The following is a 70,865-nucleotide window of genomic DNA, read 5'->3' on the forward strand; positions in this document are numbered from 1 at the left end:
GCCAAGACTTACCTACTTAATGGTTTTGAAAACAAAAAGAAGGTAAATGATACCAGGGATTTTTCTTTAAAGCTTTTCTTGGGCTAGGATGTGCCATCATGGGACTGTAAGGCTGAGGCAAATCTGTTGTTCAGCTGTAGAAATGTAAAAGGACAATCTGAATAAAATAAAGACATTTAAAAGTCATCTGTTGAATAATAGAACTAGAGACACAATCTTAGAGAAAATAAACCGAGGGGAAGCCAAGGGGAAAAGCACCACAGATCTCAGGCAGCGATCTGGAATTGTGGACTTCCAATCCCACCATGAGGCAGCTTCGGCCAAACTGACAGCAGGCACACTGAGAGAGGATTAAATGTGTTCTCACAAAAGACTAGGGACTTGCTGTGAAACTGTGGTGCCCGCGCTGATTCTGTCACACTATGAGAGGCCTTCTTTTGGAAGACGCAAAGAAAACAACAGGATGAATAAAATGAACCCAGGCCCCATATACAACTTTCTATGTGCTTCTGGAATGGAAGGCAGGTTTTCACCTTATGAATAACCACAGGCTCCGAGATGACTGTCATCTTCATTAATTCCATGTTCAAGCTGAATTCTGTCCAACTATTGTGAGGCAGGAGAGGAGCAGGGAGAGAGAGGTCAACATTAGCATATCAAAGACATAGTTGGGTACATAGAACCCTTGTTTGGTGGGGGGGAGAAAGAAGAAATAGTTGGCGAAGAGCCTCCAGTCTCTTTGCCACCAAGGCCACATGTAACAAGTAGAGCATGAACAGAAAAGGCCAACGCTGTGTGAGTGACCCCAAAGTCCGGGATATAAAGCGCCCCAGAAGTTTGTGCAGTGTTTGCCACCGAGCCTTTAAACTTCCTCCTGGCTCTGGCCCTTTCCGCTCGCTCTTGGATGCCCATTGTTTCTTCGCCAACTCCCTCTACTTCCCCACGTGCCTGTCCAGGTTAGAGTTCTGGGCCACGAGAAGTTGGAAACACCAGTGAGCGTTCACTGCATCCTCTATCCACCAAGAGTTGGAAACTGGCTAACAGAAGAGTCGAGTGGGTCCCAGCCACGCCATATTAAACCTTGTTGCTGACACAGGTGGTACTATGGTGGCCCAAGTCGGGCATGAAGTAGTCATTTCTACCTTGGGTGCCAGGAGGAGAAAAAAGGCTTACGGAGGAGGTGTTCTGAAGAGCAGATAGATGTCAGGGGTTGGAAACACCAAACAACACAAAAAATAGGGTGCAGTACAGTGAATGACATAGGCTGCGCTTTGACACCCCATGAGCAGCTTGGCGTGACTGGCTGGCTTGGCTCTGGTCAGAATCAAGCAGAATCAGGCAAGATTTAATAATAAGCCAGTGGTGTAAGAAATGAGGCCAATCATGGAATTCCCTGTTCTGTGCTACAGAGATTATTTATTCAATAAATACATATATTAAGAACCTGCTAAATGTGAAGGCTTGGGGAGACAGATATGTGGGGAATTTTTTGTTCTCATGGAGCGTTTAGTATGAAAGGGGCAGACAGGCATTAAGCTGATAATCATAGACGTATTTAATTATACACATGATAAACATCTTCTGTGTGAAATTAATGATGTAAAAAGAGAGTTGTGGTAGAGAAATCTAACAGTCCAGGGCCCAAGAGTTCTCCGAGGACGTAAGAAGAAAGATGAGCCTTGTGTAGATGCTAGTCAGCTAAAAGAGGCTCCTCTGGAAGCTCGGAAAGAGGATTTGGGCAGATGTGACATGGACATGGTCTAGAAACAGAGTTAAGTGGAGTTTTCTAGAAACAGGCAAGTAGGAAAGCCACATGGTTATATCAGCATCTCAGCAACCACGCTGTCTGCATGTGGGGGCAGCAGGATGGAGAGCATGATGGTTGGTTTACATTTTGAGGACAAAGGGATGGTGAGATTAACAGGCAAAGCTTTAATTCTGCGTGTGCCCAGTGGCAATTGATTCAGTGGACCTAGTGAAGAACACCACTCGCCCATGTGTAGGCAGCACTATCCAGCCCACCAAGGTCCCAAGAAGAACAGTGAGGCAGAGCAAGGAGGGAGCTTCTCTCACTTCTTGGGCTGGAATTTCTATCCTTTCGCCCTTGTGATGTGGAGACAGAAACTTGACAGCTCTGTCAAACTGCTCCAACACCAACCTGCTCTGTCCTGGCCAGGAGCCAGCAAGGATCCTGGTTCTATGACTGTTTTGTCTTGGCTGGAAATGACAGAAATATTTTGGCCCAGGAGACATTGCTTTGGTCCATGCCCTCGGTTATTTATGTATGTACTTATTTAACTTTTCTTCTATTGCACAGAGACCCGGTGAGCACAGCGCCTGGAAGCTGTGCATGAAGAAATAATCCACTGGTCCCTGAAGACTTGTGCCAGAATCTCAGCCCAGTCACCAGGATGGAGAGGCCACGGATACCCCGTGGGGACCTGAGGTCGGGCAGGGTAGGCCGACCAGCCCATCTCTCATTAGTTCTCAGCCCAGCCATTTCACAGCCTTGTTTACCTCTTTAGTCAAAAGTCTTATTAACCCCTGGACAAAGCCCCTTGGCGGAACCCCTCTCCTGAGGCCCCTTCTACTTTCTATACTTGCTTTCTCTCTATAATAAAGCTCCTTGCTGAACTTACTCTTCATTATCTGTCAAACCCACCCTTCCAGTTTGCAAAAAAAAAAAAAAAACAAACAAAAAACCTGGAATCTCACCATCCAGTAGAGGTTTTGGTAACAGTGACACTGACCACTGAGGCTGGAAAGTCTCCACCATACTTAGGGACCACCATTTTCCCACTTCCCCTGGGCATCGGATGCTGGTTCTTCAGGCTTTGAACTCAGACTGGGGTTTACAACATCAGATCCGCCTATTCCTAACGTCTGTTGTTTGGATGGGACTGTCACAGTGGCTTGCATGGGTACCAGCTTGGAAAGAGCAGATCAAGGAACTGCTGGGCCCCCATCATCATGCGTGTCAGTTTCCCACAGTAAACATCTCCTTATATATCTCTGGGCACCCGATTGGTTCTATTTCCTTGGAGACTCTTGGCTAATGCGGAGTTTGTAGGAGGCAGTGTGTGTGCTGTTGTGACAGATCTGGTGGGAGTGACAAAGTGAGGGCTAAAATTACTGGAAAATGGACAGGGAAGATGGAATAAACTTGAAAGATATTTAGGGACTGAACTGTTTGTACCTAATCACAAATAAGTTAAATATGAGAATCAGGGAGAGAAATGTCCCCCAAAGAATCATCTTTAGATATTTGGATGGAGCCCTTGTGTGAACGGTGAGATGAGGACACGGAGGACCAGATTTGGTGCGTGCCGGGGATTAGGGGAGAGAAGCTTTCCTTTGGATATATGTACCTTGAAACTGGATAGGCCACTGGATGTGAACATAAACCTTGAAAGGATTGCAGAGCTAGAGTTACAGAAGCAGGAAATGCTAGCCGAGAGGTAGTGGCGGCCCAGCCACCTGAGTACTCTCACAAGGGAGTGAGAGCCGAGCAAGAAGACGGGAAGCTCCAGGCCTGAGCCTTTGTGAGAGTTATTGAGGAGCTAGGTCCCTGGAGACTAGCAGTGATGTCATGAGGTGGGGCTTGGAGACTCTTAGTGCCCTTCCTCCAAACTCCATTACTTCCCACTTCAAAGTAAATTGTCCATCCAGATCCAGACTGCACGCTGATGGTCTCCCCACACAGACAGACACGAACCCACACTGCACTTGTGGTTTCAAGGCACAACAGTGGCTCTCGACCCATTTTGAGGGGGAGATGAGTATCAGATATCCTGCATATGAGATATTTTATTATGATTCATAACACTAGCAAAATTACAGTGATGAAGTACCAATGAAATAATTTTATGGATTTGAAGCTATGCAGATGTAGAAAACGAAAAAGATGTCAAGACTTAAAAACTGTCAATGGGTTTAGTGAATTGACATTGTGATACTGTTGACTAAAAAAGTGAATTTTGAGCTCATAATTGTGAAGAAAAATTATGACTTTTAGGCTCCCAGATGACCATGCAGATTTGGGCAAATGCAGTTGAGGACTTGACCCTGGAATCTGCCTGGGACACTGGGTCTCATGCAGATCTGAGTTGATTGATGGAGCAATAGGCTCCACATTTGCCAGAGCATTCTGTCACCCACCGCACAAAAGATGTTTCAGTCTCATGTCTGTTTCCCGCCTCTGCCTCCCAAGTGCTGAGATGATAGTATGTGCCACAGTGGTGCCCAGTTTATACTATGTATTTAGTGCTGTGGATTGAAGCCAGGGCTTTGTGCATGGTGCAAACTCTCCACAAACCAAAGGTTGGGATTTACCAATGTTTACTTCCCATGGGTGCCTGCTCCTCAGGGTCTGAGGGATTGTCATCACAGTGTGGTGGTGATGGTGAGCTATCAACACTCGGGAACTCCAGGTCTCTAAGGGAACAGTGCCAGTCTACTGCCTCACACTGGGGCCCTATGTCACCACCAAATGTGCCTTGGATCTCATGATGTGATATCTTATGGCCTGGGACTTGGGGCCAGGTTGATATATTCTCAGGGTCAGTGGCATTAAAGTCCCTTTCCAGATGGGCCTCATACAAACAAGAGTCTGGACTAGATGCGAGAGGGTTTCCAAGGTGAGTTTCTCGTTTCTCTAGAGTCCTCTCTGAGGTGATGCCCTCAACACTTTCTGCTGATGTCTCATTGTCTTTGTTTTCTCCCAAGTTCCTGCTGGGGAGGGTCTGGCTGGCCCCACCACTCTCGACAGATGCCTGTTCTTCAGTCAAGCCCCTTGAGTCATCAGAACCCTCAGAACTAAGCGTAAACAAAGAACCCTCGTCGGAATCAGACTCATAGTTGGTCTCCAAGTCGTAATAAGGGTCAACAGGAGCATCTCTCTGCACAGACTCTTCAGTAGTAGGAGTGGCATGAGGGCCGCTGCCCCATCTTGGCATAAGGGAGGGCAGGTCTACACCTCTTGGGTCATGATACAGTTCATCACTGTAGACATCTGAAAGTCTATTCTCCGCGTTGGCTTCCCGGAAGCTGGCCTGCCGTACGACCAGCTCCCTAATGGAACTGCTCACCCGCCTTTCCTCAGAAGATTCCACCTGTGAGCCCATAGCTCCCAAAGATTCAGGGCAGCCCATCTCCCTATTCTCCCTAGTCCCTTGGGTGTTTGTATGTGCTGGACTTTTGCAGAAGGAAACTGCAATGTCTCTTGACCGTGACCCATCCAATTCATCCCACTCATTGTTGATGGGACTGGGCAAAGTTCCCGGAGGGTAAGCAGTGGAAGATCCATCCATCACCTTGTCAAGGTGATGGGCCTCGTCATATTCCTGGGCCACCATTTCATAATGCGATTCTTCGAGAACACCACAGTGATCCTGCACTGTTGAGTTTAGCTTGTCAGTATCCATGTCTTGAAGTCCATGGAGCACAGTGTGGGCTGCGTGGCCATTTGGAAACACGTTGCCATCGCTACTTCTTGTCCCAGTGATGTCCTCACACTGCATTGGGCTCTGCTGACTACTGAGGTCCATTTTGTTGCTTCCCAGCATCCTTTCTGATATGACAGCACCATGTGGGATTGGCTCTCTCAGCCAGGAAGGGTTCTGGCTCTCATCAAGGTCTGGGTGGTGGGAAGTTTGGTGAAGATCTGTCGCCTGGTCCTGCACACGTTGGGCAAATTCAATGTCATCATAGAAGCCCTCATTTGAATAGCCATTATCCAATCCAGGCTTTTTGTTCAGGCATCTTTGTTGCCACAATCTGTCAATATAGGGCCTTGCAAAAGCCCCCAAGAAGAAAGCCACCACAAACGTGATGAACACTGACAGGCAGATGGCCAGAGCAAGGTCTGGGGGATTGTCATCCTTTCTGTCAGTGGCATGTTCATCCTGCGAGTCTCTGAGTTCTACGGAGGGTTGAGGCCATATCTCCTTGAGATCACCAAAGCCAACTCGCGCCTCCTTTCCCAGAATAGCAAGGTGTGTGTCCATTCTTTCCTGGGGCCTCTCTGCTCTGCTCTGGGTCAGGCTGTTCAATTCACTCAGGGAAGTGTGAGGAAGGTGTGTATCTCTGGAAATTCGGATCTGAGGAGTCTCCAAATATGGCTTCTCATTCCCTGCTAGAGAGAGATTGAAAAACACGCTGACTAGAGGTTGGAAAAAGATGCCAGGCTTTCAGAAGCTCTGTGTACCTTCCTCAATCTTTATCTAGCCATATTTTCAGGCATGTATCAAGTGAAGAGTGATCTTATTCATTCATGCGTGCATTCACTTATTCATTCATTCATTCATTCCTGTTCAATACCCACAGGTGCATATGCTCTGCATTTTTGTAAGACTGTGAGACATAGGCCTGTTATTCATAGGCTGAGAAGGTTATATTTCTGAGGCCTCTTGCCTGACTGATGCCCACAGGAGAAAGAAGCCATAGGGAATGGCTGACACATGGTTTCTCCTTCCTCCATACCCTCAACTACTTTGAATTTGCTAGAACATTCTATTAATCCTCTATTGCATCTGTCCTATTTGCTGTAGACTTGTAGTATTATTTTATTCTCCTGTTCTGGTAAAGCAGTAAAACACCCAACTTTCTCTTCTGCCCTGCACACTCAGAGGCAGTCCTGGCTGGTTACTTTCCTCTATGCTTCATGAAGATGTTTCCTAAGCTTGGTAGCCGTGGCCACGACTCTGTTTTCATGGCAGACCCATGGTCAGAGCCCAGGTCTCTTATGCTAAATCTTGTTTTCAGGATAGCTAGTGCAGCAGGTCCCAGCTGTCCCACCTCAGTAGCACAATCAGCCTGTGGGGAAGGATGAGGGTCGGAGCAAACGAAGCTTTACTTTGGAAATCTGTGTGCATGTTTCCTGCACAAGAGAGGGGCACACTGTAGAGGGCAGCGGGCATTTTGGATAATGTCTCAGGCTTTAGAGCCTTTTCTTTAACCAACCATCAGGAACTGGGATGATCTTTTGATATTTTGGGAGATTCCAGGCAAACTTCTTTGTTCTGTGCGTATGCTTCTTTGACCATGTGAAGAAAACTGTCAGAAGCCAAGGAAAACGGTGAAGTGCCAGGGATTTTCCTGTGACCCAGCCCAAGGCTGACTGGGGTGGTGTGGTTTTGAAAGAAAATGGCCTCCATATGCTCATTGGGAATGGCACAACTAGGGGGTGTGGCCTTGCTGAAGTAGGTGTGGCCTTGTCAGCGTGGGCGTGGCCTCATTGGAGATGTGTATCTCTGGGTGAAGCCTTTGAGGTCTCAGACACTCAAGCCAGGGCCAATGTGGCTCTCTCTTCCTGCTGCCTACTGATCCAGATGTAGAGCTCTCAGCTCCTTCTCCAGCACAATGTCTGTCTGCACTCTGCCATGCTTCCCACCAAAATAAGAGACTAAAATCTGAACTGTAACCCAGCTCCAGTGAAATGTTTTCCTTTGTAAGAGTTGTGTGGTCATGGTGTCTCTTCACAGCAATAGAATAATGACAAAGACTAAGGTAGGGACCAGTATGTCACTACTTTTAAAGAGACTCCCTTCTTAATATGCATTTTCTAGGTCATTGAAACCATTTCAGGAGAGAGAGAGAGAGAGAGAGAGAGAGACAGACAGACAGACAGACAGACACGGGGAGGGGCAGCTCATTTACCTACAGACATGTTGCAGATGGCATTCCACTTTTCCCTCCAGGATGTAGAGGTGACATTTTGGAAGCTGGCATTGCTCTCCCCACACTGCCACTGGTTTTCAGTCAAGTCAAGTTCCAGGTGTGGGAATTCTAGAGCAATGGTCACAATTGGTTCAAGGGTGGTCAGTGCGTTGCTTCTGAGGTCTACCACCTGCTTAAAAAGAAACAATGTGGGTCAGTCTTTGCACAAAGACAAAGAAATACTTCTATCTCCATCAAAGCAACAAATTGAGGCCTGACAGAAAAGTCCATGAACACTGGCCTTGAATCCCTGCTCTGTTCACAGAGATTTAAGCCTGTGTGTCTTGGCAAGTGTTTGTTTTCTGTGAGCCCACCTCCCAGAGTTGCTGCACAGGTTAGATGCCTGTAAAAGCTTTTCAGACATTTCATCTTCTTTGTTTCTTATGAGTTATAACCCATGGTAAAAACCCAGAACCTCATGCTATTGTCATTCAGAATTGGATTCAGGTCTATGATTTCTCAAAATATGATCATCTTGGATATAGCAAAGGATTGTGAGTGATGAGGCCATGGAGCCTGGGAGAACTACCTCAGATAGTAGTACGGTTCTTTGAGCATTTGTGGCTGGCTGTTCAGGATCTGCAAGGTGACTCACCTCTTCTGTGTAGTTAGAAATGCATAGAGAACCCAGAGGACAGAAATGATTCTGTGGCCCAAATAATAGGCCAGAGTGTGCTGAAGCTGCACCCAGCAGTGCCTGAGAGACAGTACTGAAGTTATGTTAGGGGTGACTGTGGCTACTGCTGTGCTGGTATACTGTGTAGCAGGCACTATGTTGGTATATACATATACATATATATGTATATATATATATATTATTCTCCCACAACTTCCAGAATATATTATATTAATTATATTATATTATATGGAATATGTTATATTCCATATAATATTCTCCCAACAACTTCCAGAGTTCTCCTTTCATAAAGGAAGTAGCTCGGCTAAGCAACACACAGTATCCCACATAGAACATCATTGGTATAGGGATCTGGAACAGAACAGGCACTCCACAAAGAATGGAAAGTATAAATCTAGTATGGTTGTACATACCAGAACTTAGGAGGTAGAGGTAGGAGGATCAGAAGATAAAGGTTAGATAAAAGTCTAAGTTTGAAACCATCCTGACCTACAGAAGACTCTTTCTCAAGCAAACAACAACAACAAATGGAAATGCTGAAGAATTAAATGACAGAGTTGCAACGTTTTCTGCCCTCTTAGCTGTGTGTCTTCACTTCAACACACAACCTCTCTGATCTACCACATTAATGTAAAGATGCCATTTGGAGACTATTAGGTGGTGACAACAGAACAGAAAACCAGGAAACAGAAAATCTCATCTTTGATTTAACAAAAGAGGAGATATGTGGATAAGGTTGCATAGTGCCAAGGTCAACAATTTCTCTCCTGCCCACCAACAGTGGCCCCACCCCCCAAAAAATCACCATATAATCCAGGCTGGCTTTGAACTCATGCCAATCCTCTTTCCTCAGCCCTTGGCCAAGGCCAAATTTTAAATAAACATCTTAGATTACACAAAATCTTAAACTGAGGAAAGTCCAGCAACTAAACTTCACAACAAACAAACATGACTAGAAATAGATTTGTGGTTTTTCATGAACTTAATGGGGGTGATTTTCCTATCTTGAGCAGCTATACAATCTTGATTCTCAGGGAAGGCTCCTGAAAGTAGGAGCAGAAGGTCAGGACCAGGAGAGAAAGCACTTTGCTTTGGCCTGGTGCTACGCAGGGTCAAAGCTTCTCCCATGGGTGCCCTGTGTCAGCGTCATATAGAGGCCTCTCCCATGGGTGCCCTGTGTCAGCATCATGCGGAGGCTTCTCCCATGGATGCCCTGTGTCAGCATCACACGGAGGCTTCTCCCATGGGTGCCCTGTGTCAGCATCACACGGAAGTCTCTCCCATGGGTGCCCTGTGTCAGTGTCACATGGAGTCACCATGCTTTCTGAGCAGACATTTTCTTTTTAGTGTATTTTTTGCACCTTAGCATTTTTAAAATCACAAATCATAGAACTGAAGGCCAGTATGGAGGAAAGAAAATGAACGAAATAATTCAAGAAGAATAATTTCTAGGAAAAGATGAAAACAGAATTGTAACCTAGCAAAAGAGACCCCCATCCTGTGGCCTTTGAAAGGTACATATATTCTGGGAAGACTGGGAGACCGGCAATGTATTGCAGCACAAATCACCATATGTAAGAAGAACAAGATAAGATTAAGAAAAGAAAAGCTAATTTGAAATGTCAGTGAAACTTATTTCATGCCGTTTAAGTATGGTGATGGATTTATGTTTTAAAAGTCTATTTGGCTTCTGGGAAGATACCTCCACGGGAAGACAAACACAATAGTGCAGATGTGAAATTCATCTTCAGTGCGCGGTGGGGGTTGGGGGCGGGGAGCCAGCCACTGTGATGTTCAGCTTCCTGGTACCAGCCTCATCATGGTCCACAGCCGGACCACACAGAAGGGAACGCGGAGCAGAGACTGTATGAGTTTCCCATTTCTGGTGAGGTGAGAATTACGGCCATATTCCAAACATGCCCAGAGCTCACATATAGCTTGTCTATTTTCTTTTTTAACCCTTGACCTTCTAAGACTCATAAAGTACAATAAAATGCACAGGAGAGGAACACACAGGACAAATTTCATATACAGACATACCCGTTACCCATAATCCAGTAGGCATTGGTTAAGGCTCCTTCACAACTTGCCAGTATCTTGCCAGTGAAGTGGGGAGCACAGCCAAGTGAATTGGGGAGCATGGCCAAGTGAAGTGGGCTCTTCTGATCTAATAACTGCCGTGGCAGACAGACTTCAAGGTGGTCCCCTATGGCCCTACCGACTGGTATTCAGGCCCTTAAGCAATTTCTCCCCTCCAGTATAAGTGGAACATGCGATTCCGTTTCTAGCCAATGGGATGCCGCTTTCATGGTGGCATTCCGTGAAATTGAGATGCTTTTCTTATGCAGGGCAGAGAATGCTAGAGAGACTGCTACCTCCCAAACAAGATGCCACGTCCTGGAGAGCCTGGTGGAGAGGGCTGCTAGATAGCTGTTCTCTTCTGTGAGGCTTTCAGGTGACACTCCAGCCACCACACCAATGTAGTCAGTCTCTCAAATGACCATGAGATGGATCCGCTGCACCCCCTCCTCCCCCACCCAGCTAAGCTGTGTCTGAATTCCTGCACCCACAGACATTGCGAGGTGATATATGTGTGTGGTTTTAAGCTACAAATCAGGGGTGGTCAGGATACAGCCACTCAGGAGATCACCCATTATCCATCCCTTTGTGTATTCAAAAGGTGTTTTAAAATGCACCCAGCTCAGCACCAGACAATGGAATGAGATATGATGTGTGCTCTCTAAGACCGTGATTCCCATTTGGTGCTAATGGAGAGGGGGCTAAGCATGGCCAACTAGCCATGGCCCAACCCTGCTGGCACCAGTGCACTGAGGAGGCAGGCGGCCATCTTGAAGGCTTCCGAAAAGAGAGACTACAGGACACCTCCTCAAGGAAGTGACATTCAACCAAAGCTGGAAGGACTCATCGCCCTAGTTCTTTCGGGTAAAGAGGAGGAGCAAGTAGGAGGAGAGGAGACCCAAACTGCAAACAGGCAGGACAGTGATGCACAAAGGGACAGTGGCTGTGGGAACCCATGCCAAATTCTGCCATGTCAGAAATCCTGTGCTTAGAGCCAGGCGTGGTGGCGCATGCCTTTAATCCCAGCACTCGGGAGGCAGAGGCAGGCGAATCGCTGTAGGTTCAAGGCCAGCCTGGACTACAAAGTGAGTCCAGGACAGTCAAGGCTACACAGAGAAACGCTGTCTCGAAAAAAAAGAAAAAAAAAAGAAAAGGAAAAAGAAAAAAGAAATTCTGTGCTTAGGCTGTATGCTGCGACCTTCGAGTTGCCGACCTTTACCTCACCAAGAGGTTTTGTGTTCTAGGCTATCCTTGGACTATTTACCTTTGAAAGAAGTAGGGAAGTCCCAACTTGGAACCACCCAGAGGATCAAGGAAGTTCTTACAGGGAACTACTCAGAGATCTAGAAAGTTCTACAGGGAGCAATTCAGGCTATTGTATTCTTGCCCGGAGCCTAGGATGAGCGAGATTAGAATAGATCCTATTGACCTTGCTCTCTATATATTCTTACTAGTCAGACATTAAAGTGAATCTTGATCAGAAATGTCCTGACTTGATTCGTTATTTCTCGTGTCTCTGTACCCTACTTTCAATCCCCACTCCCTCTTTCAGGTGAACCCTGATTCGATTTTTCCCCGCAGGCTGGGACCCGACAAGTGGCTTGACATTGAAATGAGACTGGAGAGGCTGGCAGGGGTCAGGCCAGCAAGAGGAGTGACACAGTTACATTGTATACTAGAGGAGAGCTTATGTCACCCCCGGTAGTGACCTAAGCGCTTCATACCCAGTTAAGCCTCCCAGGCTCTCGGGGAACCGTTATACAGACGCGGGAGAGTAAGGTGCAGAGACGCGGTAATCTGATGAGGTTGAAAGTGGTGGAGTGTAGGCTGGGTTCCAGGCAGTGAGCTCCGCCCCTCATCACCGCTTCCTCAGTCTCCCTTCCACAGGGAGGCTCAGGGTTTGGGAAGGAGAGGCAGAGGCTTATCTTTAATAGCACTTTATGTAATCCTGTGAAAGTGCCTGTGGTCCCTGTCCAGGCTGCCTGACATGACAGTCATTAGCCACGTGTGGCCACAGAGCATTAAAAGACGGAGACATAAAACACACAATAGAAACTGAAGGCTTTGTTTGGAAAATGGAATGTTAACTATCACCCTAATAATTTTATATTAAATATAGATGTAAAAGATACGGTATTGGGTTAAATAGTGTACTTTATTGAAGGTGAACTCCTCCCCTTTTAAAAAGGATTCACATTTTATTATTTTAAATTATGTGTAAGCATGTGCACGAGTGCAGGTGTCCACAGAAGCTCTGGCCTCTGAGCTAGAGTTACAGGTGGTTGTGAGTCACCTGATGCCGGTGCTGGGGATTGAACGCCTGTCCTCTGGAGGAGTGGTACAATGCTCTTAACTGCTGAGCCATCTCTCCAGCCCCTCATTTTCATTTTTAAAGTCTGGCCACTGGAGGAAAAAGGTGTGTGTGTGTGTGTGTGTGTGTGTGTGTGTGTGTGTGTGTGTGTGTGTGTGTTGGAGTCTGTGAAGAGTCTCTCAGCTTCACTGGCAGCCCCTCTGCTGTGTCTGAAGGCCACTGACAGGTGCCATCACACTGTCCTCATGGTGCCGGACAGAGTGGGGGGAGGGCAGGTGGCGATGGAGAAGAGTGTAAGAACAGGACTCCGGGTTTCTCAGTCTCAACACAATGAGGGAGGCAATTTGCAAGGCTCACAGCTCTGAACTGTGACACAGTTGCCCCACTATGAATGACCCTGGGTGTTTAGAATAAGATGTGGCATACGGCAGGTGACACACATATGTGAACTGTTGTTTTTACTGCCCATGTCTGCTTTGGACATGAGAGCTACAGGGTCCTGCCCAGCAGCAGCCGTTATGGTCCCGAGCTGATGACATCTCAGCCTTTGGCCACAGGGGCTGAGAAAGACCTCCCAAATGATCCAGTTCGTGCAAGAGTCCTGGCACCTCTCCCTGAACTTGCAGTCTAGGTAGGTGGCATGGTTTATTTGTTTGAAGACAATGTCTCATTCTGTAACCCTGGCTGGTCTGGAACTCCCTGTATAGACCAGGCTGGCTTCAAACTCCTACCCCCACAACCCCTGCCTCTGAGACAGGGTTTCTCTGTGTAGCCTTGGCTGTCCTAGAACTCACTTTGTGGACCAGGCTGGCCTCGAACTCGCAGAGATCCACCTGCCTCTGCCTCTCTGAGTGCTGGGATTAAAGGCGTGTGCCATCACCACCCAGCTGGCTTCAAACTCTTAAATACCACATTTACTTTTTTTGCCAGCTAGAAAATAGAAACTTGGAGTTGAATTAATTTGATTTGGATAAATAATATGCCAATTTCTTGTTTGTTTGTTTGTTTGTTTAGACAGTGTCTCTTCCCCACCAGCTGGCCTTGAGCCTGACATGTAGCTGCGAATGACCTTGAATTTAGTGATTCTATTTCCACTCCCTACCCCCGGAACACAGCTTTAGGCTGGAGACTGAACCTAGGGCTTGTGGCATCTAAGCGGGCACTTTATCAATGCAGCCATATCCAGTCTAATAGGCGAATTCTATCGAGTTCATATCAACCACTGTGGCCTTTAATTTGTGAGCAATAGACTTACTTCAGTTGTTTTAGGATGTCTTACATAGACTCACACACTTTGATAACAGCCAGTGCCCCTGCACACAGAGGCACGCCTAAAAGGAAACAACCCTCCAATCTAGCTGGCCACAAGTCTGTATATTTAAGACAGTTGTAAGAAAGATTTTAGAACCTGTAATTTTTTGAGCCCGTTGAAGGCTTCTGGGTGAATTGAGCATATCTTGTTGCTCTTTAAATAGATGCTCTCCAGCTGCAGGCAGCCATGGAAATCAGACAGCCCAATGTGAACTAGACCGTTGAACGACAGATCCAGACTCTGCAATGACTTTAGCTTCCACAGTCCTGTGAAAAGGAAAAGCAAATTAAAACCTAAACTGGTGCTATTTGCTGCTGCGTAGTGTGTGGTGGAGAACAGGAGATATTAATGGCTCTCGAGTGGGAACTTGTCAGAGTGTATTAACACTGTGGAAAAAATGAGTGGTCTTTAGAGAGACTAGAGCCAATTAGCATGTGAACTTATCGAACAGGAAGGTAAAAATAAAATCAAAGCAGTATACAATAATAATCACAATGTTCTTGGTGGCATGCACAGGCAAACGCATGTAGGTATATATTCTGAGTGGGCAGAAATAAGGAGGTGAATGAAATTACTAAGTCATTACAGTTTGGTTTAGGATGGCTGAGGGAGGGGAAGATGGTTGTGGAGGAAGCTTTCTTTCAACTTCAGGTACAGTGGTTCCTTCAAATGAGCATGTGCTATTTTTATCACACATTAACTTATTAATTTATATATCTATTGTGTGTATGTGTATGTCACAGTGCATGTGAGGGGGGTAGAGGATAACTTTCAGGAGTCATTCTTGCCTTCCACAATTGGGGCCCCAGGATTTGAACTCAGATCGTCAGGCTTGGCTGCAGGCACTTTTTTTTTAAACCAGCTAAACTGTCTCACTAATCTAGTATGCGTTCTCTTTAAATTAAAGAACCAATTTTTAAAAATCTAACCATGATTAAGTGAGGTGATGAACAAATAAATGTTTGTTAATTTGATCAGCTGTGAGTAAAACTGAATGATAGCCCTACAACAGCACAGGAAAAAGTTATCCTGAGCCTTCATTATTCATTAGATAAATGAATTCTTTCTGTTTTAAGTTTTTATTATTCAGTTTTTAAAGCAATTTTAAAATAAAAGGTTCTCATTGTGTTTATTCATTCTATATGGTCCTGTATTACACAAATTGTGCAAGTGTGTCCTGTATGTTGAGTGTATCTAGTCCCATCTCTCTCCTTTGTTCTGCTGGGTTGTTCTGGTTCTACTTTCATGTCACACATATACACATCTTTATTTTTAGCCATATCCATTCTCATAACTAAAATGTTAAGTATTCTTGGATTTTTTTTTTTTTTTTAAGGTAAAGAGATGACAGATAGATTTTACTTCCCAGGCCAAGAATCAGATGGGGTTTTAGCCTCTGCCTTTGTGTTTCACTTTGTTCTGGGACATATGCAATAGAACCTGTTGGCACCGAGAAGGCAGAAGGAGAGCGAGGTGCCAGTCACAGCAGGCTTGCAGACTTGGTTCCCAGATGGGTCTCCCAGGGAGGCGCTTGCTATGTCACGTTTTCTTCAGCACTGTTCTCAAATGTGGGCTTGAGTCTTTAAGTTCCGTGTAGGAGACTAAGTTAGCTCAGTTCCAGGAGGGTTTATTTCTTGCCTACTGTCTGCAAGGTATTGTGGACAAGACTGATTATGGAAAGAGAGGGTGACATTACTGAAATGGCTATACCACGTAGAATGCCCTGGACCCTTGAGTAGCAAAGATTAAGCAAAAGAACTCTAAAGCAATGAATCAATCAAAAGATTATGGTGGAGGCTCTTGGTGCTGATGACAAACCCTTACCCTGGAAGCTCAGAGTGGCAGACGAGAAGACACATAGACAAGAGCATTGCTTGTTAGGCAAAGTGGTTCGTTGTGCACAGCACCCCTCTGCACAACTGGCAATTTATCTGTCTACCAAAGGATCGCATCTTTGCCGAACAGAATGTTGTGAACTCTTGTGGTGCTTGGGACGTAGTGTTTGGCCTACACAGAGATCTGAAATCATCAAGCCGACATTAAGGAGTTGTCAATACAGAAATCTGCATCTCTGGTTTCTCTGAAAAGATGAGAAATTCCAACTGGTGTAGGACATTTGGGTGGAGCTGGATGAAGGCTGCCTGCTTTAGATGGGGGCATGGGCATGTAGAAAGCTATTTTATATTTGAACTCATACACATGTGATCACAAACACACACACACACACACACACACACACACATGCACACACACAAACAAGAGATGGGGGGAGAGAGGGAAGGAGGGAAGGAAGGAGAAGAGAGACTGGGGTGGGGGGGGGGGAGGAGAAACTGGTCAAGCAAACTATATTTCAAAAGCAATGAGACAGAGCCAAAGCTAGCACACGTGTGTGTAAAATCAATGAGAGAGAGCCAAAGCTAGCACACATGTGTGTGAAATACTCCCACGTTGCTGTGTAAAGTCCCGTGTACTGCCCCACTGTCCCGGCGCTCCAGCGTACCTTCTCCTAACTCTTCCCAGTTCTCCCCTCAACTGTTTCTCTGCCCTGTCACTAGTGCCAGGAGGCATCCAAATGGGGGCTTGCGAGGAAGGCCAGTTGAACCTCTAGATTTGCACACAACCTCTAAAGAAAATACATCTCTCTGTGCAGCGGATATCCTTCAGGCTTAAATGTGCAAACACATGGGACTAGGAGGGGCATATAAGACAGCATTGGGAAAAACACTACAGTTTTCCTACGTTTGCCTCATACTTGCCTGGCCTATTTAGAAATGTGAATTCATGAGTCCTAAAATATCCCAATGTTTAATTGAGTTGGGTAAGTTTCTGGGGAACACAGAGGACGGGGAGCACACACTAGCTTTGACGGGCAGGGAAACAGCTGTTTAATTGTGCACTCTTTTCTTCTTTTTTGTTTTTTTGAGACAGGGTTTCTCCATGTAACATTGGCTGTCCTGAGTGCTGGGATTGAAGGTATGAGACATCACCACCACCTGGCTAACCGTGCACTCTTTATGCTTGAAGCACTTCACAAACCTTTCATTTTTAATGTTCACGAAGTCAAGGGGCCTTCTTGCCATTTACAAACAAAACACCAAGGCAAGACCTTTCTCAGGGACAGGGCAGAAGGAGCTGGGTCAAAACCCAGGCCTCATAACCACTCGTTACCTGTACCTGCCTCAAAAGTAAACTAAACAACAAAACATACATGAGCAGATACGGAAAGAACTCGAGTGTAAAAAAGGGGACAAGCAGGCAGGATTCTCTAAGAACTTACTTGGTGTCTTAGTGTTCTATTGCTGTGAAGAGACACCATGACCACAGCAACTCTTAGAAAAGAAAGCATTTATTGAAGGCAGCATGCAAGCAGTATAGTGCCGGAGAAATAGCTGAGAGCCCTACATCCAGATGTGCAAGCAGAGGAAGAGACTCTGGATCTGCTGTGGGCTTTGGAACCCTCCAAGTCCAATCCCATTGACAAACTTCCTCCAACCTTCTAATCCTTTAAAATAGTGCCACTCTCTGGAGACCAAAGATTCAAATACATGAGACTATGAGGGCCATTCTTAGTCAACCCGCCACATTCTACTCCCTGGTCCCTCTAGGATGATAGCCATACCACAGTGCAAAACTACATTCAGTACAACTTCAAAATCCCCACAGTCTATCGCAGCCTCAATACTGTTTACAATTCTGAAGTTCAAAGTCTCGTTGAGACTCATGGCAATCTCTTAACTGTAACCCCTGTAAAATCAAAATTTTAAAAAGCAGATCACATACTTGCAACATACATTGGCACAGGATATACATTATCACTCCAAAAGTGAGGATAGGCTATAACATAATGAGGAAATACTAGGCCAAAGCAAAACCTAAAACCAGCTAGGGAAATTCCAAATTCTGCATCTCCGGGTCTGATGGCAAACACTCCTCCCATCTCCGACTCCTTTCATCTTTGTTGACTGTGGTACACTCTTCTATCTCTTGGGCTGCCTTCACTCCTTGTTAGCAGCTCTCCTTGGCAGGCATCCTATGACTCTGGCATCTCCAATATCTTGGGGTCTCCAATGAAATCAAGGCTTTGTTTTCACAGCTTCACATGTCTTCTTGTGGCCTCCACACAGGGTCATCTCTGACACACGCCTGGCTTCAGCAGCTTCCCTTAGCCACAGAGGGAGATTCCACAATCCCTTTCTTATATCCTTGACTCCTAAAGCCAGAACCATGTGGCCAAAGCTGACAAGTTCTGCGGCTTGCTGGGGATGGAACTTGGCCCCCTTGCTCATTACATCTGCAGCAGGTTTCTGTTGTTGATGGTTTTCTTTACTGCTTAAATTGTTCTTGAATTCCTTTCACGTGTTGGAAGCTTATCTGGGTGGAGTCTTGCCCTGAGGACACCACTCTCTTTACTCCATTTAGCATAAGGCTTTTCTTTAAACTTTTTATCTCCTTGAGCAGTTGATTTAGCTCCATTACACTTCCTGGTGGTCTTTCCCGCCCCCAAACTTTACATTTTGCATTTCTCCTCATCCCACAAGCTCTTTTTTCAATGTAGAGCTGCATAAGCATGACCATTAGTAATTCTATGACACAGTCAGTACTAGGCTGTCTTGAAATCTTTTCTGCCAATGCCTTTAATCCAAAATGATCCAGTTTATCCCAAGGCATGTCATAGCAATACCCTAGGTCTGGTACCAACTTCTGTCTTTTTTATTATTTTGTGTGTATGGATGTTTTGCTTGTATTAATGTTTTGTATGTATGTATATATGTACGTATGTATGTATGTATGTATGTATGTATGTGTGCATTGTGTGCATTCCTGATGCCTGTGGAAGTCAGAAGGTGTTAGGTCTCCTGAGACTGCAGTTACAGATGGTTACAAACTGCTATGTGGGTGCTGAGAATTGGACTTGGGTCCTCTGAGAGAGCAACAAGTGGTCTTAACCAATGAGCCATTACTCTAGTCCTGGATGGATCATTATATATATATCAATTGGATCAAGCTTTTTGATTAGACTATCACTTCAGCTAGATTATTACTGATTGCCTGTCTTCTTGATTTATTGATGAGGGATTATTGCAGGTTATTATTATTTTTAAAGAATTAGCTTCCTTATCATTATGTAGCATTTTTCTTTAGCCTGATAATTTTTCTTGTTCTGACATCTTTGTCTGGAATTAATATAACTTCTCTGTGCTGGGAGGTACCTCAGTGGATAAAGTATTTACTGTGAATGCATGGGGACCTGAGTTCAGGTCCTCAGCACTCTCATAAAAGCTAAACATGAGAGTACATCTGTAACCTCAACGCTGAGGAGGCAGAGACAAGGGAGGGGGTCCAGGAGCTCACTGACCAGCTGGTCCAGCCAAAATGGTAGCTCTAGGTTATGTGAGAGACCGTGACTCAAAAAATAAGGTGGAGGGCTGGAGAGATGGCTCAGTGGGTAAAGTATTTGTTGCATAAGCATGCAGACCAGCGTTTGGCTCTCACATAAAAGAAGCTGGACACGGAAGATTGGCCACCTGTAAACTTAGCAACTGGGAGGTAGAGAGAGAATCTCTGGAGTAGGCTGGTTAGCTACATTAGTCAAAACAGCTAACCCCAGGTTCAGTGGGTAGCCCTACCTTAATGGAAGGTGGAGAGTATTCAAGGAAGTCACTTGTCTGAGACAGAAACTAAACAGAAATAATGAAACTAATTGGTGTTGTAAATCAAATGGACTTAACAGATATCTACAGAACATTTCATCCAAGCATGAAATAATATACCTTCTTCTCAGCAACTCATGGAACCTTCTCCAAAATTGACCATATAGTCAGTCACAAAGAAAATCTCAACAGGTACACCAAGATCTAAATAACCTCTTGAATCTTATTAGACCATGATGGATTAAAGCTGAATTTTGGCAAAAACAGAAACAACAGAAAGCCCATACTCTTATGGAAACTGAACAACTCTCTACTCAATGGCCATTGGGTCAAGGAAGAAAGAAAGAAAGAAATTAAAGACTTTCTGGAATTCAGTGAAAATGAAGGCACAACATACCAAAACTTATGAGACACAATGAAAGCAGAGCTAAGAGGAAAGTTTATAGCATTAAGTGCCTTCAAAAAGAATTTGGAGAGATCTTACACTAGTGACTTAACAGCACACCTGAAAGCTTTAGAACAAAAAGAAGTAAACACACCCAAAAGGAGTAGACTGAAGGAAATAAACTGAGGGCTGAAATCAATAAAATAGAAATAAAAAGAACAATACAAAGAATCAACAAAACCAAAAGTTGGTTCTTTGAGAAACTCAACAAGATAGACAAACCCTTAGCCAAACTAAAAGGTAGAGAGAGAATATCCAAATCAAAAATGAAAAGGGGCTATAACAACAGACACCTAGGAAATCCAAAGAATCAAGTCTTAGTTCAAAAACCTGAACTCTACAAAATTGGAAAATGTGAACAAAATGGATGAATTTCTAGATAGATATCACTTACAAAGTTAAATAAAGATCAGGGAAACTATTTAAATAGTCCTATACCCCACAAAACAAAAATTAAAACAAACAACAGCCCAAGACCAGATGGTTTTAGTGCTGACTTCTACCAGGCTTTCAAAGAAGTGCTAATACCAACACTCCTCAAACTATTTTACAAACTAGAAACAGAAGGAACATTGCCAAGCTCTTTCTATGAGACCACAGTCACCCTGATACCTAAACCACACACAGACTCAACAAAGAAAGATTATTTCAAACCAATTTCCTTTATGAACTTGATGTAAAAATACTCAATAACATTCTTGCAAACTGAATCCAAGAGCACATCAAAGATAGCATCTACCATGATCAAGTAGGCTTCATCCCAGGGATTCAGGGATGGTTCAATCTACAAATATCTATCAATACAACCCACCATATAAACAAAGTGAAAGAAAAAAGCCACATGGTCATCTCATTAGATGTTGAAAAAGCCTTTGACAAAATCCAATATCTATTCATGTTAAAAGTATTGGAGAGATCTGAGATACAAGGCACATACCTAAACACAATAAAGGCTATATAAAGCAAGACTATAGCTACCATCAAATTAAAAACAGAGAAACTTAAAGCAATTCCACTAAAATCAGGGACAAGTCAAGACTCCTCATTTTCTCCATATCTATATCAACTTAGTACTTGAAGTTCTAGTTAGAGCAATGAGGCAACTAAAGGAGATCAAGGGAATACAAATTGGAAAAGAAGTCAAAGTATCACTATTCTGGAAGTCTTGTGGAAGAGTGGGAGGAAGGATAGAGGGAGGCAGAAGGGTCAAGGACACCACAAGAAGACCTACAGAATAAACTAACTTGGGCCCATGGGGGCTCACAGAGACTGAACCAATAACCAAAGAGCATGCATGGGCTGGACCTAGACCCCTACACTTATGTAACAGATGTGCAACCTGTCAATATGTGGGTCACCTGACAATGGGAGCAGGGGCTGTCTCTGTTGCCTGCCTTTCGTTGCCTTCCCCCTAGCTGCAGTGCCTTGTCAGGTCCCAATGGGAGAGGATATATTTAGCTTTCCTGTGACCTGAGATGGCAGAGTGGGTTGGTACCCTTGGGGGGATGTCTCCCATTCTCTGAAAAGAAGGAGAGGGAGGAATGGGGGAGGGGCATGAGGGTGGTCCTGGAAGGAGAGGAGAGTGGGGGCTGGGATTAGGCTGTAAAGTGATTAAATAAATAAGGGGGAAGTAAAAAAACAAATAAAACATACTTTTTTTTTAAAAACCCTTGACACTGTTAATGATACTCTGCTATGCTTGCAGACAGGAGCCCAGCATAACTGTCATCTGAGAGGCTTCATCCAGCAGCTGATGGAAACACATGCAGAGACCCACAGCCAAACAATAGGCTGAGCTCAGGGAGTTCTGTGGAAGAGTGGGAGAAAGGATAGAGGGAGCTGGAGGGTTCAAGGACACCACGAGAAGACCTACAGAGCCAACTAACCTGGGCCCATGGGGGTTCACAAAGACTGAACCAACAAGCATGTGTAGGTTGGACCTAGACCCCCTACACATATGTTTCCAGACTACATTTCTAAGCAGGGGAAAACATGCTTCATGTTTGAGCTACTGATGATGGGTAGTCAAGTGAACAAAAGTTGTGATGTGCTGGCCAGCACTGGGACATCCCATGGCAGACAGATTCCATGTTTCAAGACAGGAGAACCCAATGTTGAGAGGAAAACTCCCAAGTGACTTTGTGGAAATGGAATTAACTATGGAACTTCATTCTGATGATCACATTGGCTGTGAAGGAATAAAATGCAATCATCCAGTGTTAAAGTGGCCAGAGGCAGTCTTAATATTTCCCAAAAATATTAGGGTCAGTATGTAAAAAAGGCAGAGAGAGGCTGTCTAGCCACCACCTTGGTAAGCGCTGTCTTTGAACTCTGAACTTCTGCACGCCTTCCCAAGTGTGATCATCGAATACCACAGCACACTGCCACTCTGCAGTTATGGCTTCAAAGTCCAAGCGTTAAGAATTGGAGCAGTGTCTGAAATGATCCAGGGGAGACATTTTATGTCGTATGCCATCCCTTATTGCGGTCAAGGTGTGTAAGTGACTCAGAGTCTTGCCCTCTTAGTCTAATGTCATCTATCCATTTTATTTCTTTAGAAAATAATTTTTGAAATCAATGGTTATTTGTATTTCTATAATCCAATAGCAATCCCTGTGGTTAAAAGAATACAAAAAACTCCTTTGTTTAATAAGACTCTGGATTTTTTTTTTTTTTTTTTTTTTTTTTTTTTGGTTTTTCGAGACAGGGTTTCTCTGTGTAGCCTTGGCTGTCCTGGACTCACATTGTAGACCAGGCTGGCCTTGAACTCATAGTGATCCACCTGCCTTTGCCTCCCGAGTGCTGGCATTAAAGGCATGTGCCACCACGTCCAGCAAGACTCCAGATTTTCTTTCTCTCACAATTCTGCTCACTCCTTGCTTTCATTTTTTCGTTTTTCCTGAGACAGGGTGTCTCTGTGTCTCCCGGGACAAAGTGTCTGGAACTCACTTTGTAGACCAGGCTGGCCTTGAACTCACAGAGATCCACCTGCCTCTGCCTCCCAAGTGCTGGAATTACAGGTGTGCGCCACCACACCTGCCTAATTCTGCTCATTTCTAATGCCAGTTATTATTTCACCTCACCTCTTAATTCATTCTTCGGCTTCCTGAAACTTAGTGGGTTCACATGAAGATGCCAGTTGACCTGTCGACCTCAGTAAGGTGTTTGTCCCACTACTCTGTAAAGTACTGAACTACTGCTTGATGAAGGACTTAGAAGCCGATCCCATTGCTTTAAACTTCGAGAATACTGATCGCTGTGGCCTGGGTATGTGTCGCCGTGTGTTACAAGGTTTAGTCCTCTGCTTGGGGACTTTGAAGAAGAAGAGATGCCTACCAGGAGGTCTGAAACCACGGAGGGCACATGATGGGGACTGTTGGACTTGGAATTCTTGCTCTCTCACTACCTGATACCAAGATGTCAGACGTTTCCTCTATCATGTGATCCTGTCATGATGTACAGCTGAAAACAGCTCCCAAAGCAGGACCCAACTGCCATAGACTGACCCCTTCAAAACGAAAACTGTTCTCTCTTTTTTTTTTTTTAAATTTATTTATTATTATGCATACAGTGCTGAAAAGGGCATCAGATCACATTATAGATGGTTGTGAGCTACCATGTGGTTGCTGGGAATTGAACTCATGACCTCTGGAAGAGCAGTCAGTGCTCTTAACTGCTGAGCCATCTCTCCAGCCCAACTTTCCTCTTTTTAAGTTGTTCATCTCCAACTTCCAAAGCTATGTGGAAGGTGAAACCATCATTACGGTTGTATTTGTGTCTGGCTTCTCTTTCGTGTTGCCCAGCACCTGACTAGGGCGTCTCCTCAACAGGAAGCTAATTGGTAACGTCACAGCTGACTCAACACTTGAGATTACCTGACAAGAGATTAGTCAATGTGACATTCTAACTTTATAAAAACAGGCTTTTCTGGGTGTCGTATAAGCAAGCAGTCGCTGTTTAAAAACATAGGCCATGCATTGTAGAGCTGTGTGTGCTACTCGGCTAGTTGCCTGAGTGTTGCCTTCTGGGGTGTTCCTAATTTATTATTGCTCTGTATGAATAAAGCACATTTAAGTAGACACACATGGCTCTCAGCTCATGAATCACAGTGAACTGTGGATCCCGTCCATGGCAATAACTACTTAACGTTTTAAAAGACAGCTTGAGATTTAGAGCTAAGCAAATTAATTATTTGTTTCTAAGTATTATGCTGTTCTCAATTTGTGCCAAGAGAGCAATGAAAACTAATATTTGCACATCACTTTCAGGTTTCCAAACTATCTTTACATCTTTTAATTGCTACCACGTCCTGTGCATGACTTACTGCATTATAGTGACTTATAGTGACATGATCTTTTTCATTGAATATTCTCAATTCAAATAAAGCCTATGGAGCCTTTGATTTATAATGGATTGAATTACCTTTTTTTTTTTTTTTTTTTTTTTTTTTGGCTTTACAAGGGTATGAACACAAGTACTAGTTCACACCTTCAGGATTGTGTTCAGTGTTACATGAAATACCTACCCAACATTTTATCTGAACATGGACTTTGTGTTCCGTGGTCTTCTAGCTGCCAGCTAAGGTAAGTGCGCTGAGAGTGTCTAAGGGAGGCCTGGTAGGTCACGTGCTGGATTAGTTTCTTTTCTGTGGCTGTGATAAAATATCTTGGTGAAACCAACTTAAGGATAAAGGGGTTTGGCTCACAGTTCCAGAGGGCTGGCGCCCATGGTAGCTGGGAAGGTGTGGCCACAGGCAGGGCATGGTGCAGGAGCAGGCAGCTGGCTGATTTCATTGCATCCAGGCTTAGAAACAGAGAATGTTAAGAGGGCCAAAGCCTGCCCCCACAGTGCTACTTCCTCCAGCAAGTTTTTGTTGCTGTTGTATTTTCTTTTCCTTCTAAAGTTTCTGTCCCCTTCCCAAGCAGCGTCATCAGCTAAGAACCAAGTGTTGGGAAGTCACTTACTATTTAAACTCTAGCAGGTGTATTCAAGTGCACTCCTGACCTGTGATGGGTTTATGGTGATTTGGGTCAGGGAGCACCTGCATTTGAACGGTATTATTAGACACACTGTACAGAAGAGTCACAGAAGGAAGGGCAGGTCAGAATTTAGGACCTGCCCCTGCGGCAGCCCTCACCAACTCCTCCCCTCCAAGCTAGCAGTCAAGGTTGCACACCCAGCCTGGCCAGACGCAGAACAGCAATGGGTGCTGCCGGGCGTCCAAACTGGAGCAAACCGGATAGGACAAGCGCGATATCCAATCAGATCCACACACTACGTGGATGTGGGGTGTCCCCATCGTTCCTCTTTTGTCAGCGTCATTTGTTAGCGTTCTAACCCAGTTCCAGATGCAGGAGTTTTGTTTTTCTGTTGTTTCCTCTACGAGTTTACCATCTCCCTTCTCAAAGGCAGAAGTTTAACCTCAGAAGGGAGAAGCCCGCCTCTATACTGGGCCTTTGGCCCTGAAATGAAATCCCATTGGTATCAGCGCCCTGGAGAACACATCTGTCCTCAGGAGGGAGGGCTGGGTTTCTTTTCACTTCTTTTTCACCTGTTCATCCTGTGCCTCCCTGTAGCTCCCCGTTCTCCATTCAGGAGAAAGCAGGCCTGTCTTACTTTTCCTGGCAAAGCTGAGGCTGCCGCTGAGGAGTCCTGACTCTCAGAGGAAGAAATCGCCAGGACTTTTTTTTCAAAGGGCTTTGGAGCACAAGGGGGGAGGGATTTCCTCCAAACTGAAGGACTGGCAAGGGATCTTTCTCTGAGTAGCAGAGGGTAAGGGGCACCTACACACACCCTGGTGCGCTGACAGAACCGACAAATCTACCACAGCTGGGGAACAAGACTTGGGGAGGGCAGAGGGGGGCTACTGCAAGATTGCTGGGTGTACCCCATGCAAACACCCCCCCTGGGGCTCAGAACCAGAAATTGAAGGCAGCGTCTCCAGGGCTTAAGCCGCAGCAAGAAATTCTGATTTTAGTTTCATCCTAGAACATCTAACATACAATTATACAGTATTGGAATACTCCTGGTCTACATTTGGAGGGCAGAAGCATTCCAAGAAAAAAATAAACATGGCAACACGTTTAATTTAAATTATATATTAAAATACCTGTATCCATTATTTCTCTGTGCTTTTCCATGTTAATGAACACACACACACACATACACACTAAAGATATATATATAAATCTTAGGTGTGGTGGCACTCATGTTGAATCCCAGCACTCGGGAGGTAGAGACAGAGGTAGGCAGATCTTTGTTAGCAGCCTAGTCTACACAGGAGTTCCAGGCTAGTCTGAGCTACACATTGAGACCCAATCTCAAAAACCAAACCAAACCAAATCAAACCAAAAAAAAAAAAAAAAAAAAGCCTAAACACTTCAGAGATTATTACCCAGCACTTAGATACAAACTCACACCGCATTACTGAGAATGACGCGAGGGGGCGGGGAGGTTATGCTGCGCGGCGCTTGGGCTGGCAGTGCCGCTTGGAAACACCTTTAGTACATTTGCCTGGTTAAACCACTTTGGTTTTTCAGCCGCTCCCCTGGAACGGAACATAAATACAGAGCTCTTTTGGACATAAAACACCAGTTTCCCCACCTCCTGTTTCTCTGTCTCACCCAGCCTTTGAACAGCTCACCTTTCGGAGTACCACTGAGCTGGTTTCTCTGAAGCAACAGCACCTTTAGACGGGGGAGTCCGGAGGAGAGAGGCAGGGGCAGATCGAGCGAGAGGGAGTGGATGGCATTGTTGCTGAGGTTCAGTAGTTCCACAGCATGTAAAGGCGTGAGAGGGCTGAGGGTCATTTTCGATATGCGGTGGTTACTGAGATCCAGATGTTTCACCTGCCATTCTTTTCTTGTGTGAGATTGGAAGAGGACTTGAAGGGAGTGGAAGCTCATGTCCACGGTGTCTGCTATCCGCGGTGTGGGTCTTGTAGAAGACCAACGGTTTGCCGGAAGATGCCCATCCCGCTGGTGCTCAGAATCGAAAGAAATTCCACTTTTTCTTGATGGGTTTGTTGCTGTTCTCGCAACGCAAAGACCTATGATTATGATAGTAACTCTGACGTAGAGGTCTTTCATAATGCCTGGAAAAGATAAATAAATTGGCTCGTTCAAAATAACATGCAAAAGCAAATAGCAAATAGGAAGCAGAAAATTTAATTTCCAATTTAAGATTTAGAAAACATTCTTAATTATCAACTGAACATGTGTTGTCTTAGAAACTGGGTTTCTAAGGCAGCTACCCAAAAGGTGTAACTGCAGGCTAAAACAACACTTATGTGCATTTTATAGAAAGACCTCCTTTCAGCATTCATAAAATACACATTTTGTGGAGCCTCACCCCTGCCTTTCCAGGGTCCTCCAGCCCGTGGTCTGCTCTCTAGTGAGTCTCCTCCGTCACTAGTCACCAGCACAGGGCAAAGTCCGCTGGGCTTATCTAGGACACCGTCATGTGGTTTATGACACGCACATTAAAGCGGGCACCTGTCCTAGGAATATAAAGTGCACCTCACAGAAGAGACGCAAGGCAGACAATTACCATCAGCTTTATCTGTACAGCTGCTTTCCACATCATCTTGCAATATTTTAAATATACACAAAAAGAAATAAAAAATGATCACGAAAAGGATGTCCTGCTCCGAACCATGGAGGTATCATAAAATACAGAAACGTCAAGTCTTTGTCACCCTCCTCTTGAGGAGCAACTGTAGGGTTTGAAACAAGTGTGTATAAGTTACAGAGGCTGAATGCATCCAGGAAAGTGACTATAGCGGGAGGGGCAATGGATTCTTGAGATTTGCCTTAAGCTAAACTCTATGAACACTAAAACCAGAGTACAAATAACCCCCTTTCTCAGCCACACGTCACCATTCCTTCCCAGTCACAAGCCCCCTCTGTCTGAGTCGCTGCCACAGCTGGACTGCTAGAACAGCTGTCCTGAGCTCCAGCCCTTGCTTCTGTTCTTCTCTCTCAGTTATGGGTAACTCCAAAGGATTTTCCCCCAAAATGCCATTTCCCTTATGCGTTTTTCTCCTTTGCAGTTTTGAAGTGTCCCTTTAATTCCCCGTAGCCCAAATCCCCAAGGTTGGCATTCAAAACGTCCCACAAAGCAGCTAGCCTGATGAGCTACATTTGCTAAACTCATGTCAGGTAACTGCAGGATGCGGCCCTGGGCTGGAGCTTATGTATGTCTACCTCACAGAGAAGTGAGCTTTTCCTCACCCGTGGTCAGTGCCATTCCCCGCTACAGTCTGAATCTTGCATGTTCATCAAGTCTCATCTCAATTCTTACAGTCCGCACCTCTCTTTCTTACCTTAGCCAATACTCTGCCTTTGCTTTCACAATACTTTCAGTAAATAGTGAGCGGATGCATTCAGTACCGTTCAACTTGACAGAATGCCGATGCCATCGCACATTGTCAGCGCCCTGCTTTGTGTATTCCAAACACAAAGCAAAAAGAGGGCAAGTATCTCCCCCACCCATGTTTCCTAGATTTTGCTCTGGAGTCTTGTCACTGGGCTGTGCTTTCTGCATGGATGAACGTGCAGAATGGAGGCCGTTCTCATGACAACGTCTAAACTGTTTCATACAAGGTCATTTGCCCCATATTTCAGAGGACATTGAAATTTAGGTACATAAACTGCAAAGGCGCCTTACCTACAGCAAGGAGTCATTTATAGTATGTCCCTTACGCAATACCAGAAACTGAATTAGTTTTCCTAGTAGAGTGGTATTTGTTTCCATGCTAAAGCTGCAGTCATTGTGCATACAACTGGATGCCAAGTGAACGGAGTAACAGCAAGCAAAACCAAACCAAACCAGCAGTCATAAACATGCACACTCCTTTGCAAGAATGAAGAAAAAGATGGGGTGGAAAAAGACATATTTAAAAAGTGATATAAGTATTTTTATAGCCTGCCCCTTTCAAAGGGAAGACATTGATATATGAATAAATATTTACATTCAAATAGGCAGACTGGGATAACTTTATATCTAAAATTGAAAGTATTAATGTTAAGAAGCATTGTTTATATTACATACAGAACTCCCACAGAACCCAAAACCAACTAGAGAACCCCAGGGAAAGTACAAACAGTAAGTAGAAAGTAGGTCTCTACCTAGACTTATTAAAGTTTCAGTGTGAGGAATCACGAGTAATTGGGGACATGTGTACATCAGAGTGTGACAGAGAAGGTAATAGGAAAAACTGAGGTAGAGAAAAGACGAAGATGAATTCTTCCATAGGAGACTGGAAAAGAGGAATGAAAACAGTGAGGTTCCTCCGGTGATGACTCTGCTCCTGGGCCTACCTTAGGGTCCTGAGGTGCTTCCCCGCTGGCCTGTCTCCAGCCTACCCAGATATGTGGGGCTTTTAGATGTGTGCCCTTGAGGCTCCACCCATCTTGCCCGGCTCTGCAGCCTGCCCCCATGCTGGCTCTTTCCGTAGCTCACGCACACCCTTTCCTGGGCCACTGGGGAGAAGCCTTCTGTAAGGCACAGAAGGTGGGGCTACCTAAACCGGGAGTGCCCAGCTTTCCAACTCTGACTTCAGAGATGTCACATAAACAGGGCTCGATGTCCCAGTCCCTACCGGTGTTTAAATCTGTGTGTTTATGTTAACATAGAAGCTCATTAATAAAGTCATTGAGAAACTGGCAGCAAGGTTCACAGAATTTTATTGTAAACAGAGATCACCAATCTGAAGCATATTATAGGTTTATTTTGTGTGACATAACTATTAACTTTGCCCCTCTTGACATCATTTAAAAGATTACAATAACCAACACGTCAATGACCTCCTCTCCATTAAGTTTAACCCTCCTTTAAAAGACACTCATCAAAACCATGTAGAGATTATTCCTTTCATAATCAAAACTGTCACACAAAATTTAGCTTGCTTCTGTCACAATGCAAAAAAGATTGCCAATAAAGCATATTTTAAAAGATTGCAGATGTTGGCTCGCTGCTCCTGCTTTGCGTTGTGTTTTTCCCTCTCCCCCCTGGACAGTCTCTGAGAAATCCTATGTTTATTTCATCTGTCTCTTTGCATCGATATCTACCTCTAGAATCCTGTCTTTACTTCAATAAACGCGTGTCTGTTTTCCTCACTGGGTCCCTCTTCCAGGGCTGCTGCAAGCCCTCTCAGAGCGGTATGTGCAAAACAGAAGAAATGAACACAGGAGCAAGAATTCGCCCCCTGGTGGCCATCTTGAGCAATGCGGCTTCACTGTGCACCCAAGCTCCACTTTTCAGCAGAGCTGCTAGGTCAGTGTGTCAGCGGGTCTACTTGCAATGCGTTCTAAAATGCCATACTCAGTAGCGACCGGCTTTACAAAGCATCAGCATCTTCTCTCAAGTCAAAGCACTCAGTGGAGATGCATCAAAACACAAGTGTTTCTCAAGGAAATGTAAAAATAATTTTTTTCGTGAATTGTATTTAGTAAATAATACTTTGTAATATAGTGTTCTGTGGTCTTAGTAAAAATATTTATTTAAAGAAATTATGAAAACAAATTTAAATAGAACATGTAACAAATGTACAGTTAAAAATACACTGAGCATGGAAATGAGAATTCCAAACATGATTTTTCGGAGCATTATTTAATTATTAAATGATACTTGAATATATCCAGAGTTCATAAATCACTCTCTTCATGTCTAAGACCTGCACTTAGTGTCATGTCTCAAGTCAATTCTTACTTAGCCTGAGTTCACAATCTATAAGGTATTTAGTTCCCCCCCATCTGACAGAATTGCGGCAACATTGAACACAAATTGTTTTATATATTGATTTTCATATCACATGGTTCTGAGTGACCATGACAGAATACAAATGTCCTTCTGTGTAGCTAGGCCCATAATATCTCCCTACTGTCTACTTTAGAGATATGTATTCTGGGTCTCTGATCCCATGTATCTTAGTAGTGCCAGTTAATTCCTTTCAAATCAAGTATAAAATATGCTAAGAATCAACTGGCTTGAGGGACACAAATAATTAAAATGAGACAGTGAAATGAGGCGGCAGAGATAAAGGTTTTATACCTAGCTAAGATGACCCGTGTCATGTCTTACATCAGCACCCTTATTCTAGTGTATACCACTGTCTAGGCACAGGACTCTTCTCAAGGGCGATGCTGTTACGGGACACTGGAGGGAACACAGGCCAGCAAAGCCTATTGAGGCCTCGCCTCCCACTTTCTACTGAGCTTCCTCAGGGCTTAGGGAAAAGTGTGTGGGCCTCTCTGCAACCCATCCAGGTGCTCTCATGGGACAAGCAGACCAAGGATATCTTTCTAAGCTTGGAACTGGCTCAGGATAGTTTAAAATCTGACAGTGATTGGTCATGTTTTGCTAACGTATTCGAATTTTAACTACAGTAGCACAATGCTTGATTTTTACCTATTAGGTAAATTAGAAGTAGGCCTTTCCCATCCTTTGAGAGTTTGAAATAGTTGAAAATTCAGTGTAGACAGTAAAAAAGGCAGAAAAGCATTTGGAACCAGGTTTGTCTGGGTTGGACTGTGTTGGCTTCCAACCCAGAGTCCATCATCCTTCACTGTGTGGTACGGGCGGCTTCCCTGACTTCTCTGACTTTCAGTTTCCTTGTGGGTGAAGCTGGGAATGAGGCGTGACGTGGAGAGCTGCAGTGGGAATTAGAGAGGTCAGTGCATGGTGCCCAGGACAGCTCAGCAAGACGGTGACAGCTAAGGTTCCTGCTTGCACGTGAGGGCTGCGATTGTTTTAATGTCTATACATTGCAAAGACTTATATGGATCATTATTTCAAGTAAACATACCATGACAGAGCATTTCTTTAGTGCAAAACTAAGGAAACATAGTTTCTTACAAGCTTGTATATAGAAAGTTTTAAAATGACTTGTTTGTGAAAATGTGGCTTTGGGTTAATGCATTAAAAAATCTGTGCCTTCCCCTTTAAAAGACAGAGCACAGACAGTGATGCTGTGCCCTCCAGACACTTCTAGTGGATCTCTCCCTGTTAGAAATGGCCAACGGCTTACTTACGGTGAGTCTTCAGCCCTTTGTCCTTTAGACAAGAGATTGTAGAAGGTTAAAAAACATGTCAAAGATTAATTTTGATTATATTAATTTCTCATTATTTTAGAGAACTGTTGTTTGAATTATCAGTGCAGCTTAATAAAACATATTAGAATTTAGGCACTCAAAAATCGCTTAAATATGCAGAGTGCATAGCAGATACAGTGGCACTCCCCAGTTAAAGTAAGTACAAGTTATGGCAAATTCTGTAAAAACATGGTTCACGTGCATTCTTAAAAAGGAGAGGTCAAGAGATCTGAACCCACTGACCCCTGGGGATGGATTTTTTTAGTGAGTGTTGCCACAAGGATTGTCTGAGACCTGGCAGCCCATGTTGTGGCCTGTTACTTGCACTCTGAACAGCGTGCCGTCCGCACACATGCAGAGCTTGTAGCGCACCCAGTCACCACTTCCTGACTGGTCCCCGCTGGAGGAGCTGGGCAGACGCAGTGGGCTGACCATCACGGTGCCGTTGAGGATGATGCTGTTTTCCTGTGAGGACAGTAATATGGGTTAGTTACTGCCACAAACGGGTAGAGAAGAAAGTTATTAAACTAGACAAGACTTAGGAAGACTCACAAAGCGACTCTTCAGTTACTCAGGCTGTACTGTGCATCAACAACCCTGCAACAGAGCTTGTACACAGTACTCAAACCCACATTCTGTGCACGGTGTGACTGATGGTGACAAAGTCCTGAGGATTTTCACTTTTTGATCCCAGAGAATTTTTAGTTACTGATGATGTTGATATTGAGGGAGAAAGACAAGTATTTCTCTATTATAGGAAACTAATTTTAACTAATAGAGATTTAATTAAATATTAAAATTATATAGTTTATTAGACCAGGCTTTCTTTTCTTTTTTCTCCTCTTTCTTTTTTTTTTTTAATTTATTATTATTTATTTATTTATTTATTTATTTATTTTGAGACAGGGTTTCTCTGTGTAGCTCTGGCTGTCCTAGACTGACTTTGTAGAACAGGCTGGCCTTGAACTCACAGAGATCCACCTGCCTCTGCCTCCCAAGGGCTGGCTGGGATTAAAGGTGTGTGCCACTGTGCCCAGCTTACAAAGAAACTGATGGTTTCTTATTTAAACTCATGGCTACAGAATCATTCTCATACTGAAGGTTCTTAAGACCGTGTGTGTGTGTGTCCCTCTTTATCATATTCTTTGTGGAACGGTCTCTCACTGAATCTGGAGCTCAGCGTATCAGCTAGGCTGTCTAATCTGCCTGCTCTACCTCCTCAGTACCAGCATTATAGGTATGTGCCACTGCCATGCCTGGCTTTTTATTTGGGTGCGAGGGTTCTGAACACAGGTCCTCACGCTGTTTGGAAGTACTCCACCAACAGAGCCGTCTCGACCTCCCAAGGTACCAGTGATTCCTACTTGTCTCCCTCCTCCTGCCTTTCCTTCCCTCCCACTTAACAAATAATTACTAAATACTGTCACGTGGCAGTGGCAGACACCATGCTAGGTGCTGGGGACATGACAGTAAACAAGTGTACAATGGGCACATTTCTATAGAATGCCACTCCCTGGAGTGAGGCAGACAGTAAACCAACAAACAGAAAGCTCTACAGGGCACGAAGGGGAGAATAAACGCTGCAAGGAGAGACAAGCAGGGCAAGTGGCTGAGGGCTGTGTGTTACACAAGGTGGCCAGAGGAGGTCTCCCGGATAAGGTCACATTCCAACAGAAATGGAGAAGTGAGGGAGTGGGGCAGGTGGGTAACTGGGGCTGGGCACTCCAGGTGGAGCGAAAGGGTCCGCGGTGAAGATGTGCCGTACCTAAGGGATCCACGGCAGAGGAAACACGGAGGCTACAGGCCTGAAAGACTGGGGAGCAGACTTAGGGTTTGCTTTGAAATTAGAAGAGGAGCGCGCATCAGGCGGGAAGTGGCACGGTCTTTCTAAAGGTCCCTCTGAAGTAGGCACTGTGGCACGAATCTACGTTGCCAACATTCCAACCCTGGGGGATTTGAGTCGAGGCCAGCCTGGGGTACTGCAGAGACTCTGCCTCAGAAAACACTGGCTTCTGGGTAGAGAAGAGGCTCCTAACACATAGGTAAACGGCAAAGGGAAGCCGACGGGCTGCTCCAACGGTCCACCATGTGTGCCGCAGCGGCGAGAAGCCAGAGAAGCAGCCAGACGCTGCGGGCGCCCGCAGGTGGAGCTGAGCTTGGCCAGTGGCTATAGGGCAGAACACCGAAAGAAATGCGTGTTCGGTGAGGAGACAGGATGTCAAGATTTCATACTTGTTGGACAGCAGATGCCGGTGGGTGTGGCAGTGGGGAATCCTAATTAACAGGAAAGGCCAGCGCAGAGTCTGTGAGCACAGGCGCCATCACTTTAGGGAGGGGCTTATAGCAGTGGGAGCTGGCAGCAAAGTGGAAGAAAAGGCTGACTGGGGTAGGGTGGGTGGGGGGCGGGGCTGCTGTTGTCTGAAATGCTTGGAACAGAACCATTTCGTGTTTCTGAGCTTTTGGAATATCTACATAGATTTTGCTGGGCGAACATCCAAAATTTCAGAATAAAGCACTCAAAGTTACTTTGAAATAAGTTGCATGTAGGAAAGTGTTAAGGGACCTGTTTCCAGTTTTGTTTCTATGCTGCCATCTTGTGGTCATTTGATTTTATTTTCTTGAAAATATTCCTTAAACAGTGTTCAATGCACTGTAGCATAGGACTAAAATTAATAGTATTTGTATATTTAAAAACAGACAGGAGAGATTATTTTGAATAACCTAAGAGCATTGGCAAATCTCTGAGATGACGTGCATATTGGTTATTCAAAGTTGATCATGTACACATAGATCAAAGCTTACAATGGACCCTATAAATATGAATATCACACGTCCATTAAAAATAATAGTGAAAAGCAAAATGTAAAAGTAATTTGGTAAGATTATTATTATTATTATACTCTAAATCAACTACTGATACGACAGACGTACACAGCCGAGTATGTTTTCAATACTAGAAACTAGTATGTATACCTCAGACTATGTTAAGGGTTGTTACATCAACAGGCAGAATGGGATGGGAATTTTCTGGTGGACAGAGTGAAAGACTCAGGTAACTCGCATGTGCTCTCTACACCAAGAACTTGGACCTCACCCCTCTGACCTCTAGTGCCAACGGCACTCCTCAGCCATGGCTGCTTGTCATTCCTCTGAGAGCTCCCACCACGGCACACTGGAAACTCCTCAGGGTGGCTGCCATGCCTTTGGCAGGACTTATAGCTCCTATCTGTCTTTATCGTCCTGAGGTGGTATTAAGCACTTTAGGGGGAAATGGTCAAAGTGAAACGCCTATTTTTCTTTCTAAAGTTTATTATTGCTAAGAATTATAAAGCTGGCTTTTTAAAAAGGGGAGAATGACTTCTAAGAACTCAGCCTTAAGGCTGCCTTTGTCATGGGATGCAAGATGCCCGGAGGCATGTGGGAGGGCTCTGTTCTGGCTGAACTGCGAGCTAGTACGGTGCGGTGCGTGAGAGCTATGGCTCTTCTGTATGAGGCAGGAGACTGGCTGAAGCTCAGAAACAACCCAGGAAGTTGAAGCAAATGCCACAGTGAAGACTGACTCTTTCCCTTTCGCAGCTAACAGGTGCCAGATAGCAGTACGTGTGCCATTCACTTGCTGTTCTCTTCATAGCCTTGGACACAAAACTCAGAAATGGACGGGAATAACCTCAACCAAATAGCAGCAGCTACATCAGGGGACATGTGCTTTGATCTCCTAAAATTCTCATCAGAGGCCTGTTTGGGTCTTATTTTTTATCCTTTTAATATAACATAAAAATAAAGACAGCAGAAGTAAAAATCAAATCACCTGCTTCTCATCACTTTTAGCTAAATATTGTTAATGTTTTACTACATCCTTCCAGGTTTTATAAGCTGCACATGCTCTGAGAGAAATGAGATATTTTGCAAATTGTTTTATAGCCTGCTTTCATTTCATAATCCATATGGGAATCTCATCATAACAAAAGTCATTTTCAGTAATTATATACTATTCCAAATGATTATCTTAAATTCACACAGAAAAAAAATACTCACAGCCTTTAACTCCACGTTACCCCCCGTGTGAAACTCAATGGTTTTGCCCATGATGAACACGCCTTCATTACCACGCACAATTGCACGCCCATCGACTTTGATATTTAAGTCACTAGTAGCGTTGCTGGTAATCTAAAGATGAAAACCAAGCCGAAAAGAGTTTGTTATTTAACGAGAGAATCATTATCATAGAGAAATGAAAGTTTCAACTCTGGATTATGTGGGGCAGTTTTATCACTGTGGGAGTTAACACAAAGAGAGGGCTTATTACTGTGCATGCAGGGAGCAGCAGCGACCCTAGACGACTGAGCCGTACCCTTTCAGTTGACGCTTTCTGGACATTCAGACTTTTCACTCCGCTTGGCAGATGAAACTCGTGAGTCTCGTAGTCCGTGCTGAATAAGATGTTCTGTGTCCTTGGGTCGAAAAACTGCATCCCAATGTCACTGGTGATAGAAGTTTTGTTCTTTTCGATACTCAGCTTGGTTGTCCCTTGCTGAAAAACAATCTTCAGGAAAACGCTGTATTATGAGTGTGTTTTCAAAGAATGCTACAAAGCAATACGGGTAAAAAGCCAAACTGACAGTAAGAGACAAACTCTAAGTTTTTCTAGCTGCACCTGCCCACAAGACTTTGGATAACATACAACTTTAAAATGAAGGTGTGTGTACTCCTTTGCTTCTATACAACGCACTGCACAACAACACAGGTCACAGAGAACATGACTGGGGCCTAAGATGGCCACGGGAGAGTCAAGAAGACACCCTTGACAGCCTGTGTTTTAGCAACCACTGGGGCTTGTCTGCCACTGTGTAGCATTTCTCTTCCTGATTCCCAGAATCTGGGCTTTCGGACCCGAAAGGAGCCTATACAATGACTTTGCCACGTGGAAGAGAAAAGAGCAATCTATATATTCTTATGTCATCCAGTGTGTCTACAGGGGAAAACATCTAGAATATTAAGCACACAACTCTAGCAAGATTATAAAGCCAACGGCATTACTGACTGCTGAGTATTTATGAATGTGGATTAGTTTGTATATAGTTTGCATATTTTTAAAAAGAAGAGAGCAGTTTCCAGTATTGAACTGTAGGTTTTTGCGAGAAAGGCTGTCCGTGCCCCTCTACCAGCCTTGAGTGTGGACACTTACTGGCTGGTTGTTGCCAGTGATGAGCAGGTTTTCATTCCGCCTGCCGCCCACTGTGCTCTTATACAGCGGATGGATGACGCCCATGTCAGACACTTGCTTGAATCGCAGCAGCCCGCTCTCGTGAAACTCCATGCTATCACAGCCATTTGGCCCAATACGAATCACGGCCCAGATGACAAGTGTGATCTGAAAGAGACATGCCTGCTGTTTACTAGGCACACACCAGACACACACGGAAGGAAACAGGGATGATCATGTCCAAATGTGTGACGTCTCCTGACATGTTTAATCAGTGAGATAGGCTTATTATTATTATTATTATTATTATTATTATTATTACTACTACTACTACTAGTATTATTATTACTATTATTATTATTTTGGTTTTTTGAGACAGGGTTTCTCTGTATAGCTTGGCTAGCCTGAACTCACTTTGTAGACCAGTCTAGCCTCGAACTCACAGTGATCTGCCTGCCTCTGCCTCCCTGAGTGCTGGACCCTGAGTCAGGGCCTTACACAGTACAGGCTGGCCTCTCATGAACTACGTAGTCAGGCTGGACTTGAACTCCAGATCCTCTTGCCTCTACCTCCCAAGTCCTGGCTTTACAGGTGTGTGCCACCATGGCTTTGTGGGTTTGTTTTCTTCCATTCACTTCATGTTTTCCATCTCCCTGAGTTTCTCCCCCACCCACGGTAGGTATTTCGGTGTCGTTCTCAGTTCTTACAGTTACCCCCATACACCCACTGATCCCTGGCACAGTGCGCATCCTTAACAGCATAGCTGTAAAAAGTTCAGAGAGAATTCGAGTGACCCCATAACCACTGTCTCTTCAGCATCTCCTACTGGCATTTAGCACTGCAGCAGGCTCATAGAAGACTCTCTAGATGGTTTGAGCCTTCTGACCTACAGGCTTTCCAGCAGGGAAAGTGGGCTTTTGTACTGGCCCTGTCAAATGCCACTGTCATGCTGCATTCTTTCTCTGGGTACATTAACTCTCCATAGAGAGGGTCCTCCGTCTCCAGCCTGCTTTGAGGTAGCTGGAGGTGGAGGGTAAAGGTAAAGGAGTGTGGGGAGTGAGCCTCTGCGCTCAGTGCCAGGGTCCAGGGTGCAGTAGTCATTGGTTCTAGCTGTGGTTAGAGAGCGCATCTGCTTAGCTGCTGGCTGGGAGGTGAGGCCCAGGGAATTTCACTAACGACAGAGTTCTCACACAAGTCATCTCTTTTGGCTCCTGTCTTGACCCTGATTGGTAAGGCCCTTGTCTTCCAACTCTGGCTCCTGCAAGGTGCTTTACCAATACAGGGTGTGACCCTTTGCCAACACACACACACACACACACACACACACACACACACACACACACACACCCCTGCACGCACGTATGCATGCATGTGCACAAACATGCACACGTACTCGAACGTGCACACTCACAAACACACACACACACACGCACGGACACATGCACTCACACACATATTCAGACACTCATACATGCACGCACACAAAACACAAACACACACACACACACACACACACACTCTTTTTCCCTTCTGGTAAATTATCTGCTATTCCCCCGCATCTTTTGTCTTCATAAATTACACCTTAGGATTCTGGGCACTTCTTACTCCCTTCAAATATATTTAGGTTTCCTGACGCTGTTACTTTGCCAGAATTCTCCAATAAAGCAAATGTGTAAAGCACAATAAATTCAGAAGGCACGCTCCCAGTAAAGTTATTTATGGACCTTCCTTTAAAGTGTGTGGCAGCTCTCACCTTAGCGAGGGATTAGACACAAATGTTTTGAAAGTACAGGGAATACAAAAGCTTGCTCAGAAGAATGGTGGGGAGCAACGGCTCACTTTGAATAGATAGTGTCATTCACTGAGAAGGTGGTGTCAGAGGGTCCAGCACTAACCACCATAGTTGCAATCTCAGGTTAAAGAGCCTCTTCCTGACAACAGTGGCTATCCAGGGGAAGGCACAAGCCAGGGCCTCAGCCTCAGAGAGAACGGGCTTGGCAGAGCCTTCAGCGTGACACTAGGGGCTGAGACTACAAGACACAGACTTTCAGCTCCATCAGAGCACCATGTTTTATGAACAATGCGTAGGAAACATTGAATGAAACTGTATTTTTTAAGAGAGAAAGGGCAATAAACTCACAGTGAAGCTCTCTTCCACTGAGTTTACACGCTCTTTATGAAAAGGCAACTCCTTTAAAGGGAGAATCCACCAGTACGTTTCTAGATGAGACTACTATGTGGATGTCGTATCTTACTAGGTTTTTTTCAATTCTGTTCCCACATTTTTATGGCACTGGAGAGAGAAGCCTATTAGGTTTTTTATGTTAAAGCGCTAACTAAAACTCATGAGGAGATAAGATGTATAGAAAAGTAGAAGACAGGACCATCCTAAAACACAACACACAAGCAAAATCCATGATCTCACTGTAAAGATGTGAAAGTCCTCAAGGTAACTTAACAGAGCATGCTCTGCCCTGAATACTTACTAGCAGGTTGATGACAGCCAGGATGAAGAGGAGGATAATCACACAGATGGCTAAGTTGCCCTTCCTCCCTCTCAGCCCAGTTTTATGGAGCCGATCTTCATCAATAGGAATATACCCAGCTTTAAAGTTACTATTGTGTTCTTTGTTAACGTTCCTTCGCTCCACAGCCTTCTCTCGCATGGATTTCTTCACTGGCCCATTGGAGCTTTGCTAAAAACAAACAAACAAACAAACAAAATGCAGCCATGAAGTTCAAATCCACGATGAAGGAAAACTGATGTTCCACGCGTAAGCCGCAAGCCATGTTGAGCTGCAGGCGTCAGGGTTGCTGTTGTATAGTACATTTTCTCTCTGTTTCACTCATCCTATCGTCAGTGTGGCTACAGTTCATTCCTGGGGAGAGCTGCATCCATACACATTGCCGTGGGTGATGCTATACATTTTTCATTGACATGGAAAGAATTTGGGATGACTGACACAGTGACTTACAGCTCAACAGATGAAAGCCTACGTTATTCTAGATTAGCAGTTCTTAAAGTGGTCAGGGCAGCTGCATGTCTGAGGGGGAATGTCAACTCTTTTCAGGGTCTGAAATGTCAGACACATCTTAAAAATAACGGTAGGATTTGTTTTTTTACCCTCCTACTCTTTCCAGGGGCCACGTTCCCATTCCGGTACAATAACATCATCATTTGAAGAGTTAATGAAAGGTTTGCTGGGGCATTCCTACGTTTTCATAATTTCTAATAAATACATGATTTCTCATAAGCACGACAGCTAGATAAGAGTGTAAATACGATCTGGGATTAAAAAAAAAACAAAAACAAGAACTTCTGGCCCTGGGTAAGTGACATTAAACAATCATCTCATGTAATACAAACACAAAAAGGCCAGGGGGAATGGTTACTGCCCAAATTTCCATATTTTTTCAGAGCTCTGAAACAATTTGCTTGCTGTAGAAGGCACACACACTGAGGACTGTATGCTTGCACACTATCACAGTAAGACCTGCGCGGTGTGCTATCTAGCACATGCACTCTCTATGTCAGCGTGCCCAAATCCGTAGTGTAGGCAATACATACTGCAGAGTTCAAACTGGAGGGCTGAGGCATTCTGGAGTTTTTACGAAACTGGGAGGAGCAGGTAGATCAGATACGGCAACCCCGGGAGAAGGAAGGTGAAAAGTAGAGACAGGTGGAGACAGTTCTGAGCAGGGTGTAGGCTTTCGTCTTACTGGGGGACACTGGGGCTTTCTGAGCACAAGTCACATATGTTTCCAGCATGCTAAGTGCTAGGTGGACACGCACAGAGGTATTCGGGCTCCTGCAGAAAGTGTAGCAATGGAGGGTTGAGGTCACGAGGAATAAATGAAGGTGCGAAAACTGTAGTGAAAATGTGGTACACAATAAAAGCATACTGTATAAAAGGTGAACTTTATCCTGGGGGCAGTGGGGAACTACTGTGTTGCTGCTGCTGCTGCTGCTGGTGGCCTCCTCCTCTTCCTCCTCCTCCCCTTCCTCCTAATCTTCTTCCCTCTCCTCTCCCCCCTTCTCCTCCCTCTAATTCACTCTCCTAATCGTTCCCCTTGTCCTCTTCCCCCGACCCCCCAGACAGGGTCTCTTTGTGTTAGCCTTGGCTGTCCTGGACTCACTTTGTAGACCAGGCTGGCCTCAAACTCATAGCGATTCGCCTGCTTCTGCCTCCCGAGTGCTGGGATTAAAGTGTGCACCACCACGCCCGGCTTCCCCATGTCCTCTTATTCTGCACTTATTTCTTTAGTGTCTGTGCCTGTGTGTACGTGGGGGCACATGCACCACGGTATATGCATGTGGAGAAGGTCAGAGGGCAATTTCCGGGAGCTGGTACTCTCATCTCACCATGTGGGTTCTCAGGAGTGAACTAAGGAAACTTAAGTTGTTAGGCTTCATGTTGACCACCTTTATCCATCTTGTCGGCCTCCACTGAAGCCATTTACCCGGAAGCAAAATCCTGCCCCAGCTGAGAAGAGCTGCTATAGACGAGCTAGGGGAAGGAGACGCCAACAGCTTCCTCTGGAGGTGAAGCTGGAGCAGAAGGTTTAAGAGGCAGAACCGCCAGGACCGGGGACTGTGACACAGAGGGCTCTACAGTGACCCCCCCCCCACTGCCCCCCCCCCCCCCCCCCCCGGCCCCAGCACAGCCACAGCTCTTTCTGTTCAGATGCAAAGTTGAGGAAAGCGGCCCATTATGCCTGAAGTGTTTGCCTCCCTATTTCTTGTCAGTGAGTCCTGCCCTGCTTAGGGTAGCGAGCAAGGAGGCGGCTGTAGCCTTTCAGTGTAGTCAGAACAGAGCTTCCGAGCATCAAGAAGACAGCACGGGGGAACAAAGGCGCCTGTAACTCAGAGGCTGATCTAGTCCAGGGGTAAACTAGGAAAACCCAGGAATGGCTCCATCCCAACAAGCCCCCTTCTGGCTTTATTTATTCCTTTATATTTTGTTGTGAACCTGCACTTTGCCTGTTGTCACAGTTGACTGTTCGATGTTTGTTTAGCAGATTTCATGTCGGGGTTTTTTTTTTTTTTTTTTTCTTTCTTTCTTCTATCCCTTAGAAGGAGTCCTCCAAGACCATATACCTAACAGGTCTGTCTCTAAAATGTTGGCCACCTAGGAGAATAATCCCCAAAGTCAACTGAATATCCCCAACTTTGTCACTCCTCCCCAACCCAAAGATGTTACAGGATGGGACTTTTAAAGAGAAACTATCTTACCGGTTATTTTAAAAGGGAAACTGCAGTAAAGAAGTGACTAGAAAAATAGTTTATGATACTAAGTCACTTTGGCAACTACACGCACGGGCGTGTATTCACACATTTCACACACATACACATATGTGCATGCTCAAGAACAGCTGGACATTTTGAGGGGAAGCCTTTAAACTATTCTAGGCTTACAACGAAGACCAGGATATATTTCACAATGCCTTTCTTAAAAGTATCTTAAACCCACCAGACATGAGCCAGTTTTATATTGGTGTCTGAATCGCCTGAGAAACCAAAGTGGGCGGGGAAATCTAGGCTGTCTGCACATCGGGCACCGCAGAAATAAGACCTGGCCACGATCCACTCCGGGCAACAGCTGACCACGACTTGGCTGGTATCGGGCAGCCTCCCCGGCCCCAGCTGACGTTATTTTTATCCGCATGGTTTCTGGCTGCGGAGAGGTACGTCCAGGCGCAGGCTCCGCAGGCCGGTGACCCGTGTCACTCCTGCCGAGGGAGAGCTCCCCTCACCGGCGCGGAGCCGCTGCCCGGGGTCCCGCCCGGCCTCCGCCAGCATCTCGGCTGCGGACAGCTCCTGCCTCCCGACACCCGCCGCCCCAGTCCCTCCCTCGCGCCCTCGTGCCCGCCCTCCGCGAGGTCGACCCGGTTCACCCAGATTCCCGAGCCTTTGGCCGGCCGCAGCAGGCTCACAGACCTGCTCGGTCGCAGCAGCCGCTGCCGCCGCCGCCGCCATCTTGGCCCGCCGCAACCCGCGCTTGCGCTCTAGAACGGAGGCGGGCGGGGGGGGGGGGGGCGCACACCCTCGCTGGCCACGCCCTGCCACGCCCACGTCACTCAGAAATTCAGAGTAGGTAGGAGTCTGCAGGTTCAGATCCACGGAGAGGGTCACCGGCGACCGTGGAGCAGCTGCGGGTTGCATGGGCGTGGCACAGATAGCATGCGCTCTGGGGCATCCTCAAGTTCTTTGGAAAGGACGCCCTCAAAATCCAAAACATACCTTCCCCATCTAGGGATACTGTACTGTGCCGAGCTGTGACGAATTGCGAGGGAGAAGTGCCGTCGAGAGTCTTCGTGGGCGAGGCTTGGGTGAAGACAGAAGCTAGGAAGCCTAAATCAGTATATACCCCCCAGGAGGTCTGTGAAGTCAAGTCTGCCACTCTTTGTTTAAGGCATCAGAGGTTAATTGTCTTCCCATACAATATTGGAGATGTGCTGACTTTTTTGGTCCCTTGGAACCTAACCCAATTACACAGTGAGCTCCAGAGAGACACTCAAGAGTTTGTAGGTAACCAGTGTACATTGGTTGCCTTCTGCTTTGACAATCCGTTAAGCTGAAAAGAAAATATATATAATGAATAGCATCCAACGTTCAAGAACTATTCCTCAGGTCATAAATAGCTTCTAGGAAGTGCCAAAGACCCTCAGAGGGGATGTGTAATCCAGCTTTCTTTTTTTTTTTTTCTTCTCCAGGTGGTGGGTCATTTTGCTTGCGTAATTCACCCAACTGTCACTTCGCTGTGCCACCCACTCCTGAGGATGGCTGTGAAGTTTAAATAGGCACTCTGTCCCACAACAAATGTTTCCTAATCTTTCTCCCTTCTCATGTCTGGTCTTGCGTATGAGCTGTACCTGTGTGGTCATTTGCCCGCTCATGCCTTCTTCCCACCTGCTGAAGCCGCCTGGCTGCACTCCTAGAACAGACCTGAACTTTAGGAAGGAAGGCTACAGCTTGCACCTCACAGGTTTGGGAACCATCAATGTCTGTGTATCAGCTTGGCTCTGGTCCCCTTTGTCAATTTTGACAACACGACTTCTAACTGATCCTGTCTTCCTGTGTTTCACCGGTCAATGTCTTTTCCTTTTTCTCGGGCAGATATACTCCTCTGCACCCCCAAGAACCCATCAAATGCCACACCAGGTATTCTCATTGGCAATTTATCTTTTTGTTGCTGTGTTTCTTTTGTTAAAGATTTCATATTTTATATGTATTAATGTTTTGCTCCTTACAAACTGGGTGTGGCTTATCACTACATATTTCTTCAAGTCCTGATCACAGTAGGAACCAAATAATAAATACCAAATAACTTGGATGACCAAATACCATTTTTCCACTGAGTATAAAATGTCTTAAGTATGTCTGACATAGATTTGCTTTAACACTTACTGTACATCTTTCCCATCTCACTGTGCCTCCCAAGTGCTCTTCCTGAGGTCAGTCCCACCTCCTCCAGGACCTCCCAGATGACATGTACAAGATCCAATTACATATTATTCTGTTTATAACCCTGGATGCCTTCCCATTGCCTATGAAATAAACGTTAATCTTGGTACACAAGGCTCATCATAACTAAACCCAAGGCCGTTCTTGGCTTGTCTCTGACTCTGTACTCACTGTGGACTCCAAGCCTTCATTTCTGTGCATCCACTTTGTCTCTCCCAGGTGGACTCCTCTATCCTTACAGAGCTGGCTTGAATGGAAAAGGAGGTCAGCGAAGGAGGAGTCACTGTGTCCGTGGTTGTATAGTTTCCCTACTACTGCTTTGCATGCCGAGCTGTGGTTCTTACGTCCTTCTCTTACAGACTGTGTGATCCTCAGGAACAGGAAGCCAGTCTGACTTCACCTTATGCTTGAAGTGGCTAGATGGGTCATCATGGACCGGTAAATGCAATGAAATGTGTGACAAGGACCCAGTTCCACATCACACATCCTACTGTGCCACGTCATTCATCTGAGATGCTGAGAGGTTGCTGCCAAGATTGACCACACCTTGCTCCTCTGCTGCGTCTCAGTGTGTGCTGAGCCCTCCCCTTCAATGGCCACGGTCAGGACGCCGTGTGATTGCTATTGCACTGAGCTACTGGTGCTGAAAAAGCTGAGGGCAGGGATCCCTTCTGTGTTGAAGTAGGTGTAACCAAACCCTTGCTTGGGATTAGGCAGGTATTTGTGTCAAAATCATATATCTGCCTTGTTTTTCCTCTTCTATATTTAAATCTGTTATGCTTGTAAGGTAATAGAATTGTGATGGACTATAATTTCTCTCTCTCTCTCTCTCTCTCTCTCTCTCTGTGTGTGTGTGTGTGTGTGTGTGTGTGTGTGTATATATTTCAGGCAAACCAGGCATAAGCAGTTATACAGGAAAATAATTCTGGGTTGCCCACAGAGAATGCATGCTGGTACGGGCATTGCACAGGAGACCTTGGCTTCACTGCTTTCTAGTGGAGAAACCTGCCTTCACTGTCCATCTGAACTGGTTCACTCTGGGGTGCTTGCTGTTTTTCCACTTAAGTGGAAGAAAGCATAAAGGACAAAATTAAGTTCCTGATATGAGAACAAAGACCACTTGGGTTAGTGGGTGCTCACTCAGTAAATGGACAAAGCAAGGAAGTACTCTGCCACTTAGAAGGCAGAAAATGCTTCTCTCTCTCTCTCTCTCTCTCTCTCTCTCTCTCTCTCTCTCAGGCCAGATGATGTTTCAATCTCTTCACCTTAGTTTTGGAGACAGGATCTCTCTCGAACCTGAGGCTGAAACTTATTAATTATTGGCCAGCAGTCCCAGGGAGTCTCCTGTCCGTCCCCCACCCCCACCCCACCCCAGTGTGTACTGGGGATTCAAACTCAGGTCTTTGTGCTTGCATGACAAACACTGCAGCAATTGGGAAATCTTATCACTCAGGAAACTCCATTTTAAAAGAATTTCATGCAAATGGAAGAGAAGCTAGGTTTCCTTTAAATAGCAATGCAGGGCTTGGCATCCCAAAACAAGATCCTGACACAGAGATAAATAGGGCAAGAGTGACAAAGCACACCGGAGGGCCTCTGAATTTCCACACAACACTGGCTTGCACCTGTCCATGCTGAGGAATACCTGGAAGTCAAGGTGAGGATTCCACCATGTAGTTTAGTGTGCCATTCTATAGTGCACAAGTCTATTGACGTAGACACACCGGGTAGGAGGAAACAAAGCAAAAGATAAAAGTAGCAAAAAACGGACGTTTTAGTCCTAGTTTCACAAAGGCAAACAGTAACTAAAGGCGCAAGAAGTGGAGGGATAAAGAAAAGGCCAAGGAAGTGGTTGCCAGTCTACTCAAAAAAAAAAAAAAAAATTCCATGGAGTGCATGCCACAGGCCTTTAATCCCAGCACTCAGGCGGTGAGGTGGATTGTTGTGAGTTCGAGGCCAGCGTGGTCTACAAAGAGAGTCCAGGACAGCCAAGGCTGATACAGAGAAACCCTGTCTCGAAAAACCAAAAATAATTCCATGGAGTAAACTTGCTTTTCTAGGCACCCAGAGCGGGGTACAGCCTCAGGTTAGGTATCCTGCGGTCCCCCAGCGCTCTTCTCCTGGCAGGTCTAAGCCCAGCGCCCCCCACCCCACAGCCCCCTGCGCTTCCTCTAGACGCGAACGGGGCGGGCGGGGCGGGGTGGGCGGGGGGGCGGGGCGGGGGTGGGCGGGGCGTTGCTCGGACGCTAGCCTCGGGTCCCTGGCAGCCGGCCGCCACGTCAAGGTTTGTTTAATAATCGCCGGGGTATTTATGGCCTGGCTAGCTGGCAGCTGCGGGGGAGCTAGAACAGAGCACTGGGCAGTGGATGAGGCGCGGCACCTGTGGCTCAGGGCGCCTCCCCCCTCGGATTCCCGAACCCTGCCCGGTCCGACCCGAGGGGGAGGATGGACACTCCAGCCGCGTTCTGAGCCTGCGCAGAAGTTAGCACACGTGTGGCTACAACACCTCAAGGTCCACCCCAGGCCACCCCTTCGTCCCCTCTACTACTTGATCTCCCGGAGTCGGGGGTGTGAAAAACCGCGCGATGGCGGACAACTTGAAGAAGCTGGCCAAAAGCGAATCTTTCCGAGAGCTGCAGGATAAAATTGCCTACTGGGTGAAGGACTACAACGTGAGTCAGGGTGGGAGACCCCAGGGCTCGCCTTGCCTAGTTTCTCTGCACAGCCTTGACCCGGCTTGCCGTCTGGGATAGTGCTCCTCAAAGCCACCGCTCTTGAGACCCTAAACGGGAATCTCAGACTCCTATCCAGATCAAAGAAGGAAATCCCACGTCTATCTATCGGAACCCTTCACCCGGGGTGGGGTGACTCCACCTGTAGTGCGCTAAACAGTGTTCAGTAACCATGGACGCAGGCGGTCCTAGCAACAGGAGGGCAGAGTCTGGCTGCCAGTCACTCCTATTCTCCCTGCTCGCTTTGGAATTATTTTCCACTGCACTATTCCCATCTTTGCCCTTTCTCACTTTCTGGGGGTACATCCAGCAGTTATTAATATAGTAAAAAGGACACTTAGGAAGGTTACACCTTTTTGTTTGCGTGCCGGTGCGCATGGCAATTAGAAAGGAACGACGGCAGCTTCCAGGAGGTGTTGCCAAGGCGTTCTGTCACTTCCGGAAGCACACTCCAAATTTTATGAACACCATCACACCCTTGGCTCCAACAGCTCTATGTCGAACTTGCCTCACATTGGATTCAAATGCCTTGAATAGAAGGCACTGCGGTCAGCAGAGAGGCGTGGCCTGGGAATTCCGACCTTTGCCTGGATTCTGGGTTCTAGCCACATATCCTTTCCTAGCCACTCTTCTCTCAGGACGTTATTTGTTCCATGGTTGGAACTGGATTAAATAATACAGAAAGTTACTTTCTAGATCTCGATTAAAAAGAAAATCTAGATCGGCTTGTTTCTGAATTTACATCTGAAAGTATCCCATGTTTTGTTGTTGTTTGTAGTTTGGCTTTGGGTCAGTTGCTAAGCACCGTCTTGTAATCCCCAAAGTGGTTTCATTAGTACCAGGGAATTTTGTAGCAAACTCTAGTTGTTAAACTGCTAATTGTAGGAAACTACACTCATAAATCGGGCGTGTTGGTGCACGCTTTTAATCCCAGCACTTGGGAGGCAGAGGCAGGGGATCTCTGAGTTTGAGGTTAGTCTGGTCTACGAAGCGAGTTCAGGACAGCCAAGGCTACACAGAGAAGCCCTGTCTCGAATAACAAAAACAAAAAGTTGTAAACTGTTTGCTTTGGGAGGTCGACTTTGCAGAGTGTACTTGTACTGGCTTAGTTAGAATTAACTTTAAAAAAACTAAGCCATGTTTAATACCTTAGAATCAACACAATTAAAGCCACCCCCCTTGAGGGGGAAGAAAGTTATTTTAGAAGAAAACTAATAAATGACTCAGATTAATTCTAAACACAACGCACAATTTTAGTTTTCTCTCAACTAGTGACTATTCTGGCTGACACCCGGCTTAGCTTTCCTTTCCTTTCCCTCTTGTGGCTTCTTCCTCTGTCTCCACCCTGATTTCGGGGCCCTGCACTTGCACCCACAACCTGGTAGCTTCACTTTAAGACTGGCCTCATTGTATACTGTGCCTTAGTTTCCCTTTATCCGTGGTTTTCTCTTCCTCAATGCCTGTTGCCGACAGTCACTATGGTATGAAAATACCAACCTTTCAAACAAAACCCATTGTTATGTTTGAGATTGTGTGAGGATTAGAGTGAAGAAATCTCAACTAGTGGGTGATTCGTTTCTTGCCTAAGGTTGTCCAGAGTACACGGGAGCTATATATCACTCACAGATTGTTGCTGCCTCAGTTTCCAAATGGACAACTGATGTTCTTTAAAAATATCAATCTATGCCCTAAAGCCTTAACAATGCTGGTTTATTTTTAATCTCAAAGCATCTAGAAGTCTTCTGGAACATGCAAGAAACTACTCTTTATTGATTTAAACAAACTATTTCAGGGCCAATGAGATGGCCCATTAGGTAATGTCAGCTGCTGCTCAGCCTTGACTGGAGTTCCATCCCCAGAGCGCACGTGGTGGAAGGAGACGGACTCCCACACGCTGTCTTCCGACTTCCACAGTGTTCATTTGCACCTCCTATGCATACATAAATGCCAGAAAGTGTTATAAAAAATTCCAGGAAAAGAGTGTTTACAGCCATCTCCCAAAGGGGGCGGGAGTGGGGTGGGGCTAAAACCAACAGCAAACAGTCCTGTCTTTCTTTGCCATTTCGGTGATACTGACCTTAGTGTAAGCCTTGTCTGAAGTACCTTTAAAGATTGGCTTCTTCTTAACTTCAAGGACAGCTCAGTTTGAGCACATGACTTTTAGAAGCTGCTTAGCTTTATTGTTCAAAAGGTTAATAACTCCTCTAACGAAAGTTATTGACCAACAAGCCAGTGGGTTTGACACTAACTGTTGCAAGCCATCTTTACTTATCTATTCAACATTTTTTTTCCCAGAACATATGGTGAACCTGTCGGTGCTAGGTGCTGGGATTAGCAGTGGGAGCTGTATATTTTTAATTAAAAAATGTATTTTATGTGTTTTGCCTGTGCATCATTTGTGCAGTGCTTGCAGAGACGAGAAGAGGGCACCCAGGTCCCCTGAAGCCAGAGTTACAGATGGTTGTGCATGTGGGTACCAAGAATTGAGCCAGGGCCCTTGACTGCTGAGCCATCTCTCCATCCTTAATGGTGGTCCTCAATCTGCAGAAGAGAAAGAAAGATAGAGGAAACTCCATGTATAAGAAGTAGGGAAGCCTGATGGAATTGGTGGGAGCTGGGGCTAGCTCAAAGTGGGGGATGTCAGAGAGCCTAGAGGGGGTGTGTTTGGGAATTTAGCCTCTGCTTGGAGGCCAGAGGGAGCCTCTGGAAGCATAACACAGGAAGAGGACCACTTGGGTTAGGTTTTATACAGGTTGCCCTGGTCCTCTTGTGATGGGAAATGGAAATCTCTAGAAAGGGTTTGGGGCTAGGTGATACTTGAGGCAAGAAAATGGGTGAGTGAATCAGCCCAACACACTTAACAGACAGGATTAAAGACACCAGGAATGTCCCTGAAGGTTCATGTGAGCACATACAGTTTAAATACTGGACATTTATGATGCCACATCTGTACACTTCATTGGCCACTTCTGAAAAAGGCACGGATCATCTTATAAATAGAGCTGAATTATGACGACAATTACTCCTTAAAGATGCCATCCAAAGACAAGACATGCACATTGTGTCAGTTCCTTCAGTTGGTCAGCCCTGGACAGAATCCCTCCTCCCTCTGAGACGCTTACATTTTCCCTCAAAGTCCTTTGGACTCAGGAGTTACCTTGAGCTAGATGTGCTGAGACTTGATTCTAAAGATATGGGTTCTATAGTCATAGTAGCAAATGGTAAATTTGCTACCCTTTACAGTCCGTCCTAGGATAAGATAGATGACTTTTTTTGAGATGGGGTCTTGTTTTAACCTAGGTTAGCCTCTAATACGCAGCCCCTCTGCCTCAGTCTCTTGAGTGCTAGGGTTATGGCCATGCACCATCATATCTGGCTATAAATGATATTTCAAAAGTAAAATAATAGATACAAGGGCACTATAATTCAGATGTTGTTTGGTTTCTGTTCTTTTAAACCGAAATGTGTCTCTTGTAGCCCAGGCTGGACTCAAACTTAATTATGTAACTACAGATGGACTTGAATTCCTAATCTTCCTGCCTCCCCCTCCCATGTACTGGGATTGTATGCGTGAGCCATCATGCCTGGTTTACGTGCTGCTAGGGTTAGAGCCAGGGCTTCATGTATGCTGGGCAAGGATTCTGTCAGTGGGGCCCCAGCCCCGAGAAAGACTGAGATATTTAACATATGAGTGGGACTGATGGGAAGAGCTGGTAATATAAGAGTTCTCTCTATGTCACTCTTCTCTTATATTAAAGATAATGGTTAGAAACACGGTATTATCAACACGCAAGAAGAAGAGCTTACTGAGGTGTACCTTCTGCTCAGTTTACAGTAGTATTTGTGGTTGAAATAGAGGTTGCTATGGTGTATTCAGACTCCCTTGTCCGTTGTAACCACTCCCGAGTCAACAGACTAACATGTTCTTCGGGATGCAATCTCAGCAGTAAGTGCATAGAGAACATTGTCTTTCTCTTTATCTCTTTACTGCCAGATCAAGCTACAGGAATGAGCAAACCTTTGAATCTCAAGGTCCCAATGGGAAGGAGACTTTTCTCTTGAGAAGTCGGAGGGGCAGCCCTCCACCTCTGGTTCAGATCCCCTGGGAGAACATAGCTGGGCATCCTACTATGCCACCTGGAAGAGCTGCAAGGGAAAGGAGCAAACTTGTACTGCTGTCACATGACACATCGTTCTTGTCCATCATCCTTTTACCAGAAGTATGGTTGTGTATCACTTAATGATGAGTGTACCTTTTTTTTTTTTTCAGATTTAATTTTTTTTTTATTTTTTACATACACATTTATATTATTACATGTATATACAATAAACTAACTATAGCAAGAAGAACCATGACACAATCAGGAACTATATAAATGTTACAATCTTAGTGTTTTGGCTATTTGAATTTGACAATGTATACTTATCCAAACTGAATGTTGCTATGGGATCAGTGACATCCATATGGCTGCTAGTAACAGAAATGTCGTGTGGCCATGGTTCCATTCCATTCTGGTGGAAAACACATCTGCAGCTGTTTTTGGTAGAGTGGTGCTGTGAAGCATGCCTCACATTGCTGTGGTTGTGGGAAGCAGGGCAGAGCCCGGCTCAACCATCCTCTCTTCGAGTGACCTGACTTTCCTGTGTTGGTGAGTCTCCTGTGGTGACCGTAGCCAGACAGGGTTATTTTGAGGATCATCCTGCAAGGTAGTGTGTGTGCTGAGAGAAAGCAGACACTCAGCCAGAGACTCCCACAAGACATTTTTATTTCTATCTGAGGCTTCTGCAGCCATCCTGAGCTGCCCAAGCCAAAACTCACTACCCTTAGGTAATGCTGGTGTTAATGGGATCTTGACTGTTGCGATTGACGTGTGATTGACGATGGGGACTGCCTGACCTTCCCTTCACACTTACTCTCCTACCACACCCATACCCCCAGTCACTGTTCTATACCCTATGCTTCTCTACTTCATAGAGTCACTCTCTGATGTGAGCTCTATGAGATCTGTACCTGCAGAGAGTTTTGTAAAGTGAGGAGCAACTGCGACCTTGTCAGCTGGTAACCTACCCTTGCTGGCCTTGTTGTGTTTATGTAAGTTGGTCAAGCCCAGAACCCTTCCTGTGGCAGGTTGAGCTTTCCATTGGGTCTTTAGGCAAAGGAGGCACACTCTCTAGATGTTCCCTGCGGCTGCTTGCCATTCCTTCTCTTGAAATGCCCTCCCCTGCCTCTCCTCTTCTCCCCTCCCCATACCCAGAGCCTGTTATATTCAGCCTCTGGCTTACTGCCCACACAGAACACTTGATGTAATCTGGGATGCTCATTTATAGCTCATTCGTTTCTCATTCTCCATCTACTTCCTCAGCTACTGAGCTCATCCATAGCAGAGATGGCTCAGTGGTTAGGAGCACTGGCTGCTCTTCCAGAGGACCTGGGTTCTATTCCCAGCACCCACATGGGAGCTCACAACTGTCTATAACTTCTGTTCCAGGGGATCCGACTTCTTCACACATGCAGGCAAAACACCAACGTACATAAAATAAAAATAAGTAAAATTTAAATATCTTTTTAAAAAAAAGTACCTTTGTCACAGGGACAGCCAGTCCATGGCTTTAGAGACAGTGGGAACTCTGGGACTTATGAAGGAGTCCGGAGATTCTGCTCTGTCCAGAATGCGTTAGGTCCTATCTTTTCTCCAGTTTATCAGATGATGAGGTTACTATGATAGTGTGATCCTGTGATAACTAAAGCATCTTGTGCAGTGTTTTGTGTGGAGAACTGGGCATGTTGTAACACGTCTTGGGATATCCTGTTTGAATGCTTATGGTGCGTACACAAATGCTCCTTTAAGGCACCAGGCAGGTACTGGGATACCACAGACACACTTCTAATTTAAGATCTATGCTTGAGTTAGCCAAGAAGTCAATTACTTTCTAAATTTGAGGACACAGTGGAGAATGGGCTTTGAGCCCTGGTTTTTAAGCCCTGACTCCTTCTGATGCAGCGTACACCCTCACAGACACCCTCTGTTTCCTGAAGGGCTGGGCGAGGCTTGTTTAGGTTTCTTCTCCTCACACTCTACAAGGTATCACCACCCCCACTGGATGGGGGTGAGGCGTATGTTTGATGTATGTTTCTGAGCAATGGGAAATAGGCTCATTCAGCAAGGCTGGCTAACTGTGCCTGGACGCATCATGTATTTTTATACACATGGGGTCTATTGCTTCCTCATAGTTTTGTCCCTTCTTTCAGTGTTGGAATCCGTTTGAGGGTTAGCTATGAACATTAACTAAGGATCACAGCAGAATACAAACTAAGAGTCCCACAAGACCTCCTAGCGTTCCATTCTGATCACCGAAGGGATCCCATACCCAGTACGGCCACCTGTTTCCCCCCAAACCATCTAGTTGACGTAATTTGTCCTCAGACTTTCAGAACCTTCGCCAGCATTCCAAGATGGCAGTTTTTCAGTGGACTTGATGCCCTTACACTCCTCGCTGCAGTCTCTCTGCTAATTGACATGGGCTTCCTCTTGTCTTGCCTGCCTTTGTATCGGGTATCCAGGACAGCATCTTCTTGCTTTAAAGGAGGAGTTAACTGTAAACACTGCACATACAATGTGGCCTGCGGTATAAACAGTCTCTTCAGTTCTTAAGGGAGCTTTCTTTCTTTTTCTTTCTTTCTACTGAGTACGATCGTTGCTATGGAAACAAGTCCCCAAACCTCAGTGGCTTAAACACCCACAAAGCAGCTTTCTCAGTCATTTATCGGTTTCAGTGCCAGTGTTTTTCAGGTTGACAGCTTTGAGAGGCCCTATGATTCCCCACTTCCCTTCCCCCTTAGAGATTCCCAATGCTTCCTCCGAGTTTGGCTGGCAGATCTGGAAATCCAGAGACAGGCTTGCTCAGCAGATCGTCCCTGCCAGGGCTGCTCATGCGCATGCCACTCAAACAGAGTCACATGGGCCACACAGCTCAACCCCTGCCATGTGTCCAGGGATTTTGGTGGTACCCAACAGTCCCTGTCAGAGCCTTTTAGAACCTTGTAGCTTCTGGTTCATATGGACGCTTGTCTATGTGCAGCGGATCCCAGGATCTAGGAACTGTACTGCAATCTTCAGCTTTTGACATTACAGACAAACTCCTGTGATCAAAACCTAAATTATTGCATCGGACTCATTGAACAAGTGGCCAAAGTGCAGGGACAACTCTTTGGGATCCTCACAGTGACAGCCCAAGAAGGTGAGAGTCTCTTCTGTGGTTCCCCCGCCCCCCCCCCCACTCCAAGCTTCTCTCCCTTTCTGTTTGCTCTATGGTGTTTGTTTGTTTGTTTGTTTTGGGTATGTCTTCTAACTGAAGTCCCTCCCCAGCCCCTGTTCATCTGCCCTGTTCATTTTCGTAGGACAACATAACGAAGGTGTGGAAACAATCAAGACTCGCCTTTTGCCTATGCTGCACACTTCTTTCAGTAATGTAAACATGGTAAAGCATATGGAGAACAGGCTCTCGAATAGCAAGGTAGGGAGCCCGAGGAGGGTGTGGCACAATGAGCCGGGAGCTTCCGAGATAGAAAACTAAGCAATGTGCCCTTCCTTAGGCCCTGGTACTGGGAACTTTCCTAGGTCAGTGTCAGTCTTTAGACAGTTGGAACTCAGCCTGGCAAGAAAATATATACCATAATTAAGGCAACTGTCTCGCCATGTTTCCTATTGCCATAACAAGCTCTTCCAGGCTGGATGATGTGCACATAAGTGTATTTACGTTACACTTTTGGATTCTGAAAGACCAAACAGCATGGCGCAGCTTTCAGAGGAGATCCTACAGGAGACAGCATTGCATTGGTGGGAGGCAGGATAGGAAGCCAACACAGTGGAGCTGGGTAGTAGTTTTGCTTCCCAATGTTTACATGGGTTTGCACAGGTTCCCTATAGACACAGAAGTAGTTAAAGTGGCCTTCCCTGAGCAAGAAACAGGAGTGGAAGGATTTCTGCTTAGGTGAGACCCAAACTGGACGGAAACCGATAGTCTCTGCAGATCCTGGGGAGGTTGTAGACAGTTATATTTATTGGCCAAATGGAGACAATACTTTTGCCAATTTAATGGTAGGATCCTCATTTTAAAATGTGGTAGGTATACAAAATCCAAACAATGCTCTCTCTTTGCAAAGCCCCTGGCACCTGGTAAGATCTCCCTCTCCCTAGAGACACTAGGTGTCAGTCAGAGGTTTTGAGGGCATACACTGGTCAGAGTTTTACTCCCTGAGGGTGTTAATTTTGGGCGCAGATGTTAGGATTGCACTTAAACTCTCTCTGTTCTGGGTGTAGACATGATACAGGTTGTTCAAAGTCTTCTTTAAAATCAAGTTATAGTTTATATGCAGCAAAGCCCACAGCTCATGAGTTTTGATCAAGAAACAAGGTACGCACAAACAAAACTCATTTCAGTACAGACACATAAACTGTGTCCTGTGTGTGTCCCACCACCCGTCCCCAGCCTGCCTCATGTCACCTGTCCCTAGCCTGCCTTGTGTCACCTTCAGAGCAGTTACTGTTCTATTTTCTGTCATTCTGAGTTAAGGGTTCCTACTGTGGAAGCTCACAGAAATGGAGTCATGGTCATTTGTATACGGCATCTTTTGCTTAGTGCGGCTTCTTCTGTTTGTGCCATGTTCCTTGTCCATATTATTATTATTATTATTGTTTCTTTCTTTCCAGGACATGTATTTCAGAGACAGAGCCAGAATCAGTATTCCTGAGGATCAGGACGATGAGCAAGTAGTCTATGACTCAAACACGGACAGTCAGCAAGACCAGGTTCAAGACGAGTAAGAGGAATGCAAGTTATCTTTTTCTCAAACAGAATTGTTCTAAAATTATTATTTTTTTAATGTGGAAAGAGAATAATGGGTCATGTAAAATGTGGGCATTTGCAAGTAATAAGTGTGTGTGTGTGTGTGTGTGTGTGCATGTGTAAGGGAGTGGAGCGAAGGGAGGAGGAGGCAGAGGGAGGAGATGTGGGGAAAACTTAGCCACTGAGTTGGGGCCTGGATATCTACGGTCTGCAATCCTTGATTTCTCACTTTGTCTGTGTTGCTACCTGTTGACTCTGTTGCTTAGCAATTAAACTTAATTATACAACCCAACTAGCTTATACAAGAAGGAAAAAGGTTAAAGGGACAAAAGAGTGAACCTTCCGGTAGCCGTTCCATGGGACAGGTCCATTGCGGGGAGGGAGGGTGTCAAATATGAGGCAAACTGGAACATGGAGAAACACAAGCAAGGCAGAGACCCTGCGCCAGGCACGTTTCTCAGTGTTGTGACAGAATCACTCACAAGAAACAGCCCAAGCAGTTTAAGGGAGAAAGGGTTTATTTTGACCCAGTTTAAGGAAATATAGTCCATGTCCATAGAGAAGTCTCTGTGGTGCCTCAGGGAGCAGCTGGTCATACTGCCTCCACAGCTGAGTGTCAGTGATGGCCGCTGGGCTCAGCTCTCTTCCCCGCTCTGTGCACTGTGGGCAGTTACGAAGCTCCGTCCTACTTCAGTTTACCCTAATGTAGATAATTCCTCATAGGCATGCCCAGAGGCTTAAATGCTAGGGTTTTGTTTTGTTTTTGTTTTTTGTTTTTTGTTTTTTGTTTTGTTTTGTTTTTGCTTTTTGTTTCCTTCAGACAAGATATAGACTTGCCTCAAACTCAAAGCTCCACCTACCTGTGAGAGGTAGAATTAGACAAACAGGTATATGCCACTGTGCATATCCCTTATCTTCTAGGTCCTGTCAAGATGATAAACAATGTTGGCCATTACAGTGTAGATCCATTATTCTCTTTTAGGGGAACATTTACATCTTGGAATCAGTAGCCATAATTTTTAAGTTAGGCAACGTCAGGCAATAGGAATAACAGAGTTAGGCTAAGCTTCTGGTGTCCCTGCAAAGAAATTTGAGGCTTTGGATCTGAGCTTGAAGAAGATAGCCAATTTGTACAAGATACCATTTAAAATTAAAACAACCACCACAAACTGGGCGCAGTGGCGCACACCTGTAATCCCAGCACTAAGGAAGGCAGAGGCAGGCGGATCTCTGTGAGTTCAAGGCCAGCCTGGTCTTCAGAGTGAGCCCAGGACAGCCAAGGCTACACAGAGAAACTGTCTCTGAAAAAACAAACAAACCAAAACAAAACAAATAAACAAACAAAAAACCACCACCAAAACAAAACAAAAACAAGCCCCCAAAACAAAACAAAACAAAACCAACCAAAACCCAAAAACTCAACAACTACCACAAAACCTTAAGAACTCAATCCCCAGTGTCCACTTCATTCCTCCCATGGGCAGGACACTGAGAAACTGGAGATGGAATAGCACGTGTCTCTCTCTGTTTTGTTCTCTGATGGAATTTCCTTCTTTCTTTCTACATGGAAAAATCTTCCATTTCGCTTGATAATAAAAAAAAATTACAAATTTTCTTCTCAAATGCATAGAAATAGAAATACAAAGGTAGAAGTCGTGTAAGCTCACTCTGTCAACATCTGACATGCTTTACTCCAGACATACTTGTGTGTGCGTGTACCTCTACACGCACCTACCCAGCAGTCGTTCAGCTGCCTTAGCCAAACGTCCTCGCACAAAAGCTGTGTTCCTCTGAAGGACTCTAATCGGTTTCAAGCAACATTAGCTGATTCTTCTGTCCGGCACCTTTAGCTGGTGCGGGATTATCTTCTTTACCATAGTCCTTTCTGTGTAAAGTGTCTAGTAGACTCCAAGGGCCCTTTCCCTGCTGAGCTAGTTTGCCTCTTGAGGGACTCTTTCCTTGCTCTATTCCTAGGCATCCCCAAGGAGAGTCACTTGGGGTCTTGTGATGCCTGTGGCCCTTGCTTACCTTGGTCCTCTCCTGCCACTACTGTCTTATGCTGGTGGCTTCTGAGCCGGGGCTTGTCTAGTTCAGTTTTCTGGAACATTAGCTGGCGGCTGCTTTAGTCAATGAGGGCGGCTCTCCGGTTTCTCTACCTATAAAGGAAAGCTTTGAGAATTGTCTGGGTCTTGGTGTCTGCCAGCAAAGATGGGGCTGGGACTTCCTACTTCCCCTTTGTGAGCGGCAGAAGGAAGAGAAAGACACTAGGACTGGCCTGGGCTTTTGAAACTTCAAAGCCCACCCAAATGACACACTTCCTCCAACAAGACCACACCCCTTAATCCTTCCAAATAGTGCCACTCCCTGACAACTAAACATTCAAATACAAGAGCCTATGGGGACCACTGTTCTTAAAATCACCACATTGGTAAATACATGTTTTTGAAAAAGTTTTTTCTTTGGAAAATGCTTCAAAGATGGAAATTTGTAAGAATACTACCCACAACTCCCACATGCCCTTTCATGTCATGTGTCCCGTTTATCACTTCCGAATGACTTGTTTTCCTTCCAGAAGCATTTGTGCTTCCGTGGAGATACTTGATACCAAGTCCCTGTTTTGCTTAGTTTTGTTTAAATACTTCTTTCATTCTTGTTCTGTTTATGTTTTTTCAATTTAAAATCTCCCAAATGATGAAGTCTGTGTATCCTTTAACTCAGACATTTGCTCAAAGAATCAAACCAATCCATCACAAAAGTTTTAAATAAAATATATTAACCTAATACCTTTTTTCTAGTTCAAGAATGTATCTTTATCTCTTATCTATGCTTTGTGTCATCCAAACGTATGAAATTAGTACACGTGGCTGTGCCTCTGTGTGTAGTTTTGCAGATACACTCGTGCTGTGTAAAGACAGGCATATTTCCTCTTTCCTGTCTGCGCTTTTTTTTTCCTGGTCCATTTTCTTGGCTACTGTTCATTGTCTTCAGTTCTCTCTTGCTTAAAAATAATTTTTTCATATTTACCTTGAAAATCTGTAACAAAGTAATATCCTTTCGACCTGCAACAACCAAATTAAGTCATTTCTACTCGAGCACTCCTTTAGACTTGAAGCATTTTTTTTCTCATTCATTTCCTATTTCCTCTCTCACAAAGATTTGTGAGACAGGCACTGCTTTAGGCACTGAGGGTAAAGATGAATACTATAGTTTGTAGCTTATGGTCTGGGTATGAGGTGAACGTGACTGGCACTCTGTGGAGCAGGAGACACTGAGCTTGAGGGTCATGTCCCGTGGCATGGAGGGTGGGCGTAGGCTCAGACTTTAGGTAGTGACCTGAGCTAGGTAAGGATGGTAGGGATTCTTCATCCCATTGTTTCACAGTCGGCTTCATCCCCTAGGTAAAGATCTGTGTCCGTCAGATTTCCACAGCGGTAACAAAATGCCCAAGATACACAACCTAAAAGGAGGAACAAGTTATTTGGCTCATGGTTTCAGAGTTGTCCATGGCCTCTGAGCCCCTTCACTTTGGGACTTTGATGAGGTAGAACACCGTGACAGGAAATGCACAGTGAAGCCAAACGCCAAACTTCATAAAAGCTGAGCAGTGAAGAGAGAAGGGCAGAGCCTCCATGTCTTCTTAAAGGCCATGCTTCAGTAACTTCTATCTTCCAAGTAGGCCCATGTGCTCCCAGTCGCATTTCTAGCCAGGTATCAAGCCTATCACACTTGAGCTCTGGGTACACATTTAAGAACTAAACCATAACCGGATCCCCATGTTTTACCCCCTATTATTCTTTCACTAAAAGACTTGCACTCTCTCTCTCTCTAGCCTCAGAACTACTGTGCTGAAACATTAGATATTTCAGGAAGGTAAACCAGAGATGTCATTGGCCCTCTGAGAACCTGTGAGTCTCCCTGTACCAGGCCCTCTGTGAACCTGTGAGTCTCTCTGTACCAGGGCAGCTCCATTGACAACCACAGGTCTTCATCCAGTGTTATCCACCTCACTTCCTCTCACTAACTTTAAATTCTCTAGTCAGAGAAAGATGATGTGGCTTGATCAAAGTTAAGACGGTCCCGGATACTAATTTTGACAAAGCTATTTGGAAAATTGTGCTTAGTACGTGGTGGAAATCAGTGGCACAAAAACACAAGATATGTAGGTGTATGAACTACTTTGCTCAGTGCTGTGACCAAATATTTAATAAAATGCAATGTAAGAGAGGCAGGGTGGTTCAGGTCACACAGTCCACCATGGCAAGGAACACACAGTAGCAGGACCAGCTCCTGCTGGTGGCTTTCTTTCGTTTCCTACTTTCCTCAGGAGTACTGGATGGTGGTGCTTACATTACAAAATGCCTTTGTCTCTCAGTTAATTCTCTCTGGAAGCATCTTCACAGACAAGCTCTTACAGGAGCGATGCCTTAGATACTTCTTAAGTCTGTCAAGTTCACATTAAAATCAGCTGCCATGAGACTGGAGAGATGGCTCAGTGGTTAAATAGTGTTTTCCATCAAGCCTGATGACCTATGTTCCATACCTGGAATCATTGTAATAGGACAGAAGTGACTCTCAAAAGTTGTCCTTTGACCTCCGCACATGCACAGTGGCATGTATGAGTACACACACTTACAGAAAGGGAATTTTACAAAAGCAACCATCACTAATGAAAGGTTAGTCAGCCTGGTGCCCAAACATACCGCTTTAAACCATAATATTCCATCCTGGCTCCTATAGCCTCATTCTGATCTCAAAGTGCAAAATGTATTCAGTTCTCTTATAGGAGTCCCCAAAATCTTAAGAGTTATAAAATCTTTCAGAAGTTCAAATTCAAAGAGTTCTTTGAGATTCAAGAAACCCCATTAACTTATATAAAACAAAACAACAAAAAAAAGCAAGTTCACAGCAACACAGCAACACAGTAAACATACCCATTCCTTAAGGGTATGGGCTGAAACAGAAAAGAAAGATCAGATAAAAGTAAGACAGACCTAGCAATCCAAATCCTGAGGCTTCCTGTGTGGCATCTGGCCTTCTTGTGGAGTTAGCTAGTCTCCAATGGCTATGAAGGGTAGCCCCGTATTTTTGGTATCTAATATTCTGGGGCCTTCATTGCAACACAAGCTGCACTTTTCATGGCTTTGCACACAGTGCACTCTGGAACTTCACGTGGGCAAACCAACCTTGACACCTATCACCTGCTCTCACTGCTTTCCTGTATCCTTGGCATAAGCTGTCATGCCTCCTTCATTCTTGCATTTTGCATGCCTGCCATACCAGTACCGTGTCAAACAGTACCATATAGCTAATGCCAAATTCTTCCACCATCTTGAGATGTAACCTGGCACCCTTGGGCCATAGGGCCTTGTCAGCTGAACTCAGCAGAAAGGGAAGACATTTCTCATTCCTCTCTCTCTCTCTCTCTCTCTCTCTCTCTCTCTCTCTCTCTCTCTCTCTCTCTCTCTCTCTCTTACCTTGAAGGACTTATCTTTTCAGGCATTCTCCTTTCAAATGAATTTGCATTAACATATGCAGGACCAAATCTTATTGGTTGGGATCTTGTCCTCTAGGCACCCAAAGTTTCTCTTTAATGATGCTAACGTGTTTAGCCTCTACCTGCTCTGTCCGGAACTTTCTCTGGTTTCGAGCTTCTCTCCTGTTACACTGCACATGCCCGCTTGCAGCCTTAGCTGGGCTCGTGCCGTGCTCTTCAGCAAGCCACGCGTTTTTCAGGCTTTATGCTCCATTGTTCGCTTTCACTGTAAGTCTGGGCAACGCAGTGAGGAAGGGCCACACCACAGTCTGCATGTTATATCGTCCTGAAATTTCCCCTGCCAAATAAATTATCCATTGTTTTAAAATCCAGCATCGGGGCGTGGACAGACTGCGGCTGGAGTCTTTGCCAGGATGACATGCATGGCTTCTGGTCCAATCCAAATCAAGGCCCGTCAGTCTGAAACCATGTGGGCTGCTACTGTTCATGCCTCTGTAGTCCACACTGTTCATATCTCCATCCTGGTTCCTCCTCTGACCTCCTCCCAGAGGCCCATTAAGCTCGAACTCCAGCATTCCAGGGCTTTCTCCAGCCAGCATCTTCAAACTCTTTCCTATTATTTCCAAAAAACCATCCCACGAGCCTTCAGGTCAGGTAGTCACAGCACTGAACCCACTTTTTCGGACCAATTTTTGCTGTTAATTACTTTCCTCAGTGCTGTGATGAAATTCCTGATGTCTTAGGGGTTCTAGTGCTGTGATAAAATGTGGCCAAAATCAACTGGGAAGGGAACGGTTTACTTAACCTTAGAGCTTGTGGTTCATCAGCCAGGGAAGCCAAGGCAGGAGCAAACGGCAGGTACCTGAAGGCAGGAACTGATGTAGAGGCCGTGGAGGGGTGCTCCTTATTGGCTTGCTCCCCGTATCTTGTTCAGCCTGCTTTCTATAGTACCTAGGACTACCTGCCTAAGGGTGGCACTGCCCACAATGGGCTGGGCCCTCAGAGAGCAACAACACTGAAAAACGAGTATCAAAGACTTACCAATCGGCCAATCTGGTTGGGGGTATTTTCTCAATTGAAGCTCTGTCTTCCCAAATAACTCCAGTTTGTGCCAAGTTGACATAAAACTAACCAGCACACCCGGCAAGATCAAACTTAGGAGAACAAAGTTTTTATTGGCTCATGGTTTAGGGGATTACAACCCATCACAGAGAGGGAGGCGTGGTGGAAGAACTGGCATTGGAGGTATTTGGAAGCTGCTTGCTTGTGTCTTTACAGATGAAGAAGTAGAGACAGGAGAGTGCTGGCCTTCAGTGGCTGTCTCCTTTCCCCCTTAGGCAGCCCATGGGATGCTTCTGACTCCATTAAAGGTCATTTTCCTCCTCTACAGTTAATCCTCTCTGAAAACGTCTCCATAGACACACCTCCAAACATGTACCTCACCAAGGTGTTTCTTAATACAATCAAGTTGGTGGCCACACAATTAGTCACCACAATGGACAAGTGACTATTTTTTTTAATGTTGAAAAAAGTAGTAGAACAATAAAGGCAGCCTCATGGTGAAAAGCAGTGAAAGGAATTGGTGCATAGTGGAAAATGGAGATCTTACTCAGAGAGGCTATCTGGGGACTGGGTGGAAAGAGCAGACAAAGTAAGAGGGTTGAGCAGGAAGAATTAAATTTCTTCATCTGTTACCGTCTGATGCTGATCATTAACACAGCCATTCAGAGAAGAGCCCCGTAAGCTCTTCGCCTTTGACTAAGCAAGGGCTGGGAACGTGTTTCTGTCAAAGTCTATCATAATGTCTGCAAGGTGGTCTCGAGGGCTGAGAATTTGTTGTTGTTTATGGTGAATTTATAACGGAAGTCAGAAGATTCCTAGCGGACCTACGCCCTGAGCTGGAAAGCCTGCCGATTTGGGAAAACGCTGGTTTTAGTTACTGATTTCTCTTACAGTCTGATTGACAATGGGAAGGCTTCTGAAGCACCCAAGCGGTCAACCGTATCACTCATGGCGGCGGAGGAGGAGATACACCAGCTGAAAAAGCAGTAAGATATGACGACACAGCAGCAGCACCCCCGCACCCCCAGACCCCGGCAGCAATTCCTCCCACAGAGACCCCACCCCCTGCAGCAACCCCCCCCCCAGAAACCCCACCCCCGCCACAATCCCCCCCACACAGAGACCCCACCCCCCCCACAGGAATCCCCGCCCCCAGAAACCCTGCAGCTGCTGCCCAGTCACTGAGTTTAGCTGTGCAGCCACTCCAACATGGGAATTCCCCCACCTCAGAGGAAGCACAGGGGCGCTTTCCTGGATATTTAGTTTCTTTCGCACCACAAGAATTTCTTACTATAGGAAATTTCTAAAATGTGGCACGGTAGTCAGTTTCAAAGAGGTTCATCGTCTTAAGTTGTTTTTAGGATTTCCTTCATGTTGAGTGCTTCCTTGGATACCAACTTTAAAAAAAAAAAAAGATTGATTGATTGATTGATTTTTATGTGTATAGTGCTCTGCTTGCATGTACGCCTGCACACCAGAAGAGGGCACCAGATTTCACTGTGGATGGTTGTGAGACACCATGTGGGTGCTGGGAATGTAACTCAGGACCCTTGGAAGAGCAGCTAGGGCTCTCAACCTCTGATTTGTCTCTTCAGCCCAGATACTAACTTTTAACCTGGATGCAAGCTTTTGTTAAATTTTAATGTAGACTTCAGACTAGTTCCTAGTGATTGTTTCTAGAGGGAAACAGTGAACACACATCCTCTGTCTTTTAATTTTGATGCTCCTTCTTTCCCCCAAAGGAGCAAATGAGAAGTATGTTTTATATGCATAAGTGCGCACACAAAGACACACATCTTTTGATACTTTTCACATATATTTTAGCATAATTTAGTTCCTATATATGTTGTAGTGTTTATTTCTTCTAGAACACTCCCTAGGCGTATCAGGGTGCTGTTATGTTTTCTACTTTCTTCCCCAGGCTCAGTTCGATCTCTTACATCCTGGTTGGTACACCACCTTGGAGCCATGGGTGATAATACCCAGTTGTCTTCTGGCATTTCTAGTGCACCCTCACGTCCTTCAGCGCTTGTGACTTCTCTATATCCTGATAGCCATCCCTCTCTTCTTTCCTCTTCCACTGTTGTCATCTTCATCACCACAAGTCCCTGGGGCCTTGCCTCTGTTTTACAGTGGTCACGCCTCTTCGAATCTTAATGACGATGCCAACTTTATATCTTACACTTTTGTTTTTGTGCTGCGTTATTTTCAGAAGTCCATATCTCCAGCAAGCCTTGTGCCATCTTCCTTCATACTTTGTTCAAGAAATGAGCTAGTGGGAATCGGGGATTATGCCAGTGTTGGACTAAGTGTTGAGGGTCAAATGGTTTTGGAGTTTTGCTCAATGAAGACGAGTCTAGCTGTAAAACACTGCTGCTCCTAGGAGGCCCACACAAGTAGCCTTTCTTCAGGAGGCTTCCCCCTGTAAGGTGTAGAAGTGGGCTGGACCTCCTGTCTCTGCAGCTTTGCTCTTTGCTTATTGTATGCATTTCCCTATTTGAAAATGGCATGCTGTGTGGTGCCAATGTTTCCTGCCTTTCTTTCCCATTCCCCTCTTCCTTTTCCATCTCCCCTCTCCACCTCTTAAAAAAAAGTACTTCCGTTTTCCCCTTCTATTTCCTTTCTTTCTCACCTCCCATTTCTTTCCCATTGTTATTAGGCTGAAATCTCTACAAGCCCAGGAGGATGCCCGCCACAGAAACTCAGAGAGTCGACGCTCTGAGGTGTCAAGGTCTGAGCGTCGAGGGTCAAACAAATCCCGGCTCTCAGAGCCACGGCACCAAGAGGTGACGCCCGACTATGAGAAGCATCCGCAAAGCCTGAGGGATGAGATAACTGTGTTGTCTGCTGAAAAATCTGCTCTCCACGGAAGGTCTGACAAACTCCCACCGGTCCTTTCATTTGCCTCTTTCATTTCTGTTTCTTCCTGAGTTAGTAGCGAAAGCCAGGACAGTGGGAGAGGTTGACAGAATGGAATCAAAACCCCAAGGGGCCGAGAAGCTTCCGCTTGGAAAGGGCTTATTTTCTTGACTTGCATCCTTCTGTCCGTAGCTGAGAGTCATGAAGGCAGTGTCTTAGCCTTGAGACCAGGCGTGTGTGACCTGCCTGTTCCGTGGATATTACAAGTTGAAAGAATGTTCCAAAAGATGAGGATCTTTTCCCAGAAGCCTATGAGTGCCAGAACCAGTGACTGGAGACGATTGTTCATTTTACCGCACTGCGTTTTTTTGGTATCTTTTTTGTTATTGTCGTTTGTTTGATTGATTTTTTTGTTTTGTTTTGCTTTTCTTTTTTTCTTGAGACAGTCTCATTTTGTAGCTACAGCTGGCCTGCAGCTCACTATATAGTCAAGATTGGCTTGAGATTTGAAATCCTCCTGCCTCAGCATCTTGATTGGTGGGATTCTAGGTGTGGAGCCACCTCACCGGCACTTCCACTTTTGTAGAGGTTGTTTTCATGAACTCCCTCCCTTTCAACATGACAGACCGTTAGGTGAAGACAAAGCAGGAGTGTCTCCAACTTTGCATTTCTTTTCTTGCTCTACTCCCTGCATGCCTCTGGCTTCTCCTAACTGCAGCTCTTGAAGCTCCTGACTGTCCCCTAGATGGCCTTCCTTGGAGGAGGCTCTCCTCTGTGCTGTGCCAATATTGACTGGTACACCATGGGGAATTGACAACACCAGGAAGGAAAGTGGCATCCTCCATGCACAGTCTGCTTACTGAATAGCTGGCTGCTTTCTCCTTCTCCAGGACTTCCCTGTGGGGTCTCATTGCTTTGGGGGTCTGGCTGGTCTGATAGCCTAATAGTTTGCTTTGCTCTTGATAGCTGTCCAGTTTCAATCACAAAGTCCTGGGAAGAACTTGGATGCTGTGCTAGTGTTAAGAAACTCCAGCGTCTGACTTGTACTCTAACTCTGGCCCTTGCTGACAGTCACCCCCACACGGTTCTTGAGGTTTCCAGTCCCCCCCCCATTGTGAAATGACCACCAGTCAAAGCTGGAGACACAGGGTGACTAAAAATATAAATTGAGGTCTTCATAATGAAAGAGCTTTGTGAATTCTAATTCCCTAGGTAAATATGGGGTTTCTTTTTTTCTGGGGTCCTTTGAAGCCTTTGGAGAAAAAAATGCCTCCCCCTACCTTCCACAGGCCTAGGGGGAGGTCATTCTCGCAGGCCCCTCCTGTGAACCATATGTGAAAGGTTGTATGGCGCAAGTGTGTCATTTTGAAGTATGTGGGGAGAAGAATAAGAGTTCAGAAAGTTCAGGAACAAGGAAGAGTGAATCAGTCTTGCTCTGATGGCTTTTGCTCACCCACAGGGCAGCCAGGAGCCGGTCTCCTAGTCCTCCTTACCACAGCAACAGCCACAGCCCCAACAACAGCCCCAACCACAGCAGGTCCAACAGCCCCTGCACTGTGGTGGCCAAGGTCAGAAGCCCATCCCCAAACCGGTCCAAGATGTCCAGCGTGGCTCGAAAAGCTGCTCTCCTGTCCCGATTCAGCGACGCCTACTCCCAGGCCCGCCTGGATGCGCAGTGCTTGCTGCGGCGTTGCATCGACAGGGCTGAGACGGTCCAGAGGATCATCTACATCGCCACAGTGGTAAGTCCCATACCTGCAGCTTGGCTCCAGGTCCTTGGAGCGGTTGGGAAATCACAAAGTGAATTGTGCATCCTTAAAAGGCTGGTGCATCCTGAAAACGTGGAGGGGGGATTTCCCTTCCTTTCCTCCCATCTTTTCATTATATCTGTATACATATATATGTATGTACACATATACATGTATATACACACAAATATACATACATACATACATACATACTTGGGAGCTATTCATTTTTCATGATGGTGAAAAACATATACATTATCACACACACACATATATATATATATACATTTTTAAAACATTTTATTTATTATATATACAGTGTTTCACCTACATGTGTGCTTGCACTCCAGAAGAGGGCACCAGACTTCAGTATTGATGGCTGTGAGCCACCATGTGGTTTCTGGGAATCGAACTCAGGACCTTCGGAAGAGACAGTGCTCTTAACCTCCGAGCCAGCTCTTCAGCCTCCACATATCACATATATTAACATTTATGTTGATCAGACATTTATTGCACTGTCCATCACTCAACACAAGCCTATCTCAAATGTGTCCACGTTAAACTGACAGTTACCATGCCATTTCCTATACGACTACATGAGCACACAGTAGGGCTATTGTTGTAAATGCTGCTGTTCTGCCAGTCTTGGAAAACTAGAGGGCAAGTTAACTCAGTCTTCCTGCTTATGCCATTTAAGAGTTACTAAAGCTACCGATGTGTCAGCTATTTGAGTACGGCAAATTTTAAAAGATACATAAATATAATCCCTGGTTTCCAAAGGGAATATATTTGTCCTATGGCTGGATGCTACCTTGAGATCCCGTTATACAAATAAACATGAACAAACATGTTTATATGATAAGAACATGTTAATAGGAGAGCAGACATATTAGAAATCCTGCATCTAGTCATGTCAAGTTAGCAAACATGTATGAGCCACATTTACCTTTTTCCCAAACACTGCCTAAGAACTAAGAATGAAGAATGGTTTTATACTTTTAAAGGGGTGTGATTAGAAAGAATCAGTGACAGAGATGGTAGCCAGTGTATCAAAGCACTTACCATTCGGCTCTTTATCAAAGAAGGTCATCAGGCCCTGGCTTATGCAAATAAGTCACTTACTGACTTAGTTAAAGCTGTAGTATAAGCCTTGGAAAACCAAGTCCTACCCATAAACTCTCCGTAACAGGTATGGGATAAAGGCTCACTGGGTTTGTTATAGAAATCAGGAACGGCTTGTTTTCTCTTAAGGACTTGGCCAGCACCATGCCATTGCTGTGGGCCCACAGGGCAGGATTTACATCCTTGGGCCTGCATTGTACTGTTTTTGGCACTCAATTGCTCACTTGTCTTAAAAGTAGTGGGTCATCATGCGTATTTCTGCATATTTTAAAAAAGTGTGGGTCATTATCTCACAGGTGAAAACCATGTTTAACCAACCGTGTTTAGCTATCTGCACACAGGTATGATGTTGCAATTTGAATTCTTTGGATCTCCTTCTTCTTCTTCTTCTTCTTCTTCTTCTTCTTCTTCTTCTTCTTCTTCTTCTTCTTCTTCTTCTTCTTCTTTTTAAATCTCTGCTCCTCATCAGATAAACTTGCTGTGTTTTTGTGTGCAGGAGGCATTTCATGTAGCTAAAATGGCGTTCAGGCATTTCAAGATCCGCGTTCGGAAGATGCTAACACCGTCACACTTGGGATCGAATGAATTTGAGAACACAGTCTTGGACTATATCATTTGTCATCTTGATCTATATGACTCTCAAGGCAGTGTTAATGTAAGTGTTGGGTCTCTTGTGAGGAGTAGCGTGTGGCTGGTGACAATACCAGATGTGACATACCAAATACTGATAACTCAGGAATCCATCTGTATATTTGGTGTTACTTATATGTGGAGGAAAAGAAAAACAACTTCTCCTGAAGCACTGGTCCCTATTGGCCACTTTTGTCTTTTGTGTGTATATGCAAACATGCTATGTGCGTGTGTGTTACATGTGTCTGTGAGGGTGTGCGCACAGTCTCTTGTTGGATTTGAGCTTGCCAGTTTGGGTGCTTTGCTAGCCAGGTTGCCCAGGGAGTCTCCAGTCTCTGCCTCGTTTGTGTCATGCCCATCCTGAATTTATGTGGGCACTGGGATTGGAAGCCAGGTTCTTATGCTTGGGGCAAATACTTTATCCTTTGGATCATCTTAGATCCTTATGGGAAAATGTTCAAAGATTTATAAGCACATCCTTTAGGTGGGTCTTTGAGATTGGGAGTCGAAGCAGCTTAGGTTTTTTGTTTTGTTTTGTATTGAAATTTATTTATTTTGATCTACGTGCATTGGTGTCTTGCCCACATGTATGTCTGTGTGAGGGTGTCAGATTCCTTGGAACTGGAGTTGCAGACAGTTGTGAGCTGCCACATGGGTGCTGGGAACTGAACCCGGGGCCTCTGGAAGAGCAGCCAGTGCTCTTAGCTGCTGAGTGATCTCTCCAGCCCTGAAGTGTGTTAGTTATTAAGAGCAAGGGCTCTGAGAAATGAGTGCAGGTTTGGCCTCGACTTGGCCTCAAGACTGCTGTGTTGCCTTCCGCATTAGCTTAAACTCGAAGTGCTCTGCCCTTCTAATCTCTGCAAGGGAGCATCAGGGGTGAATGTCCCACAGAGTTACTGGCAGGGGTCAACAAAAGGAGGCAGGCCATCTGTTTGGTACAGGACTTGGTGCATGGTAAACATTTGATGAAAAGCAATCCATTTTATTTATGTTATGCTGTAGGGAAGGACTAGGCAGTGTTTTTTATTTTGTCCAGTGTCTCAGGGTCTCATATATTTACTCACAGAAGAAACATAAGGAGAGGAGATGGCTCAGTTGTCAAACACCTGTCATGGAAGCGCAAATACGTGAGTTCAGATCCCAGGCACATACACAATAGAGTCTAGGTGAGGTGGCACATATCTGTAATCATAGCAGGAGAGATCAGAGACAGGCAGAGCTTTGGGACTCATTGGTTGGCCTGCCAGCTACCTAAATCAGTGTGCTTTAGGTTCAGGCAGAGACCTTGTCTTAAAAAATAAGATTGAACAACAACAACAAAAAAATAAGATTGAACAATATAGAGAGGCATCCATCATTAACCTCTGGACTCCACACGTATTTGGTTTTTTTAATATTTTATTTAATTTTAATTTATGTGCATTGGTGTGAGGGTGTCAGATCTTGGAGTTACAGACAGC

At 45.2% G+C, this 70,865-nt stretch overlaps 3 protein-coding genes across 4 annotated transcripts in view; 1 reads left to right on the forward strand and 2 right to left on the reverse strand.

Annotated features, from left to right (window-relative positions):
* Nucleotides 1-4,323: 4,323 nt before the first annotated feature.
* Lrrc66 (leucine rich repeat containing 66) lies at nt 4,324-27,311 on the reverse strand. Of its 2 annotated transcripts, XM_051170722.1 has the most exons (4): nt 26,795-27,311; nt 14,152-14,321; nt 7,657-7,846; nt 4,324-6,130 (listed from the first exon to the last, which is right to left on the reverse strand). In XM_051170722.1, the coding sequence occupies exons 1-4, from the start codon at nt 27,237-27,239 to the stop codon at nt 4,329-4,331; spliced, it is 2,607 nt and encodes an 868-aa protein (XP_051026679.1). In that variant the 5' UTR covers nt 27,240-27,311; the 3' UTR covers nt 4,324-4,328. The 2 variants fall into 2 exon arrangements, 1 of the variants encoding a protein (XP_051026679.1); XR_007833343.1 differs by lacking the exon at nt 14,152-14,321 and having other exon boundaries at nt 6,008-6,133; nt 26,795-26,940.
* A 4,416-nt stretch (nt 27,312-31,727) lies between these two features.
* Sgcb (sarcoglycan beta) lies at nt 31,728-43,462 on the reverse strand. The gene is made up of 6 exons (XM_051170447.1): nt 43,385-43,462; nt 39,933-40,142; nt 37,429-37,614; nt 36,595-36,786; nt 36,279-36,410; nt 31,728-32,708 (listed from the first exon to the last, which is right to left on the reverse strand). Exons 1-6 carry the CDS (start codon nt 43,421-43,423, stop codon nt 32,505-32,507), a joined length of 963 nt encoding a protein of 320 aa, XP_051026404.1. The 5' UTR covers nt 43,424-43,462; the 3' UTR covers nt 31,728-32,504.
* Nucleotides 43,463-47,208: 3,746 nt separating this feature from the next.
* The window catches only part of Spata18 (spermatogenesis associated 18), a 32,795-nt gene continuing 9,138 nt past the window's right edge, over nt 47,209-70,865 (forward strand). Inside the window, exons 1-8 of the mRNA XM_051170580.1 lie at nt 47,209-47,583; nt 54,777-54,882; nt 55,043-55,158; nt 56,355-56,464; nt 63,940-64,032; nt 65,706-65,918; nt 67,365-67,647; nt 69,272-69,430. Coding sequence (XP_051026537.1) covers nt 47,497-47,583; nt 54,777-54,882; nt 55,043-55,158; nt 56,355-56,464; nt 63,940-64,032; nt 65,706-65,918; nt 67,365-67,647; nt 69,272-69,430 — 1,167 coding nt within the window. The 5' untranslated portion in view covers nt 47,209-47,496. The remainder of the gene's footprint in view (nt 47,584-54,776; nt 54,883-55,042; nt 55,159-56,354; nt 56,465-63,939; nt 64,033-65,705; nt 65,919-67,364; nt 67,648-69,271; nt 69,431-70,865) is intronic.

This window comes from Acomys russatus, chromosome 28, assembly GCF_903995435.1.
Source record: "Acomys russatus chromosome 28, mAcoRus1.1, whole genome shotgun sequence".
Lineage (NCBI taxonomy): Eukaryota > Metazoa > Chordata > Mammalia > Rodentia > Muridae > Acomys > Acomys russatus.

Excerpts from the sequence above, each read along its gene's own strand:
- Lrrc66 (XM_051170722.1), bottom strand. The coding sequence starts at position 27,239 with ATGAAAGACCTCTACGTCAGAGTTACTATCATAATCATAGGTCTTTGC. Across the intron at positions 7,847-14,151 it reads ACGGGCTCAAAAAATTACAG|GTGGTAGACCTCAGAAGCAA; the intron begins GTTCTAAAATCT and ends CTTTTTAAGCAG. Across the intron at positions 6,131-7,656 it reads CATCTGCAACATGTCTGTAG|GGAATGAGAAGCCATATTTG; the intron begins GTAAATGAGCTG and ends TCTCTCTAGCAG.
- Sgcb (XM_051170447.1), bottom strand. The coding sequence starts at position 43,423 with ATGGCGGCGGCGGCGGCAGCGGCTGCTGCGACCGAGCAG. Across the intron at positions 40,143-43,384 it reads CGGCTGCTGCGACCGAGCAG|CAAAGCTCCAATGGGCCAGT; the intron begins GTCTGTGAGCCT and ends GTTTGTTTTTAG. Across the intron at positions 36,787-37,428 it reads TCACTGGCAACAACCAGCCA|ATTGTTTTTCAGCAAGGGAC; the intron begins GTAAGTGTCCAC and ends GTTTTCCTGAAG.